We start from the raw sequence: 72,089 nt of genomic DNA, 5'->3' as shown, positions 1-72,089 counted from the left end.
TGCGGCTCGTTGGGCGATGGCCTGGCTTCGTGCTGGGCCTTCGTCTAGCGGGCCTCGCCCGATGCTAATTTGTACGATACGCTTCCGATTAAATTCCCGATTCCGGAATTCATTTCCGATACGAACAACATTTAATATTTCCGATTCCGGAATTAATTTCCGTTTCGAACAAATATTTAATATTTCCGTTTCCGGAATTATTTTCCGATTCCGATAATATTTCCGATTCTGACAATATTTCCGTTTCCGGCAATATTTCCGATTCCGGCAATATTTCCATTTCCGATAATATTTTCCGATACGTACCATGTTTCCGTTTCCGGCAACATCTACGACTTGGATAATATTTATATTTCCGATACGATCCATATTTCCGTTTCTGGCAATATCATCGTTTCCGGAGTATTCATTTCTTGCCTGTGACGATCTCAGCTCCCACTGAAACCAAGATCCGTCGATTCCGAATATCCATAGATGGAGTATTTAATGCCATTAAATACTTGATCCGTTTACGTACTATTTTTGTGACCCTACGGGTTCAGTCAAGAGTAAGTTGTGGATTAATATCATTAATTCCACTTGAACTGAAGCGGCCTCTAGCTAGGTATTCAGCTTACTTGATCTCACTGAATTATTAACTTGTTAATTAATACTGAACCGCATTTATCAGACTTAACATAGAATGCATACTTGGACCAAGGGCATTATTTCCCTCAGTCTCCCACTTGTCCTTAGGGACAAGTGTGCATTTCCTAATTCCTTTGTCGCTCGATGCTTGCTCTTGAACATAAGGTAAGAGTTGTCATCCTTATTATGTCCAGAGGTGTTTCTCGGTTTCAGAGTTCAACTGATCAAATAAACAGATAATCATAGCCTATGATTCATCCTAGCACGGCCATGCATTTCACAGTTTCTAGCTCTCCGAGTGGCCTTGTACAACTTTTAAGCATCTCATCCCGATTTATGGGAGGACAATCCCAATCTTGCGATCTTGAGATTAGACTTCGTTTGATAAGTGATTACCTGAGCGTTGCCTTTATAGCCTTCTTTTACGGTGCGACGGTTGGTCAACGTCAAAGCAACCAGTTCTCAAACAAGTAATCTCAAATCACTCAGGTACTGAGGATTTAGTGTCTAATAATTTTAATGAAATTTACTTATGACAGATTTTCATCTCTTACAGTAAAGTTTCATAGGTCTTGTCCGATACTAGTCTTCCCAAAGTAAGTATCTATGCAAATGATTATGACATTGCCATGTCCACATAGTTCAAGAAACAGAACTACTAGTCATCTTGCATTCTAATCGTCTAACGTTTTCTATGCGTCCAATTTTATAGAAAACTCCGACTAGGGACCATTTTCAACCTTTGACATTCAAGTTCACTTGATAGACATTTCTTAGTCACATGACTGGTCCTGACAGTCTATCTTGAATATATCGTCAAATTGAAGGGACTCATCATTTAATACTAAACCAAGATTAAATGGAATATGAAAATACATTTCATATATGATAAATGTTCAACCCCAATGTTTTACAACCATGGGCCTCAAACCCATCTTTAAAACAGTTCATGGAATTCAAAGCTATGCTTGATTTCCAGTGCTACAACGTGAGTGCTGCTTCTCACTTGTTGCATAGGTTTAGTTATCACGCTTTGCCAATCTTAACATCCTTTTCATCGAATGTTCTTCGAGATATGATGATAAGAACTTTTGAGTATGTTTATTTTGTGATCTAGTCTTTCTTGCTACATTAGTGGTTCTACGCATTTTGCAATGAAGAACCATTAAGTCAACAGACATGTGATCTTCCCAAGTTCAATGAAGAACTCATATAAACAACTCTATTTTATTGCTTCTTAGGCAATAATTACTTTTACTTCAACTGTATAGGTTGCTAGTGATGCTTTGTTTGGATCTACTTATCCAAGCAGTTCACAGATATGTGGAAGACTCTCCAACTATATCTTAGAACATAGAAATTATTATTTTAATTTCCCACGCAACAACTCATGGTCTTCAATCCATGTTGCCATTTCAAAACACGATGCTCTTTAGCTCGTCCTTGTCAATGTTTAACTCCAAAGGGTCTTGCTTGATCCTTTGCCAGTGTTTATGCGTGTAGCATCAATATTTAGCATATCTTTATTTCCTTGAATCAAGAACTAGTACCTTTTCAAGTACCATAAGTGTTCTTGATCTCAATCTAATTGATCTTCACTTAGATCAATAGAGATTGGTATATGTTCGTCATGCCTAAAGTCATACGATACGTTTTTTTTGGCGATCCTCATATTATATTATACATGATAAATTCTTTTGCAGAATAATTCCCAATTGAATTCTATTCATGTAACTTTAGCTCATTCAATTTCAGTAGATACTGAATCCAGCTAAATTCTTTGACATATAATATAGGTTAAGAATCTCACTTAGATCCTTTGATGTTTAACTTAGTAAATGCTTATACATAGTTCAAACATTCTTTACTTAGATTTATTCATATGGGTCGAATATCTCCAATGGAGCCTTTCGTGTTTGATTTAGTAAATGCCATTACTTAATCCAAAACAATATTATAAGATCTTTGTAAATAGATCTTAAAACCCAATATGTACTAAGTTTCGCCATGGTCCATCATTGATGAATAATTTCAAATCTAAGTCATTAGCATTTGAATGTTATTTCACAATAGAGAGATATGTGTGTGATACACATAGGACCAAATAAGTTTTTATGTACTCCCACTAAACTTCTTATACATCTATAAGAATCATGTATATTTTATGAAACTAAAATGCTTATTAGCTTCACTTAAAATACAGTTCCAATTCCCAATTGCTTGCTTAAATCTGTACTTAGATTTTATAAGCTAGCTTTCTCTTTCAAGCATTTATTTGGATCCACAAATCCTATGACATTCCATGTACATAGTTTATTCCAACATTTGATTGAGGAATACGTTTTGTCATCCAATTGCTATATGTACCAATATGCAATCATTGCTTGAATTATAGACTTGAGCATTACGATTATGCATGAGGTTTCAACATAATTCACACCATGAATTTGCTTGTAACCTTCAGCAACTAATCTCGCTTTGTGTGTGAACACAACTTCATGTTTGATGGTTTTTATCCTTAAAACAAACTTGCAACCAATAGGTGTGAACCTATTCTTGCAAATCAACAAAATTTCAATTTTGTCATCAAAACATTGAGTATGTTTTATGGCCTCTAACCATTTAAAACATTTGAGTCTATATATGGCCTCTAACCATTTTAGGGAATCTAGGTTTCGTCATAGCTTTCTTACAAGTCACAAACTCATTAATCTACATGATAATAGTTTGACTGCAAGTTGTAGGTTTCTTCACTATCTAATAGAAGAATCTCATAGTTTCATTGACCAGAACTCTATGTTTCTTTACTATCTAATAGAAGAATCTCATAGTTCCAGTGACTTGAACTCTATGCCTACTTGGGTATAGAACATCAAACAATAGAATATAAATAGGCACTTGAGAGTCCTTTGAATATTCTATTCTCTTTGAAGCACTTGTAAAGTCTTCTAAGAGATGGCTATTCTTTAAAGCCACTTCTAAAGTCCTTAAAGAAAAAGTTCGGTTTTTCTGAAGCACTTCGAAAAAGCCTCCGGAATGTCCGTTTATGTTTGTTGTTCGCCTCGAAGACTTTCGAGGTCTATTTTCTCCCACTTGTCATTTTGGAAACGAATCTCCAAAAGGACATTATTTCGAGCAAACAAACATTATGTTCTCAAAAATTCGTGGTAGAAACAATACCCTTGTGTCTCATTTGAATAAATCACAATGAAACATATATCTATACTTGGGCCTTAGTTTGTCAAATGACAAACACTAAGCTCCCACTGAGTTTTGCAACTCTCTAGATATATTTTATGAAAAGTTATTCTGAAATTACTTTTCAATAGCTTTGACGAATTTGGTTTAGTTTGGTGGTAGTTGAGCATTTTGTTTTAGAAATTATAGGAAAAGTCTTTATGATTCATCATTAATCGAATCAAGTACTAATTGACTTCGATTATTCCAACTAAGATATGCCATATCTTATGGACCTAGATTGTGAAATTACAACACACAATCATTGATGATCATATTTGGTCTCAAGCAATCATGAACATGATCTAACCTAGATCTTTATGATTTCTTGCCAAGTGGATTTTATACTTTTGAATCTTTGAACTAGCCAAACAGATTCAACTTATATCACATTTGAGTAAATAAACCTATATTCACTCAAATGCATGTGAAATAATAAAGTCATAAAATCTTCTTTAGCTTTGAACTCTATTGTCTAGGCGTTCTAACAATAGTTCATATCTTTTGTTACTTTCAACAAGTAAGACTAGTTGTCTTAAAATGATCTAGAAATCAATCAACTTTCAAAAGTCCATCAAAATAGAGCTTTTGAATGTTAACTTGTTGATATGGTCTAAGCAACAATGCCAAAGTTTAGTGGAACTCAAATCAAGGGGTTGATTTGAACCTAGTAAAGTTCTTTAAAGAGTTGTTTGTTTTAATCAAGCATATTGACTCATCCCGTAAATGACCATTTCATTCAAATAAACAAACAATCATTGTTTTTTTTGTTTTTCTTGAATGTGAGTCTTTCTGTGTTTGAAAACAGAAATTTAGGTATGTTGATTATGGAACAAAATAGCCATTAAGTTCCAGCCTTTGAAAGGACTTAAAACAAACTAGATGACCCTACAACTAATGTAGCATTGCCATGCTTCATTTCTCACTTGTAGGCCATTAGTGTAGCCTAGCTTCCATTATTTGAGTTATTACCGAAGTAAGAACCTCAAGCGGTATATGATACCAAGGAAGTTTGATTGCTAGGTCACTTCTCTTTACACATAAACTTGTAGGTAGAAACGGAATCGTAAATTCCTTTCATTTGTTCCTTGTTTTCCTATTTCTTGTACCCTTTCTTATAGTCTTAAGAATTGAATTCTATAGTGTTGACTTTTATACTTTGTTAGACATGTCCGATGTCATTCCAACAGAGTTCTTTCCATTTTATTTATGTTGAATATTCTGTTTCAACTAGATGATCTTACCAGAAGCTTCTAAAGTTCTCTAAGTATCGATCTATTCGAATGTCTAGGGACTAGACTCATTCGAGAATTAAATGGACAAAGATATTAGGTTGTTAACCATTGGTAAAGCTGAGCGTTTTAAGCTCAATGCTTTATGATCTCAAAACTACAGTGTATTTTGAATTCACAAGCACCAATTGGTTTGCCATTCGATTTTGATATTCGAAAACAACCATAAAAGTCGCTAAAAGAAACGTACATTTTAAATTGCTCATTTTCTCTCATTTCCGTGAATCGTTCTTGGATTCACTACCAATCGAAGAAATTTACTGTTACCTTTCTAAAAGGATTTACCGCAGTGCAAGATATTTAATTATAAACAATAATTAAAACATACATTGAAGCATGCTACGTCTAAACATTTATCATGAATAATAACTTGAAAATGAAAGCAATCATGCAATTTAAACAAGTCATTAGCATTTTATTCGAATTATGTGTTCCGGCAGGTGTGAATAAAATGATTCCAAGATCCTAAAATCATTGAAGAACTAAGCACAGTTTGTCGACTTAATCCTAAAACATCTTAGGTAAGCAAAAGCCTTTTGCTAATAGTCTAGAAACTATTCTTGGTTGATAGGTACGTCTAAGAACTTATTAGGTAAACCTATCGATTTTGCCACGACATAAAAGGACTCCTTACTTATATCGTTGAGTTTCACCAAAACTAACATGTACTCACAATTATTTGTGTACCTTGCCTCTTTAGGACCAATAATATTAATTTCATAATTTTAGGGCGAAAAATCGAAAATTTATTATTCAATTGATTTCCGATTAACATGGATTCAAGTCTAGGTCATAAAAAATTTAAAATTTAACATAAATTTACAATTTTTATGGTGGTTTTTAATCATAGGTATCTAATTAAATTATAACTAATTATGAAAATCAAATTAATTCTAAATTATTCCAATTTTCAACAAATTAATCATAATTACAAATTAGATTGCATAATTAACAAGGTTAGGCATTCAAACTTGTTAAACATATACAGTAGGTCAATCAAAAATTCAAGATTTATCAACAAGAATCGCAAATATTTAATTTAACATCTTAAATTTACGAAATTTTGCATTCGAAAAACTAAAACCTCCGAAAAGTCATAGTTAGGCTTCGAATTTGAGAATTCTGGGTTCGGCCGAAAATTATTATTTTTGTCAAAATTTTAGAATGCCTTTTACATGCGGAATTGACACAAAAATCACTCGATTTGGATGAGTAACGAAGAAACTGCCGAAAAACTGCGTACGTATAATTAAATAAACGCAATTTGCAATTAATTAACAATTACGAAAATTAATCACCCCTTTTAATTCTTGCAAATTTGTAATATTTAACCATGTTCATGCAATTTAGATTATGAAAATAATAAGATGCTCGTGATACCACTGTTAGGTTATGATACATATGACAATTCATAAATCATGCGGAAAAAACCATAAAGCCAGGAAAGCATATTATTTACACATAATCATTTAGCATAGAATGGATGCATACATGTTGTAGCGTGCCTTCCCTAGCTGCGCCCGAACCGAACAAGAACAAGTCTTTAGGACTCCAAGTGTCGTCCCTCCGTAGATAGTCCACAGCACGTCCGGATCTGCCTTAAGATTGACCAACTAGAATCGCCCTTAAGGTACTACTTATTTTCGGCTAAATGGGCAAGAGTTATGGCTGATTTTTCTGCTTAAAAATCCTAGCTTTGAATACTTGAAAACTTGTATATAAATAATGACCCTAGGCCCTTATTTATAGAGGTATGGAAAAGGAATTGTAATCCTACTAGGATGTGGATTTGTTAATTAGAACTTTATTAGGACTCTAAATAACAAAGCAAATCTAATAAGATTAGGATTTTAATCTTCGCACGAATCCTAATAGAATTAGGATTTCCCGCACACGCATCGTACAAGCCGTGCACCTGCGCAGGCCTTACGGCCCACGACAAGCGCACAGCCCATGTGCGGTGCTGCGTGCGCGCGCGCCTTTGGCTGGGCCTGGCCTTGCGCTGGGCCTGGTCGAGGCGTGCGTTGCTGCGTGCGGCTCGTTGGGCGATGGCCTGGCTTCGTGCTGGGCCTTCGTCTAGCGGGCCTCGTCCGATGCTAATTCGTACGATACGCTTCCGATTAAATTCCCGATTCCGGAATTCATTTCCGATACGAACAACATTTAATATTTCCGATTCCGGAATTAATTTCCGTTTCGAACAAATATTTAATATTTCCGTTTCCGGAATTATTTTCCGATTCCGATAATATTTCCGATTCTGACAATATTTCCGTTTCCGGCAATATTTCCGATTCCGGTAATATTTCCATTTCCGATAATATTTTCCGATACGTACCATGTTTCCGTTTCCGGCAACATCTACGACTTGGATAATATTTATATTTCCGATACGATCCATATTTCCGTTTCTGGCAATATCATCGTTTCCGGAGTATTCATTTCTTGCCTGTGACGATCTCAGCTCCCACTGAAACCAAGATCCGTCGATTCCGAATATCCATAGATGGAGTATTTAATGCCATTAAATACTTGATCCGTTTACGTACTATTTCTGTGACCCTACGGGTTCAGTCAAGAGTAAGCTGTGGATTAATATCATTAATTCCACTTGAACTGAAGCGGCCTCTAGCTAGGCATTCAGCTCACTTGATCTCACTGAATTATTAACTTGTTAATTAATACTGAACCGCATTTATTAGACTTAACATAGAATGCATACTTGGACCAAGGGCATTATTTCCTTCACTGCGCTGCCCCAATATCAATCTCCATAAGAACCGGCTCCTGGACACTAACTTCCAAAGATGCCAAGGCTTCAGAAACATTCTCAGTTATAGCCCGCTCAGCCTCAAGGGCACAGACAATGGTGGGAGAAGGATTATTATCATCAACTAGACTAGCCACTGTTTCTACAGGCGGCTGAGCCTTCCTAACCCATACATTGTTCCGACGACGATCTCCGCGAGAGCTTGCATTTCTTTTAACAACAGCAGGCCCCTTCATGTTAGGCATCTTTTTAGGCCTGAAACTGGAACGGGGAGGAACTTCCTTTCGCTTTCGATCAGGACGAGCTTTCACAGTCTTAATACCATAGGTACGAGGTTTGGCAGAATCAGGACCCTCATACTTAACACGAATACGAGGTATCAAAAGCTCAGCCGGCTCCCCATTTCGAGCCTCGGTCCACACAGCTTTATCATCGGAGCTCATCCACAACTTGTAGTTTTCAGAAAGACCCACAAAGCCATTTGTAGCTACGGCCCAACGCGGGAGACCATCATAATACTTAGCCCACCCTAGAACCCGTGCTTGTGAAAAGGCCGCTACCTTAGGTGGTACCGTATCAGAAAAGGGGATAGTCTGCCTTAAACCGTATTGACGCATTACTCGGTAAGGGAAAATATAAACGGGTCGAGATAGCCCCAACAAGGAAACATAAACCGATACATCAGACCCCCCCGTCATAGTAGTCAAACCCCACCATGGTACCACCCACTTAATAGAACAAATGCCATAAGTAAAAAAGGAGGCCCATTCGGCCTCGTCCTGGCCTTGGCGTAAGTATTTTCGGTTACCCAAGGCTATAGGGCGATAATGTTTAGGATCGGCAGGAGCTTCCAAGAGCCTAAGCCGTTCCACGAGCCAAATCTGCAAAAAACGGGTACGATCAAAAAAATAATAATAAAAGAAAACGGTTCCTGGGGCGCAGTTTCAACGCCCAGGACCAGGCGCCGAAAATTCCAGCGCCCAGCCCTGGGCGCTGAAACTCAGCCCCAAGGCAGAGCGAATAAAAAATATGCAAAAAAACGTATACGTGCGTAAAGAAAAAATCGATTACCTGCAGCAATAGGGGGCTTCCCTTAAAATATTCAGATTTGGCATCCTTCTTCAGCTCATCCGCACTCAGCAAAGTCTCAGCAACAACCAATGGCATAATAGAATAGCAACTTTCCATCTGGCTAATCAAGGGGATCAACCTTATGTCACCGAACTCACCATTGTTATTCGACAGCAAATAATGATTCAACAAGCAAAACACAAGGGCTCGAATATTCAATTTTTGTTCGGTCATATTCTTACTAGGCCTAAAGTGGTGTTTTACAAGTTTTTCCAAATTAACCTCATCACCTACAACAACTTCAGCAAGCATGTTAGCATCTAGTCCTAGGAAATCCCCTATGGATGTTTTACTCTCTTCGATAGTGCCAGGAGTGGCAGGGGTAGCATTAGTAGGATAACCAAGGATCGCAGCAAATTCATCTGGCAAAGGACATATTTCGTTGCCCCGAAAGACAAAAACATGATAATCGGAATCCCAAAAGCTTAGGGCTGCGTGCAGAAAATTATAGTCAATGTTAATTTGTTGTAAGCCTAAAAGTGCCTCTAAGTGGTATTCTTTCAATAAAGCCTTTTCTGTAGGATTAAGGGCACGTAGCCAACGCCTAACAACCCGTTGGAGTGAGAAAGTGGGAATTGACATGACAAAAGCAGGGAGTAATTAAAACACAGCAAAGAGAGAAGGAAATTGAGAGTGATGGAAAATAAGGGACGTATCTAGCCCCTATATGTAGCTGAACGCATCAAGTGACATCCTGATCCCATTCGGAAACGCGTTAAGAAATCCGAAAGTCAAAATTCGCCAGGAAAAGACTTTCAGCGCCCGAAACTGGGCGCCGAAATATTTAGCGCCCAGCCTTGGGCGCCGAAAATGCATCCCAAGGCCCAGATTTCACAAAACGCGGAGCAGGAAAAGACTTAAAACCATGTTGCTAGACACGAGGCCCTGTGAACAATTAAGATCAAGCCCAAAAGCACCTTTAAGCTCCCAAATAGCAAAAATGAATGGTAAAACTTGGTCGAAACTTAGACTTGTCTCAAGAAACATATATGTACACTTTTCAAAATAAAAAAATATCAAGGTCATTCTTCGAAACACCAAAAAATGTTGTTAAGTCGTTGGTTTCTCAAAAAAAAATGTTTGTCTGTCAAAGGATTAAATTGGGCCAAGCTAAACCGAATAATATTAAACTTTGTCGCCCGAAGACTGAAGTTGCACCCCATGGCTTCGCCAAAGTAGCACACCACTATGAAAGGTCGCTCGCACATACGAGCTCGACCCCAAACATGATTAAAAGACGTTATGAAGTATGCGAAAAATGACCACCAAAGCCCGAGTGCTTGGGGGGCTCGCGAAAAATATACTCCAACAGAGAGCGCGCGATCAAAATCACATTCCCGGGCTGCGCTATACACAAGTCCCGTGTTTGGATAATCTCAAACAAGGGGAAAAAACGGTATTTTAAAAATATCGTTAACAGAAATATACTCAGTGTGGGCCCACATATAGGACACACCTAATCAGGAAATATTGCGACCCACCAACAGGTCGTAATCACAAAAGCCCTTCTACATAGGCAAAATGGAAAGAAAGTAAGAAATTCAAAATGGGCTCGCCCACCTTCAACGGGCGGGGTCTGCGTCACTAGCCGCGCAGGTCTTCAGTTTTCGAAAAATAAAGTCTTCAAATTCAAAGTAGGCGCGCCATCTTTAGCCGGCGGGGTCTACGTCACAAACCGCGTAGGTCCTTATCTTCAAATTTCAAAAACAGATTCGTCCACTTCTATCGGACGGGGTGTCCACCCTTAGCGGACAGGCTCGCCATCTTTAGCCGGCGGGGTCTGCGTCACTAACCGCGCAGGTCCTTAGTCGCTGCAGCGATAACCTTTATCGGTTTTCCCTTTTTCCAAAAATTAAAGGATCGGTTTTCCCTTTTTCCAAAAATTAAAGGATCGGTTTTCCCTTTTTCCAAAAATTAAAGGATCGGTTTTCCTTTTTTCCAAAAATTAAAGGATCGGTTTTCCCTTTTTCCAAAAATTAAAGGATTGGTTTTCCGTTTTTCCAAAAAAGAACGATGTGATTGGTTTTCCGTTTTTCCAAAAAAGAACGATGAAATTGGTTTTCCCTTTTTCCCAAAAATTAAAGGATTTGTTTTCCGTTTTTCCAAAAAAGAACGATGTGCTGGATTTTCCTTCGTTTTACGTCCCATAAAAACAAGGGGGTTTTCTCGTTTAACTAGCCTTGAAAATGAGAATCTTTAAAAACAATTTTACCTCGTGGTTGGGCTTGGCCAGGCCCAATTACACTTTATAGCTTTGATTTTGAAAACATCTGTAGCTATTCCCAATGACAAAGTGAGGGAGTTTCTACACTTCTTTAGATCCTTCCAATGACAAAGTGAGGAAGTTTCTATACTATCCGTTGACAAATCCCAATGACACGTGAGGGATATGTCGACACTTCAAGTGATGACCCTTAAGTCAAATGTTATCACTCGGGGGCTCGTGAGACCCTCGCAAAAACAGGTCACCATGGCTTGTATGGCGCACTCCGTCTAGTACTTTGACCATCGTCTTATTCCAAGACTCAGTCAAAGTGGGGGCTAACTGTAGACACCTACTTTTGTCCCCATTCCCGAAAGGGAAGGTTCAATGATGAAAACGTAAATCTCCACTTGACAACGCATCTCCTACAAAATAACGAATCTCAATTCCCCTTTTCATTTCACCTGAAACCTGCTATTTATGGAAACCTGCTAAAAATAGTAATTGCCGTAATAGGTAGTTGTTAAAAGTGGCAAGTCATAAAAGATAGAAACCTGTCAGAATTAGGTGTTGCACTCCAACATAAATCCTAAATGAGATAGAAATTGCGAAAGAATCCTATTCCTAATATGATTCGAAAGTAAGAGTCACGTATTAATTAAAATCCTAACGAGCCTAGAGTTCGTAACGGGCCCAGACGCATGTAAGGTTATGATACATATGACATTTACATAGATCATGCGGAAACAACCATTAACCCAGGAAACATATTATTTACACATAATCATATAGCATAATTAGATGCATACTCTTTGTTGCGTGCCCTCCCTAGCTGCGCCCGAACCGAACAAGAACAAGTCTTTTAGGACTCCAAGTGTCGTCCCTCCGTAGATAGTCCACAGCACGTCCGGATCCGCCTTAAGATTGACCAACTAGAATCGCCCTTAAGGTACTAGAAAATTCGGCACTTTTATGAGCAAGATGTGTTTTAATTTTCTCTCAAAAAACTCACTTTTGAATACTTTGAAACTTGTGTATAAATTATGACCCCTAGGCCTTTATTTATAGAGTTATGGAAAAGGAATCGTAATCCTAGTAGGATGCGAATTAATTGGAATTAGAATTCTACATGAATTCTACTTAATCAATTTATCCAATAGGAATAGACATTTAATCATACACTGACTCTTGCAGATTCAGGAATCTCGCATGAGCTCAAACTCACACACACACGGCAGCCACAAGGGCTGCCCGCGCATGCGAGCAGCAGCCCACGCAGCGCGGCCCACGCATGCGTGGCCTAGTGCGCGCTGGGCTGTGGCGTGCGTGCTTGCTGGGCGATGGCCTGGCTTCGTGCTGGGCCTTCGTCCGGCAGGCCTCGTCCGATGCTAATTCGTACGATACGCTTCCGATTAAAATTCCATTTCCGGAATCTATTTCCGATACGAACAACATTCAATATTTCCGATTCCGGAATTAATTTCCGTTTCGAACAAATATTTAATATTTCCGTTTCCGGAATTATTTTCCGATTCCGGTAATATTTCCGATTCTGACAATATTTCCGTTTCCGGCAATATTTCCGATTCTGGTAATATTTCCATTTCCAACAATATTTTCCGATACGTACCATGTTTCCATTTCCGGCAACATCTACGACTTGGATAATATTCATATTTCCGATACGATCCATATTTCCGTTTCCGGCAATATCATCGTTTCCGGAGTATTCATTTCTTGCCTGTGACGATCTTAGCTCCCACTGAAACCAAGATCCGTCGGTTCCGAATATTCATAGATGGAGTATTTAATGCCATTAAATACTTGATCCGTTTACGTACTATTTGTGTGACCCTACGGGTTCAGTCAAGAGTAAGCTGTGGATTAATATCATTAATTCCACTTGAACTGAAGCGGCCTCTAGCTAGGCATTCAGCTCACTTGATCTCACTGAATTATTAACTTGTTAATTAATACTGAACCGCATTTATTAGACTTAACATAGAATGCATACTTGGACCAAGGGCATTATTTCCTTCAGTCTCCCACTTGTCCTTAGGGACAAGTGTGCATTTCCTAATTCCTTTGTCGCTCGATGCTTGCTCTTGAACATAAGGTAAGAGTTGTCATCCTTATTATGTCCAGAGGTGTTCCTCGGTTTCAGAGTTCAACTGATCAAATAAACAGATAATCATAGCCTATGATTCATCCGAGCACGGCCATGCATTTCACAGTTTCTAGCTCTCCGAGTGGCCTTGTACAACTTTTAAGCATCTCATCCCGATTTATGGGAGGACAATCCCAATCTTGCGATCTTGAGATTAGACTTCGTTTGATAGGTGATTACCTGAGCGTTGCCTTTATAGCCTCCTTTTACGGTGCGACGGTTGGTCAACGTCAAAGCAACCAGTTCTCAAACAAGTAATCTCAAATCACTCAGGTATTGAGGATTTAGTGTCTAATAATTTAATGAAATTTACTTATGACAGATTTTCATCTCTTACAGTAAAGTTTCATAGGTCTTGTCCGATACTAGTCTTCCCAAAGTAAGTATCTATGCAAATGATTATGACATTGCCATGTCCACATAGTTCAAGAAACAGAACTACTAGTCATCTTGCATTCTAATCGTCTAACGTTTTCTATGCGTCCAATTTTATAGAAAACTCCGATTAGGGACCATTTTCAACCTTTGACATTCAAGTTCACTTGATAGACATTTCTTAGTCACAGGACTGGTCCTGACAGTCTATCTTGAATATATCGTCAAGTTGAAGGGACTCATCATTTAATAAACCACAAATTAAATGGAAAAATGAATTCCTTTCATTTATTGTGAATGATTAACCAATAATGTTTTACAAAGATTTAAACTCTAAAACTTTAAAACATTAAACAGAGACATCAAAGCCATTCTCCAATATGCTTGATTCCCATAGCTGCAGTGTGCGAGTTGTGCTTCGCTTGCGGCAGAGGTTTAGTTAATGGATCTGATATGTTGTCATCAGTTCCAATTTTGCTTATCTCGACTTCTTTTCTTTCAACGAACTCTCGTAGAAGGTGAAATCTACGAAGTACATGCTTGACTCTCTGGTGGTGTCTAGGCTCTTTTGCCTGTGCAATAGCTCCGTTATTATCACAATACAGGGCTATTGGTCCTTTAATGGAGGGGACTACACCAAGTTCTCCTATGAACTTCCTTAGCCATATAGCTTCCTTTGCTGCTTCATGTGCAGCAATGTACTCCGCTTCAGTTGTAGAATCCGCAATGGTGCTTTGCTTAGCACTTTTCCAGCTTACTGCTCCTCCGTTGAGGCAGAAGACAAACCCAGACTGTGATCTGAAATCATCTTTGTCGGTTTGGAAACTTGCGTCCGTATAGCCTTTAACAATTAATTCATCATCTCCACCATAGACCAGGAAGTCATCTTTGTGCCTTTTCAGGTACTTCAGAATATTCTTGGCAGCAGTCCAATGCGCCTCTCCTGGGTCTGACTGGTATCTGCTCGTAGCACTGAGTGCGTACGCAACATCCGGGCGTGTACATATCATAGCATACATTATTGAACCAATCAATGATGCATATGGAATCCCATTCATTCGTCTACGCTCATCAAGTGTTTTTGGGCACTGAGTCTTGCTTAGAGTCATTCCATGAGACATGGGTAGGTAGCCTCGCTTGGAGTCCGCCATCTTGAACCTATCAAGCACCTTATTGATATAAGTGCTTTGACTAAGTCCAATCATCTTTTTAGATCTATCTCTGTAAATCTTGATGCCCAATATGTACTGTGCTTCTCCTAGATCCTTCATCGAAAAACATTTCCCAAGCCAAATCTTGACAGAGTTCAACATAGGAATGTCATTTCCGATAAGCAATATGTCGTCGACATATAATACTAGGAAAGCAATTTTGCTCCCACTGACCTTCTTGTATACACAAGATTCGTCCGCGTTCTTGATGAAACCAAAGTCACTGACTGCTTCATCAAAACGTATATTCCAGCTCCTGGATGCCTGCTTCAATCCGTAGATTGACTTCTTTAGCTTGCATACCTTTTTAGCATTCTTTGGATCCTCAAAACCTTCAGGCTGTGTCATAAACACAGTTTCTGTTAAAACGCCGTTTAAGAAGGCAGTTTTGACATCCATCTGCCATATTTCGTAATCGTAATATGCAGCGATTGCTAACATTATTCGAATAGACTTTAGCATTGCAACTGGTGAAAAGGTTTCATCGTAATCCACACCGTGGACTTGCCTGTAACCTTTTGCAACCAATCTAGCTTTGAAAACTTCAAGTTTCCCATCCTTGTCCTTTTTCAGTTTGAAAACCCATTTGCTTCCAATGGCTTGGTAGCCATCTGGCAAATCGACCAAATCCCATACTTGGTTTTCAGACATGGAGTCTAATTCAGATTGCATGGCTTCTTGCCATTGCTTGGAGCTAGGGCTCGTCATAGCTTGCTTGTAGGTCGCAGGTTCATCACTTTCAAGTAATAGAACGTCATAGCTCTCGTTCGTCAAAATACCTAAGTACCTTTCCGGTTGAGATCTATATCTTTGCGATCTACGCGGGGTAACATTTCTAGATTGACCATGATTCTCACCAGATTCTTCTAAAGGTCTCTGAGTTTCATCCTGAATGTCATCTTGAGCATTCTCTAGAGTTTGTTGTTCGACTCGAATTTCTTCGAGGTCTACTTTTCTCCCACTTGTCATTTTGGAAATGTGATCCTTCTCCAAAAAGACACCATCTCGAGCAACAAACACTTTGTTCTCAGATGTATTGTAGAAGTAATACCCCTTTGTTTCCTTTGGATAGCCCACAAGGATACATTTGTCAGATTTTGGATGAAGTTTGTCTGAAATTAATCGTTTGACGTATACTTCACATCCCCAAATCTTAAGAAAAGACACATTTGGAGGCTTTCCAAACCATAATTCGTATGGGGTCTTTTCGACAGCTTTAGACGGAGCTCTATTTATAGTGAGTGCAGCTGTATTTAGTGCATGTCCCCAAAATTCTAATGGAAGTTCGGCCTGACCCATCATTGACCTGACCATGTCTAGCAAGGTTCTGTTCCTCCGTTCTGACACACCGTTCCATTGTGGTGTTCCAGGAGGAGTCAATTCTGATAGAATTCCACATTCTTTCAGATGGTCATCAAATTCATAGCTCAGATATTCACCGCCTCTATCAGACCGCAGTGCCTTGATCTTCTTGCCTAATTGATTCTCTACTTCACTCTGAAATTCCTTGAATTTGTCAAAGGATTCAGACTTATGCTTCATTAGGTAGACATAACCATACCTACTGAAGTCATCAGTGAAAGTGATAAAGTAGCTGAAACCACCTCTAGCATTTGTACTCATTGGTCCACATACATCTGTATGGATTAAACCCAATAGTTCATTTGCTCTTTCTCCAACTTTAGAGAAAGGTTGCTCTGTCATTTTGCCAAGTAAACATGATTCGCATTTACCATAATCCTCTAAGTCAAATGGTTCTAGAATTCCTTCCCTTTGAAGTCTTTCTAAGCGTTTCAAGTTTATATGGCCTAATCGACAATGCCACAGATAGGTGAGATCTGAATCATCCTTTTTGGCCTTTTTGGTATTTATGTTATATACTTGTTTGTCGTGATCTAATAAATAAAGTCCATTGACTAATCTAGCAGATCCATAAAACATCTCTTTAAAATAAAACGAACAACTATTGTCTTTTATTATAAAGGAAAATCCCTTAGCATCTAAGCAAGAAACTGAAATGATGTTTTTAGTAAGACTTGGAACATGGAAACATTCTTCCAGTTCCAAAACTAGCCCGGAGGGCAACGACAAATAGTATGTTCCTACAGCTAATGCAGCAATCCGTGCTCCATTTCCCACTCGTAGGTCGACTTCACCCTTGCTTAACTTTCTACTTCTTCTTAGTCCCTGTGGATTGGAACATAAGTGTGAGCCACAACCTGTATCTAATACCCAAGAAGTTGAATTAGCAAGTATACAGTCTATAACGAAAATACCTGAAGATGGAACGACTGTTCCGTTCTTCTGATCTTCCTTTAGCTTCAAGCAATCTCTCTTCCAATGCCCCTTCTTCTTGCAGTAGAAGCATTCGGATTCAGAAGTGGGTTGACTGACCTTCCTCTTTGCAGATTTGGCGCCAGTTTGCTTAGTTGGGCTGGCCTTGTTGCCACCTTTCTTAGCATTCCTCTTCTTTCCAGATTTCTTGAACTTGCCCCCACGCACCATAAGCACATCCTGCTTATCACTTTTGAGCGTCTTTTCAGCGGTCTTCAGCATACCGTGAAGCTCAGTGAGCGTTTTGTCCAGACTATTCATACTGTAGTTCAGTTTGAACTGATCATACCCGCTATGAAGAGAATGGAGGATGGTGTCTATAGCCATTTCCTGAGAAAATTGCTGATCCAGCCGACTCATATTCTCAATGAGTCCAATCATTTTGAGAACATGTGGACTTACGGGCTCGCCTTTCTTAAGCTTGGTCTCAAGAATTTGCCTATGAGTCTCGAATCTTTCGACTCGAGCCAGATCTTGGAACATGTTCTTCAACTCACTGATGATTGTGAAAGCATCTGAGTTGATGAACGTTTTCTGCAGATCCGCACTCATGGTGGCGAGCATTAGACATTTCACATCCTTGTTGGCATCAATCCAACGATTGAGGGCTGCCTGAGTGATCCCGTCGCCTGGAGCTTCGGGCATCGCCTCATCTAGGACATACTCCTTTTCTTCCTGCATAAGAACTATTTGCAAGTTCCTTTGCCAGTCAAGGAAGTTTTTCCCGTTCAACTTCTCCTTTTCGAGAATTGATCGAATGTTGAATGAATTGTTGTTTGCCATATTAAAAACTACAATTGAAAAGAATAAACAAATAAATAACCATTCACAGTTTCTCTTAATAAACTTAAATTCTAGCATACATGCATAATTCAATGTTTATTAAGCATTTTATTCAAGTTATGTGTTCCGGCAGGTGTGAATAAAATGATTCCAAGATCCTAAAATCATTGAAGAACTAAGCACAGTTTGTCGACTTAATCCTAGAACATCTTAGGTAAGCAAAAGCCTTTTGCTAATAGTCTAGAAACTATTCTTGGTTGATAGGTACGTCTAAGAACTTATTAGGTAAACCTATCGAATTTGCCACGACATAAAAGGACTCCTTACTTATATCGTTGAGTTTCACCAAAACTAACATGTACTCACAATTATTTGTGTACCTTGCCCCTTTAGGACCAATAAGTAACACCTCGCTGAGCGAAAACTATTACTAGATTGATGTAAAGGATATCCAAGCAAGTGTATATTTTGGCATGGCACCTTTTAACTCAATTTTTAAGTTTGGAACTTAAGGCTCTTACTATGTTGGTTAGATTTTAAGTGAACTAAAATCCTTAATCATGCAACATAATCAAGCTTTTGATCTCATGCATTTTAAGACATATTTAAAGCAATAAATAACTTAAAACATGCATAAGATATTTGTGATCTAGTATGGCCCGACTTCATCTTGAAGCTTTGACTTCAAAGTCCGTCTTGAAAATCTCCGTGGGAGGCACCATTTTCTTCAAATAGGACAAGCTATAACTAATTACAACTATTTGAATTGAAAAATAACTTTGGTACTTTAGACCAATTACATTCAAATTAATGGTACGCAGACCATATTTTCTATCCTATTTGGGCCATACTAGTCACTTCATAACCTGCAAAACAGTACATATACAATATATACCATTCACCATTCATTATCATGAATGGCCCACATAGCTGGTTAGTAAAACACATTATGCATCACGTAAACATTTGCAGCAATTAATCAAGGTCACCAATAATCTACCAATTATTCAGTCCTTATTAATTCTAATCGAGTTGTTTTAACCTTAAGGATTTGTAGACCTAATCAAGAGTTTATGACTAAAAGCACTCCCACTCAAACCAATAAATTCATATGCTTTACTAATTTTAAACATAAAATTGTATTTCTAGTCTAACCGGAAACATACAAATTTAATTAAAATTTAAAGCTCATATAAATTTATAATTGAATCCAAAAATTTAATTTTAATTTCAGTCACATTTAAATTAATTTATGATTTTAATTTTAGTAAAATAATTAGAATAAATGCCATTTATTATAATTATAATATTCAAAATTAAAATCCAAGAAATTAATTCAAATTATTAATTTTAAAATCAATTAAAAATTACGTGAACTGAAATTTTCAAATTAAACATTCAAAACGATCTAATCGTAACGCAAACACCCTACGCGTTGCACGCCCATGGGCTGTACGCACACAGCCATTGCTGGCCATGTGCGCGCAGCCCATGCGCTCGTTGCATAGCTGCTGCTGTCCCATACGCAAGCCTCCGCACAGCGCCCACCGCACGCGAGCTATCGCTTGCAGCGCGCGCGCGTTACCGCGCTCGCTGGTGCGCGAGATCGCTCGCTGGTGCGCGCGAGCCATCGCTCGCTGGGGCGCTGCATCGCTCGCTGGCGCGCGAGATCGCGCGCTGGCGCGCGAGATCGCTCGCTGGTGCGCGCGAGTGATGCTGGGCGCAGCGCTCGTGGCACGCGAGCTTGCGCTCGCTGCGCACGAGGCTGCGCGCTGTTGTGCGAGGCAGCGCGCGCTGTGGCGCAGCTCGCTTGCTGCCCACACGCGACTGCCTTGGCTCGCCCCTCGCCCATGCCCATACGTTCATTGCTCGTGGCACACGACACAAGGCAGGGCTGCTGCCTTGCGCTCGTGCACTACGCCCTTGCTCATTGCATTCGTGCCGCACGGGCGACGAGCTCCCTTGCTCGTCGTCGCATGCCCGCATTATACAACACCCCTTAAGGGTAACACGAAGCGTCCATTGCTTCGTGCGTGCAAGTTATTTGAACGAATCGCATAAAAATTTAAAATTTATATTTAAAATTAATGACAAATTAATAAATATTATTAATTTCATAATTTTAGGGCGAAAAAATCGAAAATTTATTATCCAATTGATTTCCGATTGATATGGATTCAAGGCTAGGTCATAAAAATTTAAAATTTATCGTAAATTTACAATTTTTATGGTGGTTTTTAATCATAGGTTTCTAATTAAATTACAATTAATTATGAAAATCAAATTAATTCTAAATTATTCTAATTTTCAACAAATTAATCATAATTACAAATTAGATTGCATAATTAACAAGACTAGGCATTCAAACTTGTTAAACATATGCAATAGGTCAATCAAAAATTCAAGATTTATCAACAAGAATCGCAAATATTTAATTTAACATCTTAAATTTACGAAATTTTGCATTCGAAAAACTAAAACCTTCGAAAAGTCATAGTTAGGCTTCGAATTTGAGAATTCTGGGTTCGGCAGAAAAATACTATTTTTGTCAAAATTTTAGAATGCCTTTTACATGCGGAATTGACACAAAAATCACTCAATTCGGATGAGTAATGAAGAAACTGCCGAAAAACTGCGTACATATAATTAAATAAACGCAATTTGCAATTAATTAACAATTACGAAAATTAATCACCCCTTTTAATTCTTGCAAATTTGTAATATTTAACCATGTTCATGCAATTTAGATTATGAAAATAATAAGGGGCTCGTGATACCACTGTAAGGTTATGATACATATGACATTTACATAGATCATGCGGAAACAACCATTAACCCAGGAAACATATTATTTACACATAATCATATAGCATAATTAGATGCATACTCTTTGTTGCGTGCCCTCCCTAGCTGCGCCCGAACCGAACAAGAACAAGTCTTTTAGGACTCCAAGTGTCGTCCCTCCGTAGATAGTCCACAGCACGTCCGGATCCGCCTTAAGATTGACCAACTAGAATCGCCCTTAAGGTACTAGAAAATTCGGCACTTTTATGAGCAAGATGTGTTTTAATTTTCTCTCAAAAAACTCACTTTTGAATACTTTGAAACTTGTGTATAAATTATGACCCCTAGGCCTTTATTTATAGAGTTATGGAAAAGGAATCGTAATCCTAGTAGGATGCGAATTAATTGGAATTAGAATTCTACATGAATTCTACTTAATCAATTTATCCAATAGGAATAGACATTTAATCATACACTGACTCTTGCAGATTCAGGAATCTCGCATGAGCTCAAACTCACACACACACGGCAGCCACAAGGGCTGCCCGCGCATGCGAGCAGCAGCCCACGCAGCGCGGCCCACGCATGCGTGGCCTTGTGCGCGTTGGGCTGTGGCGTGCGTGCTTGCTGGGCGATGGCCTGGCTTCGTGCTGGGCCTTCGTCCGGCAGGCCTCGTCCGATGCTAATTCGTACGATACGCTTCCGATTAAAATTCCATTTCCGGAATCTATTTCCGATACGAACAACATTCAATATTTCCGATTCCGGAATTAATTTCCGTTTCGAACAAATATTTAATATTTCCGTTTCCGGAATTATTTTCCGATTCCGGTAATATTTCCGATTCTGACAATATTTCCGTTTCCGGCAATATTTCCGATTCTGGTAATATTTCCATTTCCAACAATATTTTCCGATACGTACCATGTTTCCATTTCCGGCAACATCTACGACTTGGATAATATTCATATTTCCGATACGATCCATATTTCCGTTTCCGGCAATATCATCGTTTCCGGAGTATTCATTTCTTGCCTGTGACGATCTTAGCTCCCACTGAAACCAAGATCCGTCGGTTCCGAATATTCATAGATGGAGTATTTAATGCCATTAAATACTTGATCCGTTTACGTACTATTTGTGTGACCCTACGGGTTCAGTCAAGAGTAAGCTGTGGATTAATATCATTAATTCCACTTGAACTGAAGCGGCCTCTAGCTAGGCATTCAGCTCACTTGATCTCACTGAATTATTAACTTGTTAATTAATACTGAACCGCATTTATTAGACTTAACATAGAATGCATACTTGGACCAAGGGCATTATTTCCTTCAACGCATCCCGTCACAAGGTTAATACGCACTAAAGGACTCAATTAAATCTCAAATACTCCGGATTCTAGGAATCCGAATCTGACTAAGAAAAACAGCCCAGACCCTATTTTCAACGCCTGGCTCTGGGCGCCGAAATCTTCGGCGCCCAGGCCTGGGCGCTGAAAATACCTGGTATGTGTTTTTCCCTAATTCCTCGTGGATTAAAGTTCTGCAATTCTATCTTTCCACGAACTCTTTCCTATAAATAGACCCTTAAGTTCGACGTGAAAGAGAGACACAACACACAATTATATTCTGAGTATTGACTCTAAACCCCTAAGCCTAAGCCTCACGCTGCAAAACTGATCACACGTTCTGTCGCAATCGATCCATAAATCGAACAGAACGTATCCTGTCCCATAATTTGAGATTCGTTAAATAAAAGGAGAAATAGCAAAGTCAAAGTGGTTAGTTTTCTGAGAACCGTGACGCACCTCTCAAGGGTGCGTCGTAAGGTGTCCCTTTTTCCATGGTTTAATTGCTTTCCTCGCCCTTTTATGAACTGTTAAACTAACTAAAATCTGATTGCTCGATCACGCTTAATAAATATGATATTTTTGGGAAATTGGATTATCATGCTAGGTCCCTTAAAACAATCTAAGTCAGATAATCGCGCTCGATCTAGTACTATATGTTGCATATTTTTAAAATCGACTCAGATTAGTTTAATAGTTAACGCATGTCCCTTCAATTATTTATGTTGAGCTAGTAAGGATATCCTGCCTCTGGAGTTATCGAAGAGCGAGTACTCCTCTCGGTAGTTACAGTCCCCCGAACCCTCAATCTCTACCCTGCGGGTGTACGTTGAGCGATCCCCACCACCAGGGATCACAAGGGAACCTACGGCCGTCGTGGTCAAACATAATTGCACTCCCTTTATGTCACGATAACCAGGTTTTGTCAGTTTTTCTCATTGTCGTTAAAAACTGAATGGAGACTCCTATATTACTAGTCAATTGGGTGTAAACTCACAGGAAATCCAATTACACTTGATTTGACAAAAAGAAGCGTCACACCCACGAGGGACGAGGTCACGCATTAGCCTCGTGCTTTTTCGACCCCCTCACAGTATCAGAGCCTTATGTATTCAAAGCATGAATTAGCATGATTATTATTGTTTTTGCGTTGTCGAAATTTATGGAATTTTTGTTGATTTTTCGGAATTTTTTCGAATTATGGGATTAATTGCGAAATTGGCAGTTCCGAAATAAAAAATATTCGCTTTTTCGGTTTTTAAAACCCTAATCTGATGGAAAACGATTTTCTAAGATCAACTCATGAGAATAGAATTGCGAAAACAGGCCTCGAAGCATCAGTTTTTGGGCGTTTTTGTTAATTTTTCATTAAAAATTAAATGTGCCGGACAGTAATTCAATTAAAAGGTCAACCTAAACTACTCGGAATTGCTTGAAATTTTGACAAAATGTTTCTGGGTACATGCTTGATCTAAGGTAAAATTTGCAGATTTTTCCGAGAAGTATAAACCCTAATTTTTCCTTTCCCCAATTCGTAAAATTTACAACCCTAATTGATTTTTAATTAATTATGGATTAATAATTCGGTTAATTGGGAAAAGGGGTATAATTTCATGGGTCAGTGGCTAATTTTAAAAATTATTGGATTAAAATTTTGAATGGTTTCGTTAATTTTAATCACACTTAAACCAATTTATTAATAATCTGAAATTTAATTGTTTATGAACGATGTAAAATTTCGGATTTTGTTAATTAAAGGTTCAAATTTTAAAGTTGATTCGATCGTTCTTAAAAGTTTGAATATAGTTAGCCCTTGATTTATTAATTTTACGAAATTGGATTGTCGTTAAAGTTTATTAAATCGTTAAAAATCGTTGTTTTTCGAAAAATTAAATCTTAACTTTTTGAAAAATAAAATTAATGCAAGTTCGTGAATTAAAATTTAATTTTAATTAACATGGGCATGATGGAAGTATGGCTCGTCGAGCCATACGAGGCCGTTATGCGAGCCGTGCCATGCGACACGGGCAGCAGCACGAACTGCGTGCCTCGTGCGCGCTAGGCAAGGCAGGGGCAGGCGATGCCTGCGGGGCTGCGACGAAGCGAAGCGCGATGCTTGCGACGTCGAGCACCCACGATGCACAACACACACGCAACGCAGGGCAGCTATGCTGCGGGTACACGATGCGCATTCGCAAGGCATGGCGCGCGACGCGTGTGGGCGAGGCATGGCGCGCGAGCGATGGCATGCTATGCGATGCGATGGGCTGGGCGCGCGGGCAATGCTCGTGTGCTCTTGGGCCTCTCGCACGACGGGCTGGGCGCAAGCCTAGGCCGTTTGATTGGACCTTTTTTTTTAAATCGTTTAATTAGTTGTGCTTCGTGTATTTGCATTAATTTGGGCTAACGGGATTTTTAATTTAATATTTTATTTACTTGGGTCGGGCCGCGAGTTTTAATTTAATATTTCATAATTAAATATCCGGAATAATTATTGGTTTGAGTGGGAGCCACTAAATGAAATTAAAATGAAATAATTATTTTAATTGTTTCGTAGGTCGCATTATTTTAATTAAATTCAATTTTAATTAGAATAAAGTCTAAGGATTAATAATTTGGAAATTGATTAATCTTTTAGGACGCGTTTATGTGAACGTGAATTTTAATTAATTCACGTAAATACTTGCATATTTACATGGGCCATTCGTTTTAGCATACGAATGGGTGAATGCGTAGAATATATATTTTATGCAATGCAGGTACTCCAAGTGACTAGTATGGCCAAATTTAGGATAGTTAAATACGGTCTGCGCACCGTTCTATCTTTGAATGTAAAGTTTTAAATATGGTGTGCGTACCATGGAAATTTTGATGTAATTTATTATTTTCAAGTATTTCTAAGTTTAGAACTTTAAGTTAGCATTTGAACGAAGATTCAAGACGATGCCAAGCTAACAAGGAGGTGATGAAGATTGGATGCTTCAAGACAAGAAGTTTTGGGCCATACTAGATCACCAATTATTTATGCAATTTAATATATATATTATGCGTGAATGTATGAATGTATGTATGCTTTGCATGAACAGGTTGTTTCCTATGAATCGATTAGTTTTAAGTTCACTAAATAATCGAACCAACATAGAAACAACTAGGTCCAAGTAATATTGAGTTTTAAAAATTGCCTTCCAAATCAACACTTACAAAAATCTAGGGATCTAAGATAGTAGGTTTACGCTAAAGCGAGGTGCTATTTTAGTTAACTTAGATGGTAAGGCGTCCTAAAGGAGCACGTTGATTGTGGTTATAACTCAAACAACAATGGCATTAAGTTGTGGCAATGGGATAAATTATGGCATTAATATATTAACCAAGAGTAATTTGGAGATTACTAGCAATAGGTTTTGCTTACCTAAAATCTTAAAATACTTAAGACATGCTAAAGCTGCTTAAGGATTTAGGACTTTTGTGGTCTTGGAATCGTTTCATTCATTTCGGACCATGTTTTTGCTTTTTTGCATGAATGAAATGTTTTAATAGCCTTAATGATTGCATGTTTTTGCTTTTATTTCAAAGTTATTGAATTGTATGAATGGTTATTTATTGCAAATTCTTTTCGATTGTAGTAATAAAAAATGGCCGCAAACAATAACACTTTCAACCTGCGTTCAATTCTCGACAAAGAGAAGTTGAATGGAAACAATTTCCTCGACTGGCAAAGGAATTTACAAATAGTTCTTATGCATGAGGAAAAAGAATATGTCCTTGAGGAAGAGTTACCGGAAGAGGCTGGGCCGGAGGTAACTTAAGCTACCCTTAATCGTTGGATTCAGGCCAACAGGGATGTCAAATGTGTGATGCTTGCATCCATGAGTCCTGAACTTCAGAAAACGTTCATTAACTCGGATGCTTACCAAATCATCTCGGAGTTGAAGAACATGTTTCAGGACCAAGCCAGAATCGAAAGATTCGAGACTCAGAGGTTGATCCTTGAGACTAAGCTCAAGAAAGAAGAACCAGTGAGCTCACATGTTCTTAAAATGATTGGACTCTTTGAGAACATGAGAGCTCTAGATTCTGACGTCTCAAATGAAATGGCTATTGACATCATTCTCCATTCGCTTCATAATGGCTATGATCAGTTCAAGTTGAATTACAACATGAACAGCATGGAGAAATCTCTTACTGAGCTTCACGGTATGCTGAAAACCGCTGAAAAGACGCTCAAGCAAGAGAATAAGCATGATATGCTTATGGTGCGTAAGGGCAAGAACTTCAAGAAATCAGGCAAGAACAAGGGAAAGAAGGGCAAGGGCAAAGCTTCTCCCTCATCCAAGTCCAATGGCGCCGGTTCTGGTAAACAAAAAAGGGCGACTCGTTCTCCTGCCGACTCCGAATGCTTCTACTGCAAGAAGAAGGGGCATTGGAAGAGGGATTGCTTGAAGAAGAAGGAAGATGAGAAGAACGGAAACGTTGCTTCTACTTCAGGTATGTATGTTATACATTGTAATCTAGTTAATTCTACTTCTTGGGTATTAGATACTGGTTGTGGCTCACACTTATGTTCCAATCCACAGGGACTAAGGAGAAGTAGAAAGCTTGATAAAGGCGAGATGGATCTACGCGTGGGAAATGGAGCACGGATTGCTGCATTAGCCGTAGGATCTTATTTTATTTCTTTGCCTAGTGGGTTTGTTTTGGAACTAGAAAACTGTTACTATGTTCCTAGTATCACCAGAAACATCATTTCCGTTTCAAGTTTGGATTCTAAAGGTTTTAGTTTTCAATTTAAAGACAATAGTTGTTCTTTTGCTTTGAATGGAATGTTTTATGGTTCAGCACAACAAGAAAACGGTCTTTACGTGCTAGATACGAGCAAACACATTTATAACATAAATACCAAAAAGGTTAAAACTGGTGATTCGGATCTCACATTTATGTGGCATTGTCGATTAGGCCATATAAACATAAAGCGCATGGAATTACTTCAACGGAAAGGAATTCTAGAATCATTCGACTTAGAGAAGATTGATCAATGCGAATCTTGTTTACTTGGCAAAATGACAAAGCAACCTTTCTCAAAGGTGGGAGAAAGAGCAAGCGAACTACTAGGGCTAATACATACGGACGTATGTGGGCCTATGAGTACGAAAGCTAGAGGTGAGTTCAGCTATTTCATAACGTTTACGGACGACTTCAGTAGATATGGCTATATTTACTTAATGAAACACAAGTCTGAATCGTTTGAGAAATTCAGAGAATTTCAAAATGAAGTAGAGAATCAACATGGCAAGAAAATCAAAGCTCTAAGATCAGATCGAGGAGGTGAATATCTTAGCCACGAGTTTGATGACCATCTAATAGAATGCGGTATTCTTTCTGAATTGACTGCTCCGGGGACACCTATATGGAATGGAGTTTCGGAACGGAGAAACAGGACCTTACTCGATATGGTCAGGTCAATGATGGGTCAGGCCGAACTTCCTTTACAGTTCTGGGGACATGTGTTGCAAACTGCAGCACTCACACTGAATCGTGCTCCGTCAAAAGCTGTTGAAAAGACTCCATACGAATTATGGACTGGGAAACTTCCAAAGTTGTATTTTCTGAAGATTTGGGGTTGCGAAGCATATGTCAAGCGATTAATTTCGGACAAGCTACAACCTAAATCTGACAAATGTTTCTTCATTGGGTATCCAAAAGAAACTATGGGGTATTACTTCTACAACAAGTCAGACAACAAGGTATTCGTTGCTCGTGACGGTGTCTTTTTGGAAAGAAATCATATTTCCAAATTGACAAGTGGGAGAATAATAGACCTCGAAGAGATTCGAGACGAACAACGAACTCAGAACTCTTTAGAAGCAGTTCAAGTTGATGAACCTCCAAGGTCTTTAGAAGAGCCAGTGGGAGTAGTTCCTCAAAACGTTGTTGCCCCTCGTAGGTCAAATAGAACTATTTTTTAGCCGGACAGATGGACAGGCGTTCTCTTGAATGAAAACTTAGACGTTCTCATATTGGATAGTGATGAACCTTTGACTTACAAGCAAGCTATGACGAGCCCAAGCTCCATTAAATGGTTAGAGGCCATGCAATCTGAAATAGACTCCATGTCTGAAAATCAAGTCTGGGATTTGGTTGATTTGCCGGATGGGTTCACACCTATCGGATGCAAATGGGTCTTCAAATTGAAGAAAGACAAAGATGGAATTGTATACATATACAAGGCTAGATTGGTAGCAAAAGGTTACAGGCAAGTTCACGGCGTTGACTACGATGAAACCTTTTCTCCAGTCGCGATGCTTAAGTCTATTCGGATAATCCTTGCGATTGCCGCTTTTCATGACTATGAAATATAGCAAATGGATGTCAAAACTGCCTTCTTGAACGGTGTTCTTGAAAAGACTGTGTTCATGACACAGCCGGAGGGTTTTGTCGATCAAAAGAACCAAGGAAAGGTATGCAAGCTTAAGAAGTCCATCTACGGACTAAAGCACGCATCAAGGAGTTGGAATAAACGATTTGATGAAGCAGTCAATAAGTTTGGCTTCATCAAGAATCAGGACGAATCTTGTGTATACAAGAAGGTCAGTGGGAGTAAAATTGCATTCCTAGTCTTGTATGTTGACGACATACTGCTTATTGGAAACGACATTCCTATGTTGGAGTCTGTAAAGACTTGGCTCGGGAAGTGTTTCTCAATGAAGGACTTAGGAGAGGCACAGTACATATTGGGCATCAAAATCTATAGGGATAGATCTAAGAGGATGATTGGACTAAGCCAAAGCACATACATTGACAAAGTGCTAGCTAGGTTCAATATGATGGAAGCCAAGAGAGGCCATCTACACATGTCACATGGCGTATATCTAAGCAAGAATCAGTGTCCCAAAACATCTGATGAGCGTATAAAGATGAGTGGAATTCCATACGCTTCGGCTATTGGATCAATCATGTATGCTATGATTTGTACAAGGCCGGATGTTTCGTTCGCACTCAGTGCAACGAGCAGGTACCAGTCAGAACCAGGTGAGGCGCATTGGACTGTTGCCAAGAACATCCTAAAGTACCTGAAAAGGACTAAGGATCAGTTTCTGGTTTATGGTGGTACAGATGAGTTGATTGTTAAGGGCTATACGGACGCAAGCTTTCAAACCGACAGAGATGATTTCAGATCACAGTCTGGGTTTGTGTTCTGCCTCAACGTCGGAGCAGTAAGCTGGAAAAGTGCTAAGCAAAGCACTATTGCGGATTCTACAACTGAAGCCGAGTACATTGCTGCCTCAGAAGCAGCAAAGGAAGCTGTTTGGATTCGGAAGTTCATCGAAGAACTTGGTGTTGTCCCCTCCATTAAAGGACCAGTGGCTTTGTATTGTGACAATAGCGGAGCCATTGCCCAGGCAAAGGAGCCTAGGAGCCACCAGAAGTCCAAGCACGTACTGCGGCGATTTCATATACTTCGAGAGATCGTTGAAAGAAAGGAAATCGAGATTTGCAAGGTTGGAACTGACGACAACGTCGCGGATCCATTGACTAAACCGTTGCCACAAGTGAAACACAACGCACATGTAGCAACCATGGGAATCAAGCATGTTGGAGAATGGCTTTGATTTTCTAAGTATTGTTTTAGAACATCTGTTAGATCTATGTTTAAAACAATTGGTTTAACCATTTCATATTTATGAAATTTATTATTTCATATTCATTTAATTGTGGTTTAGAATTAAATGATAAGTCCATGTGATTCAAATCATTCAAATGGGATGTCAAGATGGATTCTTTGGCAAAGAAACACCCATAAGTGAACTTGAATATTGAAGTCACAAAGGATCCCTAATCCAGGTCATTGAAAGGTGGACGACCAATGACTAATGAAGATTATATTGCAAGTAGATTACTTAGTTCTGTTTCTTGAACTAGAGTGACTGGATGTCAGAATCTTTTGCATAGATACTTATTGGATCTTGTATCGGATTGACCATGAGAACGCTTTAAGAGATTAAAGTCATGTCATAGGTAGTTCTCATTAATGGTGATTAGAAACCGTTCCTCAGAACATGAGCGATTATGTCTGCTCGTTTGAGAATTAGTTCGCTTTGATACTAGCTAAACGTCGCACCGTAAAAGGAGGCTATAAAAGCAGTTATTGGGCGTACTATGAATAAAAGTGAGTGTTCATAGATTGCAAGAATGGATTTTCCTCCTATCTTTGATAGGATATGGTGTTGTTGTGTAACAAGGCCTCTCGGAGAGTTAGATACTGTAAAATGCATGGTCGTGCTCAAAATGGTTAGGCTTAACCTTCTGCAAAAGTTTGACAGTTGAACTCTGTAATCCGAGAAACACTTCTGGACCTAATAAGGATGGCTTGGATCTTACCTTATGTTCAGTAAGCAACACTAAGCGAAAAAGGAATGTGGATGCACACTTGTCTGAATGACAAGTGGGAGATTGAAGGAAATATGTCCTTCACCCAAGGTGCATTAAGTCTAATACCAAGGTTCAGATTAATTGCGAACAATTAATTCAGTGAGATCAAGTGATCGGAACAGCTAGCTGGAGCAATGCTTCCGATCAGTGAGTTCTAATGGATATTGAACTCACAACTTACTCTTGACTGAACCTACAAGGTCACACCAATGACACGTAACAGATCACCGGATTAAATGAATCGGAAATTCATTTAATAGCTTTTCGGGATTTAAGTTGGAAACGTATTATACGATACGACCTTGCATCGGAATCGTATATCGTATCGCGAATATTCGTAAGCTAGGCAAAACGAATAAATCGTATCGTACGACGGTGATTCGTCGTATACGAAACGATAAATAATATATCGGAAATATATTAAACGCGGATACGAGGAGCGGCCCACGAGCCGGGTGCATGAAGAACTCAAGGCCCATGGGCGCGCGCGCTAGGCAAGCAAGCAAGGCAACACAACAACGCTGGCCCATGGCCGAGCAGCTGTGTGCGCGCGCGGGCCAAGACCACGACACAGCAGCAGCAGCGCGGCCCACGGCCCAGCTCGTTGTGCGTGTCCGTGTGATGCTGCGCGGGCTTGCTAGCCGGCCTTGCCTAATGGCTTGGTCGGTTAGTAAGGTTATGAAAATAACCTTATGACCTAATTTCCAACTTACTGCAATCACAATTCAGATTACACACAACCCTAGGAGAAAACAGAGAACCCTAATTCTCTCTGTACCTCCATAGTGTGTTCATCCCAAAAAGCAAATCTCTTGATCAATTGTCTAAGCTACGATAACCAAGACGGATCTGATCGTGTCGGTGAACCAAGTAGAGGAACGACAAGTGGAGTTCTTTGTTCGTGTTCGTTGACGGATTATTGTGGAAAACACGCTTCGAATGTAAGTTTGCTTAATCTGTGCTGTATACATGTTTCCTGGCTTTGGGGATTGTTCTGCACATGTTATTATGTTTAACTGTATTCCCCTACAAAGCAAAGTATGAATGATGCGTTGGTTAGAAATAGACCCCCAAATGACTCCCGCCTTGGATAAATTCTTAGAATAGTCAAATGCGAACTCCCGTCCTACACACAACTACCCTTAGGTCACGGTTAAGCACAAACCAAACAATAGTCAACTTAGGTCACAATCCCTCGATTTTTCTAAAGTCAACTACCCCAAAATCTAAGCCATACACAAGTAGCTAATTTGCATACAACAAAGTTTGAGTATGCTCAAACAAATAATAGTTTAATCATGCAACATCACCAAATTCAAACTCATTTACCCAAATCAATCATTGATAGGTTTTCACCCAAACCCTAACCAACAAAACTATTCAATCAACATAAAAATAATAAATTTAAAGACTTTAATAACTAATAACATGATACTAAGCAAAAACAAAAACTAATTTAAAGATTAAATTATAAAACTAAACATGAAACTAATCTTATCAAAGAAATAATAAAACAATAAATAGGACAATAAATGACGAGAGAAAAGTAAGAAATTCTCATTATATTGATTATTGATGGAGATCTCCAAATCATTAACTCCCATCTTTGAATCATCAAAATCCATCTTCAACCCATTGTTTCTCTCACTTTCTCTCTCCAAAAACTAACTTAAACCCTAAACCCTAAGAAAAAGACTAATTATTTACATCCTAATAAAATGAGTTCCCAAAAATAAAAAGCTTAAGCCTATTTAAACTAAAGGCTAATAAAGTGATTAAAAATAGAAAAGAAAAAGAAAGTAAAATAAGACAAAAGAAATTAAAAAGGAACAAAAGAAAAAAAGGAGATAAGAAAATGAGAGAATAAAAAAAAAAAAAAAAAAAAAAAGAGACCAAAACACCCAGCCCACTTCAATTTTTTCGGACCTTTAACACCCAAAAATGAATCAGAGTATCAAACCCCTTCATTCCTCTTCGTAACTCCTTCGCTGCGCTGTTCACCAGCCACCATCATCAACACTGTCAATCAACAGTCATCAATCATCACATTATCATCATCAAACACCGACCATCATCCACGTATCACCATCTTCATCCATCGCTCATCATCGACGGTCATCAATGTTCGTCCTCGATCAATCATCACCGTCCATAATTAGATCAAATTGCAGCCGCTCGATTTCATTAATTTCGTACAAAACTTGAGCGCTCAAACGTTCGGCCGAACTCAAACAAGGTTCGGACGAACTTAGTGTTTGTTTGGGCGAACTCCATTGAAGTTCGGTCGGACCTAAACACAATCAAGAACTCTAAATTTTCGGTTCGGTCGAACTCCGTTACGGGTTCGGTCGAACAAATACTATGTTTTTCTCTGTTTTCTGGGTTCGATTTTGATTGTGTTTTTGCTGTTGTGATGGTGTTGGTTGGAGTGGCTGTGAGGTTGTTGTGAATGTTAATCGATGGGTGGCGATTGGTGTTGGTGGTTGTGCGTGGAGGAGCAATGAGGAAGTTGTAAGGGAGACGATGGCAGGTACTTGTTGCGTGTTGGTGGTAGAAATGAAAGCAACAGGGATTAAAGGGAGGCAGAGGTTGTTGCATTGGCAGAGAGAGCTGCGGTGTGTGAGTGTTTGGTGTAGTGTAGGATAAGGTGATATGTGGTGTAGGATAGGAGTGTAAGGGTTGTTGACTTGTTGTAGCTTATTGTTCTTTAAACCAGGGTTGACTTTTCTTGACCATGTGATATGCAATTGATTTCGGCCCTTGAAACGTCTATTCCGATACTCCATACACATGCAACCTACAAAATTAAAATAAAAAACGAGGGGAGAAACGAATAAAAGTAAAATGAAGACAAATAATGAAATCTAATAATAACAATAATAAAATAGTAATAAAAATAAAAATAATAACAACTAAACAAAATTTAATAGAAATAATATAGAAAAATAATAACGGAAACTAACATAATTGAACTATAAAATTATAAAATAAATAAATTACGAAATTAAGATCTAAGAACTAACAAAAATAGCTAAAAACGCTAAACTAAGCTATAATTAATTAAAATAAGAAATTAAGGGAATTAAAGATTAAAAATAGGATAAAACGACTCAAATAATTGCCTAATCACTACCCTATGAGCGACATAAATGTCACTCATCAGTTCTGCATCAAGAAATAGAACATTTGAAGAGTTTCGAGGCTAAGCAGATTCCTAGAACAGAGAACAATCAGGCCGACGCCCTGTCTAAGCTAGCTAGCTCAGCTTCCTGTGATACTCCGCGTCATGTGTTTTGGGAAGTGAAAGAAAAACGAAGCATTGAACAAGAGTTATGTGCTCCTATGGTAGTTATCCTTGACCGCTCGTCAACTTGGATGGACCCTATCATTGCGTATAAAGTAGACGGCTCGCTTCCAGACGACTCAAGTCTAGCCGCTAAAATTCAGAAGAAAAGTTATTGGTTTGAATGGTGGAATGGAGTTTTGTATAAGAAGTCATTTTCCAGACTCCTCCTGCGGCGCGTCACTCCTGAGAAGGGAAGGAATTTCTGGACGACCTGCATCAGAGATTATGTAGCTCCCATATCGGAGGACGAGCTTTAGCTAAAAAAGCCCTACGAACTGGTTATTACTGGCCCACTCTGAGAGAAGACGCCTTGGCCATGGTGCAGAAGTGTGACAAGTGCCAACGATTCGCTCATCTCATTCACAGGCCGGCTCACCCTCTCACCCCTATTCTGAGCCACATTCCGTTTGCCAAGTGGGGGATGGACTTGTTATTAGGTTATGATACATTCCGTTTGCCAAGTGGGGGATGGACTTGTTATTAGATTATGATACATATGAAAAACATAAATCATGCGGAAAAACCTTAATGCCAGGATACATATTAATTGCACATAATCAGTTAGCATAATTTAGATGTATACACTTTGTAGCGTGCCCTCCCTAGCTGCGCCCGAACCGAACAAGAACAAGTCTTTAGGACTCCAAGTGTCGTCCCTCCATAGATAGTCCACAGCACGTCCGGATCCGCCTTAAGATTGACCAACTAGAATTGCCCTTAAGGTACTATTATTTTCGGCTAAATGGGCAAGTAATATGGCTGATTTTTCTTCTTAAAAATCACAGCTTTTATTGTTTGAATACTTATTAAACTCGTTAATAAATTTGTGACCCTAGGCACATATTTATAGAATCATGGAAAAGGATTTAGAATCCTATTAGAATACTAAATTAATTAATTAGAATCCCTTTAGAACTCTATTCAATTAATTTCTATCTTCTAGGATTAGGATTTAATCATAGCACGAATTCCGATAGCTTTAGGATTCGTATAGCACGCAGACGAGCACGAGCACGAGCACCGCACAGCCCGCGCGCACGCCTCGCGCCCCACGCCTTGTTGGGCCTGGCCTTGCGCTGGGCCTGGCGAAGCTTCGACGTGTGTGTTGATGCGTATAGCTTGCGGGGAGAGGGGCTGGCTTCGTGCTGGGCCTTCGTCTAGCAAGTCTCTTCCGATGCTAATTCGTACGATACGCTTCCGATTAAATTCCCGATTCCGGAATTCATTTCCGATACGAACAATATTTAACATTTCCGATTCCGGAATTAATTTCCGTTTCGAACAAATATTTAATATTTCCGATTCCGGAATTATTTTCCGATTCCGATAATATTTCCGATTCTGACAATATTTCCGTTTCCGGCAATATTTCCGATTCCGGCAATATTTCCATTTCCGATAATATTTTCCCATACGTACCATGTTTCCGTTTCCGGCAACATCTACGTCTTGGGTAATATTTATATTTCCGATACGATCCATATTTCCGTTTCTGGCAATATCATCGTTTCCGGAGTATTCATTTACTTTCCTTTGACGATCTTAGCTCCCACTGAAACCAAGATCCGTCGATTCCGAATATCCATAGATGGAGTATTTAATGCCATTAAATACTAGATCCGTTTACGTACTATTTGTGTGACCCTACGGGTTCAGTCAAGAGTAAGCTGTGGATTAATATCATTAATTCCACTTGAACTGAAGCGGCCTCTAGCTAGGCATTCAGCTTACTTGATCTCACAGAATTATTAACTTGTTAATTAATACTGAACCGCATTTATTAGACTTAACATTGAATGCATACTTGGACCAAGGGCATTATTTCCTTCAGTCTCCCACTTGTCCTTAGGGACAAGTGTGCATTTCCTAATTCCTTTGTCGCTCGATGCTTGCTCTTGAACATAAGGTAAGAGTTGTCATCCTTATTATGTCCAGAGCTGTTTCTCGGTTTCAGAGTTCAACTGATCAAATAAACAGATAATCATAGCCTATGATTCATCTAAGCACGGCCATACATTTTACAGTTTCTAGCTCTCCGAGTGGCCTTGTACAACTTTCAGCATCTCATCCCGATTTATGGGAGGACAATCCCAATCTTGCGATCTTGAGATTAGACTTCGTTTGATAGGTGATTACATGAGCGTTGCCTTTATAGCCTCCTTTTACGGTGTGACGGTTGACAACGTCAAAGTAAGCAGTTTTCAAACAAGTAATCTCAAATCACTCAGGTACTGAGGATTAGTGTCTAATAATTTTAATGAAATTTACTTATGACAGATTTTCATCTCTTACAGTAAAGTTTCATAGGTCTGTCCGATACTAGTCTTCCCAAAGAAAGTATCTATGCAAATGATTACGACATTGCCATGTCCACACAGTTCAAGAAAAAGAACTACTAGTCATCTTGCATTCTAGTCGTCTAACGTTTTCTATGTGTCCATCTTTATAGAAAACTCCGACCAGGGACCATTTTCAACTTTTGACATTCAAGTTCACTTGATAGACATTTCTTAGTCACAGGACTGGTCCTAACAGTCTATCTTGAATATATCGTCAAATTAAAGGGACTCATCATTTAATACTAAACCAAGATTAAATGGAATATGAAAATACATTTCATATATGATAAATGTTCAACCCTAATGTTTTACAACCATGGGCCTCAAACCCATCTTTAAAACAGTTCATGGAATTCAAAGCTATGCTTGATTTCCAGTGCTACAACGTGAGTGTTGCTTCTCACTTGTTGCATAGGTTTAGTTATCATGCTTTGCCAATCTTAATATCCTTTTAATCGAATGTTCTTCGAGATATGATGATAAGATCTTTTGTGTATGTTTATTTTGTGATCTAGTCTTTCTTGCTACATTAGTGGTTCTACGTATTTTGCAATGAAGAACCATTAAGTCAACAGACATGTGATCTACCCAAGTTCAATGAAGAACTCTTTAACATAAACAACCCTGTTTAATTGCTTCTTAGGCAATAAGTACTTTTACTTCAACTGTTTAGGTTGCTAGTGATGTTTTGTTTGGATTTACTTATCCAAGAAGTTCACAGATATGTGGAAGACTTTCCAACTCTATCTTAGAACATAGAAATTAATATTTAATTTCCCACGCAACAACTCATGGTCTCCAATCCATGTTGCCATTTCAAAACACGATGCTCTATAGCTCGTCCTTTCCAATGGTTAACTCCAAAGGGTCTTGCTTGATCCTTTGCCAGTGTTTATGCGTGTAGCATCAACTATTTAGCATATCTTTATTTCCTTGAATCAAGAACTATTCCTATGTACCTTTTCAAGTACCATAAGCTTTTCTTGATCTCAATCTAGTTGATCTTCACTTAGATCAATAGAGATTGGTATATGTTCGTCATGCCTAAAGCCATACGATACATTTTTGGCGATCCTCATATTATATCATACATGATAAATTCTTTTGCAGAATTATTCTCAATTGAATTCTATTCATGTAACTTTAGCTCATTCAATTTCAGCAGATACTGAATCCAGCTAAATTCTTTGACATATAATATAGGTTTATGAATCTCACTTGGATCCTTTGATGTTTAACTTAGTAAATTCTTATACATAGTTCAAACATTCTTTACTTAGATTTATTCATTTTGGGTCGAATATCTCCAATGGAGTCTTTCGTGTTTGATTTAGTAAATTCCATTACTTAATCCAAAACAATATCATAAGATCTTTGTAAATAGATCTTTAATACCCAGTATGTAGTAAATTTCGCCATGGTCCATCATTGATGAATAATTTCAAATCTAAGTCATTAGCATTTGAATGTTATTTCACAATAGAGATATATGTGTGTGATACACATAGGACCAATTAAGTTTTATGTACTCCCACTAAACTTCTTATATATCTATAAGAAACATGTATATTTTATGAAACTAAAATACTTATTAGCTTCACTAAAATACAATTCCAATTCCCAATTGCTTGCTTAAATCTGTACTTAGATTTTATAAGCTAGCTTCATTTTTTAGCATTATTTGGATCCACAAATTCCATGACATGCCATGTACATAGTTTCTTCCAAAATTTGATTGAGAAATACGTTTTGTCATCCAATTGCCATATGTACCAATATGCAATCATTGCTTGATTTATACACTTGAGCATTACGATTTTGCATGAGGTTTCAACACAATCCACACCGTGAATTTTCTTGTAACCTTTAGCAACTAATCTAGCTTTGTGTGTGAACACAATTCCATGTTTGATGGTTTTTATCCTTAAAACCAACTTGCAACCAATAGGTGTGAAACTATTCTTGCAAATCAACAAAATGTCAATTTTGTCATAAAAACATTGAGTATGTTTTATGGCCTTTAACCGTCTAAAACATTGAGTCTATATATGGCCTCTGACCATTTTTGGGAATATAGGTTTCGTCATAGCTTTCTTACCAGTTCACAAACTCATTAATCTACATGATAATAGTTTGACTATAAGTTCTAGGTTTCTTTACTATCTAATAGAAGAATCTCATAGCTTTCGTGACCTGAACTCCATGTTTCTTCACTATCTAATAGAAGAATCTCATAGTTTCAGTGCCTTACTTGGGTATAGAACATCAAACAATAGAATATCACTAGCCACTTGAAAGTCCTTTAAATATTCTGTTCTCCTTGAAGCACTTGTAAAGTCTTCTAAGAGATGTCTATTCTTTAAATCCACTTCTAAAGTCCTTAAAGGATACGTGTTCGGATTTTCTAAAGAACTTCGAAAAGCCTTCGGAACGTCCGTTTATGTTTGTTGTTCGCCTCGAAGACTTTCGAGGTCTATTTTCTCCCACTTGTCATTTTGGAAACGAATCTCCAAAAGGACTTCATTTTGAGAAAACAAACATTATGTTCTCAAAAATTCGTGGTAGAAATAATACCCTTCTGTCTCATTTGAATAAATCACAATAAAACATATATCTATACTTGGGCCTTAGTTTGTTGGATAACAAACACTAAGCTCCCACTGAGTTTAGGAACTCTTTAGATATATATTTATGAAAAGATATTCTGAAATTACTTTTCAATAGCTTTGATAAATTTGGTTTAGTTTGGTGGTAGTTGAGCATTTTGTTTTAGAAATTATAGGAAAAGTCTTTATGATTCATCATTGATCGAATCAAGTACTAATTGACTTCGATCATTCCAACTTAGATATGCCATATCTTATAAAGCTAGATCGTGAAATTACAACACACAATCATTGATGATCATTACAAGTAATCATCAACATGATCTAACCTAGATATTTATGATTTCTTGCCAAGTGGATTTTATACTTCTGAATCTTTGAACTAGTCAAACAGATTCAAACTTATATCACATTGAGTAAATAAACCAATATTGACTCAAATCTAGGTGAAATAATAAAGTCATAAAATCTTTCTTCAGCTTTGAACTCTATTGTGTAGGCGTTCTAACAATAGTTTATATCTTTTGTTACTTTCAACAAGTAAGACTAGCTTGTCTTGAAAGATCTAGAAATCAATCAACTTTCAAAAGTCCATCAAAATAGAGCTTTTGAATGTTAACTTGTTGACATGGTCTAAGTAACAATGCCAAATATTAGTGGAACTCAAATCAAGATATTGATTTGAACCTAGTAAAGTTCTTATTGTTAAAGAGTTGTTTGTTTTAATCAAGCATATTGACTCAACCCGTAAATGACCATTTCATTCAAACAAAAAAACATTGTTTTTGTTTTTGTTGAATGTGAGTCTTTCTGTGTTTGAAGCAGAAATTTAGGTATGCTGATTTTGGAACAAAATAGCCATTAAGTTCCAGCCTTGAAAGGACTTAAAACAAACTAGATGACCCTACGACTAATGTAGCATTGCCATGCTTCATTTTCCACTTGTAGGCCATTAGTGTAGCCTACCTTCCATTATTTGAGTTATTACCGAAGTAAGAACCTCAAGCGGTATATGATACCAAGGAAGTTTTATTGCTAGGTCACTTCTCTTTAAACATAAACTTATAGGTAGAAACGGAATTGTAAATTCCTTTCATTTGTTCCTTGTTTCCTATTTCTTGTACCCTTTCTAAAAGCCTTAAGAATTGACTTATCTAGTGTTGACTTTTATACTTTGTTTAGACATGTCCAATGTCACTTCAACAAAGTTCTTACCATTTATTTTGAATATTATGTTTCAACTAGATGATCTTACCATAAGCTTCTAAAGTTCTCTAAGCATCGATCTATATGAATGTCTAGGGACTAGACTCATTCGAGAATTAAATGGAAAAAGATATTAGGTTGTTAACCATTGTTAAAGCTGAGCGTTTAAACTCAATGCTTTATGATCTCAAACCTACATTGTATTTTGAATTCACAAGCACCAATCGGTTTGCCATTCGACTTTGATACTCGAAAACAACCATAAAAGTCGCTATAAGAAACGTACATTTAAATTGCTCATTTTCTCTCATTACCGTGAATCGTTCTTGGATTCACTACCAATCGAGGAAAGTTACTGTTACCTTCTAAAGGATTTACTGCAGTGCAAGATATTTAATTATAAACAATAATTAAAACATACATTGAAGCATGCAAAGTCTAAACATTTATCATGAGTAATAACTTGAAAATTAAAGCAATCATGCAATTTAAACAAGTTATTGGCATTTTATTCGAATTTATTGTTCCGGAAGGTGTGAATAAAATGATTCCAAGACCCTTAAATCATTGAAGAATTAAGCACATTATGTATTTTGACTCAATTCTAAAATCTTTTAGGTAAGCAAAAGCCTTTTGCTAATATTCTAGAAACTACTCTTGGTTGATAGGTACGTCTAAGAACTTATTAGGTAAACCTATCGATTTTGCCACGACATAAAAGGACTCCTTACTTATATCGTTGAGTTTCACCAAAACTAACATGTACTCACAATTGTTTGTGTACCTTACCCCTTTAGAATCAATAAGTAACACCTCGCTATGGCGGAAAACTATTACTAAGATTGATGTAAAGGTTATCCAAGTAAGTGTTATTTTGGCATGGCACCTTTTAACTCAATTTTTAAGTTTGGAACTTAAGGCTCTTACTATATTGGTTAGATTTTAAGTGAACTAAAATCCTTAATCATGCAACATAATCAAGCCACAATCTCATGCATATTTAAGACATATTTAAAAGCAATAAATAACTTAAAGCATGCATAAGATAAATGTGATCTAGTATGGCCCGACTTCATCTTGAAGCTTCAACTTCAAAGTCCGTCTTGAAAATGGATTGGAAACTCCGTCTTGAATTTCACCGTGGGAGGCGCCATTTTCTTCAAATAGGATCAGCTATACACTACTACAAAAACCTTGGTTTCTAGACGCTAGGACCTCGACACTAGCCTATGAGCGTTGGGGGGAAAATTATTTTCCGCTATATGACGACGCTTTCTGAAGGAAATAATGCCCTTGGTCCAAGTATGCATTCTATGTTAAGTCTAATAAATGCGGTTCAGTATTAATTAACAAGTTAATAATTCAGTGAGATCAAGTGAGCTGAATGCCTAGCTAGAGGCCGCTTCAGTTCAAGTGGAATTAATGATATTAATCCACAGCTTACTCTTGACTGAACCCGTAGGGTCACACAAATAGTACGTAAACGGATCAAGTATTTGATGGCATTAAATACTCCATCTATGGATATTCGGAATCGACGGATCTTGGTTTCAGTGGGAGCTGAGATCGTCACAGGCAAGAAATGAATACTCCGGAAACGATGATATTGCCGGAAACGGAAATATGGATCGTATCGGAAATATAAATATTATCCAAGTCGTAGATGTTGCCGGAAACAGAAACATGGTACGTATCGGAAAATATTATCGGAAATGGAAATATTGCCGGAATCGGAAATATTGCCGGAAACGGAAATATTGTCAGAATCGGAAATATTATCGGAATCGGAAAATAATTCCGGAAACGGAAATATTAAATATTTGTTCGAAACGGAAATTAATTCCGGAATCGGAAATATTAAATGTTGTTCGTATCGGAAATGAATTCCGGAATCGGGAATTTAATCGGAAGCGTATCGTACGAATTAGCATCGGACGAGGCCCGCTAGACGAAGGCCCAGCACGAAGCCAGGCCATCGCCCAGCGAGCCGCACGCAACGCACGCCTCGACCAGGCCCAGCGCAAGGCCAGGCCCAGCCAAGGGCGCGCGCGCGCACGCAGCACCGCACATGGGCTGTGCGCTTGTCGTGGGCCGCAAGGCCTGCGCGGGTGCACGGCTTGTGCGATGCGTATGCCGGAAATCCTAATTCTATTGGGATTCGTGCGAAGATTAAAATCCTAATCTTATTAGAATTGCTTTGTTATTTAGAGTCCTAATAAAGTTCTAATTAACAAATCCACATCCTAGTAGGATTACAATTCCTTTTCCATACCTCTATAAATAAGGGCCTAGGGGTCATTATTTATATATAAGTTTTCAAGTATTCAAAACTAGGATTTTTAAGCAGAAAAATCAGCCATAACTCTTGCCCATTTTAGCCGAAAATAATAGTACCTTAAGGGCGATTCTAGTTGGTCAATCTTAAGGCGGATCCGGACGTGCTGTGGACTATCTACGGAGGGACGACACTTGGAGTCCTAAAGACTTGTTCTTGTTCGGTTCGGGCGCAGCTAGGGAAGGCACGCAACAAAGAGTATGCATCTAAATTATGCTATATGATTATGTGTAAATAATATGTATTCCTGGCTTAATGGTTTTTTCCGCATGATTTATGAATTGTCATATGTATCATAACCTAACAGTGGTATCACGAGCCTCTTATTATTTTCATAATCTAAATTGCATGAACATGGTTAAATATTACAAATTTGCAAGAATTAAAAGGGGTGATTAATTTTCGTAATTGTTAATTAATTGCAAATTGCGTTTATTTAATTATACGTACGCAGTTTTTCGGCAGTTTCTTCGTTACTCATCTAAATCGAGTGATTTTTGTGTCAATTCCGCATGTAAAAGGAATTCTAAAATTTTGACAAAAACAGTATTTTTCTGCCGAACCCAGAATTCTCAAATTCGAAGCCTAACTATGACTTTTCGAAGGTTTTAGTTTTTCGAATGCAAAATTTCGTAAATTTAAGATATTAAATTAAATATTTGCGATTCTTGTTGATAAATCTTGAATTTTTGATTGACCTACTGTATATGTTTAACAAGTTTGAATGCCTAGCCTTGTTAATTATGCAATCTAATTTGTAATTATGATTAATTTGTTGAAAATTAGAATAATTTATAATTAATTTGATTTTCATAATTAATTATAATTTAATTAGAAACCTATGATTAAAAACCACCGTAAAAATTGTAAATTTATGATAAATTTTAAATTTTATGACCTAGGCTTGAATCCATAATAATCGGAAATCAATTGAATAATAAATTTTCGATTTTTCGCCCTAAAATTATGAAATTAATATTATTTATTAATTTTTCATTAATTTTAAATAAAAATTTTAAATTTTTATGCGATTCGTTCATATAACTTGCACGCACAAAGCAATGGACGCTTCGTGTTACCCTTAAGGGGTGTTGTATAGTGCGGGCATGCGACGACGAGCAAGGGAGCTCGTCGCCGGTGCGGCACGAATGCAATGAGCAAGGGCATGGTGCACGAGCACAAGGCAACAGCCCTGCCTTGTGTCGTGTGCCACGAGCTATGGATGAATGAGCATGGGCGAAGGCAAGGCATGGCAGTCGCGTATGGGCAGCAAGCGAGCTGCGCCACAACGCGCACTGCCTCGCGCAAGCGAGCGCAGCCTCGCGCGCAGCGAGCGCAAGCTCGCGTGCCACGAGCGCTGCGCCCAACGCTGATCGCGCGCAGCGCGCAATTGCTCGCGCACAGCGAGCGATGGCTCGCGTGCATCAAGCGCTGGAGCGCGCGCAGCAAGCGCTGGTGAGCGCGCACATCGAGCGATGGCTCGCGTGCGTCGAGCGCTGGCGCGCGCGCAGCGAGCACCACTTGTGCGATGGCTTGCGATGGGAGATGCAGCAGCTATGCGACGAGCGCATGGGCTGCGCGCACATGGCCAGCGATGGCTGTGTGCGTGTGGCCCATGGGCGTGCGATGCGTAGGATGTTTGCGTTGCGATTAGATCGTTTTGAATGTTTAATTTGAAATTTTCAATTTACGTAATTTTAATTAATTTTAAAATTAATAATTTAAATTATTTTCTTGGATTTTAATTTTGAATATTGTAATTATAATAAATTTTATTTATTCTAATTATTTTACTAAAATTAAAATCATGAATTAATTTAAATACGACTGAAATTAAATTAAACTTTTTGGATTCAATTATAAATCTATATGAGCTTTAAATTTTAATTAAATTTGTATGTTTCCGGTTAGACTAGAAATACATTTTTATGTTTAAAATTAGTAAAGCATATGAATTTATTGGTTTAAGTGGGAGCCCTTTTAGTCATAAACTCTTGATTAGGTCTACAAATCCTTAAGGTTAAAACAACTTGATTAGAATTAATAAGGACTGAATAATTGGTAGATTATTGGTGCCCTTGATTAATTGCTGCAAATGTTTACGTGATGCATAATGTGTTTTAACTAACCAGCTATGTGGGCCATTCATGATAATGAATGGGTGAATGGTATATATTGTATATGTACTGTTTTGCAGGTTATGAAGTGACTAGTATGGCCCAAATAGGATAGAAAATATGGTCTGCGTACCATTAATTTGAATGTAATTGGTCTAAAGTACCAAAGTTGTTTTTCAAATTCAAATATGGTCTGCGTACCATCAATCTAGTAATAGTTTTCGCTCAGCGAGGTGTTACTTATTGGTCCTAAAGGGGCAAGGTACACAAATAATTGTGAGTACATGTTAGTTTTGGTGAAACTCAACGATATAAGTAAGGAGTCCTTTTATGTCGTGGCAAAATCGATAGGTTTACCTAATAAGTTCTTAGACGTACCTATCAACCAAGAATAGTTTCTAGACTATTAGCAAAAGGCTTTTGCTTACCTAAGATGTTTTAGGATTAAGTCGACAAACTGTGCTTAGTTCTTCAATGATTTTAGGATCTTGGAATCATTTTATTCACACCTGCCGGAACACATAACTTGAATAAAATGCTTAATAAACATTGAATTATGCATGTATGCTAGAATTTAAGTTTATTAAGAGAAACTGTGAATGGTTTTTTATTTGTTTATTCTTTTCAATTGTAGTTTTAATATGGCAAACAACAATTCATTCAACATTCGATCAATTCTCGAAAAGGAGAAGTTGAACGGGAAAAACTTCCTTGACTGGCAAAGGAACTTGCAAATAGTTCTTATCCAGGAAGAAAAGGACTATGTCCTAGATGAGGCGATGCCCGAAGCCGCAGGCGACGGGGTCACTCAGGCAGCCCTCAATCGTTGGATTGATGCCAACAAGGATGTGAAATGTCTAATGCTCGCCACCATGAGTGCGGATCTGCAGAAAACGTTCATCAACTCAGATGCTTTCACAATCATCAGTGAGTTGAAGAACATGTTCCAAGATCTGGCTCGAGTCGAAAGATTCGAGACTCATAGGCAAATTCTTGAGACCAAGCTTAAGAAAGGCGAGCCCGTAAGTCCACATGTTCTCAAAATGATTGGACTCATTGAGAATATGAGTCGGCTGGATCAGCAATTTTCTCAGGAAATGGCTATAGACACCATCCTCCATTCTCTTCATAGCGGGTATGATCAGTTCAAACTGAACTACAGTATGAATAGTCTGGGCAAAACGCTCACTGAGCTTCACGGTATGCTGAAGACCGCTGAAAAGACGCTCAAAAGTGATAAGCAGGATGTGCTTATGGTGCGTGGGGGCAAGTTCAAGAAATCTGGAAAGAAGAGGAATGCTAAGAAAGGTGGCGACAAGGCCAGCCCAACTAAGCAAACTGGCGCCAAATCTGTAAAGAGGAAGGTCAGTCAACCCACTTCTGAATCCGAATGCTTCTACTGCAAGAAGAAGGGGCATTGTAAGAGAGATTGCTTGAAGTTAAGGAAGATCAGAAGAACGGAACAGTCGTTCCATCTTCAGGTATTTTCGTTATAGACTGTATACTTGCTAATTCAACTTTTTGGGTATTAGATACAGGTTGTGGCTCACACTTATGTTCCAATCCACAGGGACTAAGAAGAAGTAGAAAGTTAAGCAAAGGTGAAGTCGACCTACGAGTGGGAAATGGAGCACGGATTGCTGCATTAGCTGTAGGAACTTACTTTTTGTCGTTGCCCTCCGGGCTAGTTTTGGAACTGGAAGAATGTTTCCATGTTCCAAGTCTTACTAAAAACATCATTTCAGTTTCTTGCTTAGATGCTAAGGGATTTTCCTTTTTAATAAAAGACAATAGTTGTTCGTTTTATTTTAAAGAGATGTTTTATGGATCTGCTAGATTAGTCAATGGACTTTATTTATTAGATCACGACAAACAAGTATATAACATAAATACCAAAGGCCAAAAAGAATGATTCAGATCTCACCTATCTGTGGCATTGTCGATTAGGCCATATAAACTTGAAACGCTTAGAAAGACTTCAAAATGAAGGAATTCTAGAACCATTTGACTTAGAGGATTATGGTAAATGCGAATCATGTTTACTTGGCAAAATGACAAAGCAACCTTTCTCTAAAGTTGGAGAAAGAGCAAATGAACTATTGGGTTTAATCCATACAGATGTATGTGGACCAATGAGTACAAATGCTAGAGGTGGTTTCAGCTACTTTATCATTTTCACTGATGACTTCAGTAGATATGGTTATGTCTACCTAATGAAGCATAAGTCTGAATCCTTTGACAAATTCAAGGAATTTCAGAGTGAAGTAGAGAATCAATTAGGCAAGAAGATAAAGGCACTGCGGTCTGATAGAGGCGGTGAATATCTGAGCTATGAATTTGATGACCATCTGAAAGAATGTGGAAATCTATCAGAATTGACTCCTCCTGGAACACCACAATGGAACGGTGTGTCGGAACGGAGGAACAGAACCTTGCTAGACATGGTCAGGTCAATGATGGGTCAGGCCGAACTTCCATTAGAATTTTGGGGACATGCACTAAATACAGCTGCACTCACTATAAATAGAGCTCCGTCTAAAGCTGTCGAATAGACTCCATACGAATTATGGTTTGGAAAGCCTCCAAATATTTGGGGATGTGAAGTATACGTCAAACGATTAATTTCAGACAAACTTCATCCAAAATCTGACAAATGTATCCTTGTGGGCTATCCAAAGGAAACAAAGGGGTATTACTTCTACAATACATCTGAGAACAAGGTGTTTGTTGCTCGAGATGGTGTCTTTTTGGAGAAAGATCACATTTCCAAAATGACAAGTGGGAGAAAAGTAGACCTCGAAGAAATTCGAGTCGAACAACAAACTCTAGAGAATGCTCAAGATGACATTCAAGATGAAACTCAGAGATCTTTAGAAGAATCTGGTGAGAATCATGGTCAATCTAGAAATGTTACCCCGCGTAGATCGCAAAGATATAGATCTCAACCGGAAAGGTACTTAGGTATTTTGACGAACGAGAGCTATGACGTTCTATTACTTGAAAGTGATGAACCTGCGACTTACAAACAAGCTATGACGAGCCCTAGCTCCAAGCAATGGCAAGAAGCCATGCAATCTGAATTAGACTCCATGTCTGAAAACCAAGTATGGGATTTGGTCGATTTACCAGATGGCTACCAAGCCATTGGAAGCAAATGGGTTTTCAAACTGAAAAAGGACAAGGATGGGAAACTTGAAGTTTTCAAAGCTAGATTGGTTGCAAAAGGTTACAGGCAAGTCCACGGTGTGGATTACGATGAAACCTTTTCACCAGTTGCAATGCTAAAGTCTATTCGGATAATGTTAGCAATCGCTGCATATTACGATTACGAAATATGGCAGATGGATTTCAAAACTGCTTTCTTAAACGGTGTTTTAACAGAAACTGTGTTTATGACACAGCCTGAAGGTTTTGAGGATCCAAAGAATTCTAAAAAGGTATGCAAGCTAAAGAAGTCAATCTACGGATTGAAGCAGGCATCCAGGAGCTGGAATATACGTTTTGATGAAGCAGTCAGTGACTTTGGTTTCATCAAGAACGCAGACGAATCTTGTGTATACAAGAAGGTCAGTGGGAGCAAAATTGCTTTCCTAGTATTAAATGTCGACGACATATTACTTATCGGAAATGACATTCCTATGTTGAACTCTGTCAAGATTTGGCTTGGGAAATGTTTTTCGATGAAGGATTTAGGAGAAGCACAATACATATTGGGCATCAAGATTTACAGAGATAGATCTAAAAGGATGATTGGACTTAGTCAAAGCACTTATATCAATAAGGTGCTTGATAGGTTCAAGATGGCGGACTCCAAGCGAGGATACCTACCCATGTCTCATGGAATGACTCTAAGCAAGACTCAGTGCCCAAAAACACTTGATGAGCGTAGACGAATGAATGGGATTCCATATGCATCATTTATTGGTTCAATAATGTATGCTATGATATGTACACGCCCGGATGTTGCGTACGCACTCAGTGCTACAAGCAGATACCAGTCAGACCCAGGAGAGGCGCATTGGACTGCTGCCAAGAACATTCTGAAGTACCTGAAAAGGCACAAAGATGACTTCCTTGTCTATGGTGGAGATGATGAATTAATTGTTAAAGGCTATACGGACGCAAGTTTCCAAACCGACAAAGATGATTTCAGATCACAGTCTGGGTTTGTCTTCTGCCTCAACGGAGGAGCAGTAAGCTGGAAAAGTGCTAAGCAAAGCACCATTGCGGATTCTACAACTGAAGCAGAGTACATTGCTGCACATGAAGCAGCAAACGAAGCTATATGGCTAAGGAAGTTCATAGGTGAACTTGGTGTAGTCCCCTCCATTAAAGGACCAATAGCCCTGTATTGTGACAATAACGGAGCTATTGCACAGGCAAAGGAGCCTAGACACCACCAGAGAGTCAAGCATGTACTTCGTAGATTTCACCTTCTACGAGAGTTCGTTGAAAGAAAAGAAGTCGAGATAAGCAAAATTGGTACTGATGACAACATATCAGATCCATTAACTAAACCTCTGCCGCAGGCGAAGCACAACTCGCACACTGCAGCTATGGGAATCAAGCATATTGGAGAATGGCTTTGATGTCTCTGTTTAATGTTTTAAAGTTTTAGAGTTTAAATCTTTGTAAAACATTATTGGTTAATCATTCACAATAAATGAAAAGAATTCATTTTTCCATTTAATTTGTGGTTTATTAAATGATGAGTCCCTTCAATTTGACAATATATTCAAGATAGACTGTCAGGACCAGTCCCGTGACTAAGAAATGTCTATCAAGTGAACTTGAATGTCAAAGGTTGAAAATGGTCCCTAGTCGGAGTTTTCTATAAAATTGGACGCATAGAAAACGTTAGACGATTAGAATGCAAGATGACTAGTAGTTCTGTTTCTTGAACTATGTGGACATGGCAATGTCATAATCATTTGCATAGATACTTACTTTGGGAAGACTAGTATCGGACAAGACCTATGAAACTTTACTGTAAGAGATGAGAATTTGTCATAAGTAAATTTCATTAAAATTATTAGACACTAAATCCTCAATACCTGAGTGATTTGAGATTACTTGTTTGAGAACTGGTTGCTTTGACGTTGACCAACCGTCGCACCGTAAAAGGAGGCTATAAAGGCAACGCTCAGGTAATCACCTATCAAACGAAGTCTAATCTCAAGATCGCAAGATTGGGATTGTCCTCCCATAAATCGGGATAAGATGCTTAAAAGTTGTACAAGGCCACTCGGAGAGCTAGAAACTGTGAAATGCATGGCCGTGCTCGGATGAATCATAGGCTATGATTATCTGTTTATTTGATCAGTTGAACTCTGAAACCGAGAAACACCTCTGGATGTAATAAGGATGACAACTCTTACCTTATGTTCAAGAGCAAGCATCGAGCGACAAAAGAATTAGGAAATGTACACTTGTCCCTAAGGACAAGTGGGAGACTGAAGGAAATAATGCCCTTGGTCCAAGTATGCATTCTATGTTAAGTCTAATAAATGCGGTTCAGTATTAATTAACAAGTTAATAATTCAGTGAGATCAAGTGAGCTGAATGCCTAGCTAGAGGCCGCTTCAGTTCAAGTGCAATTAATGATATTAATCCACAGCTTACTCTTGACTGAACCCGTAGGGTCACACAAATAGTACGTAAACGGATCAAGTATTTGATGGCATTAAATACTCCATCTATGGATATTCGGAATCGACGGATCTTGGTTTCAGTGGGAGCTGAGATCGTCACAGGCAAGAAATGAATACTCCGGAAACGATGATATTGCCGGAAACGGAAATATGGATCGTATCGGAAATATAAATATTATCCAAGTCGTAGATGTTGCCGGAAACAGAAACATGGTACGTATCGGAAAATATTATCGGAAATGGAAATATTGCCGGAATCGGAAATATTGCCGGAAACGGAAATATTGTCAGAATCGGAAATATTATCGAAATCGGAAAATAATTCCGGAAACGGAAATATTAAATATTTGTTCGAAACGGAAATTAATTCCGGAATCGGAAATATTAAATGTTGTTCGTATCGGAAATGAATTCCGGAATCGGGAATTTAATCGGAAGCGTATCGTACGAATTAGCATCGGACGAGGCCCGCTAGACGAAGGCCCAACACGAAGCCAGGCCATCGCCCAGCGAGCCGCACGCAACACACGCCTCGACCAGGCCCAGCGCAAGGCCAGGCCCAGCCAAGGGCGCTCGCGCGCACGCAGCACCGCACATGGGCTGTGCGCTTGTCGTGGGCCGCAAGGCCTGCGCGGGTACACGGCTTGTGCGATGCGTATGCCGGAAATCCTAATTCTATTGGGATTCGTGCGATGATTAAAATCCTAATCTTATTAGAATTGCTTTGTTATTTAGAGTCCTAATAAAGTTCTAATTAACAAATCCACATCCTAGTAGGATTACAATTCCTTTTCCATACCTCTATAAATAAGGGCCTAGGGGTCATTATTTATATATAAGTTTTCAAGTATTCAAAACTAGGATTTTTAAGCAGAAAAATCAGCCATAACTCTTGCCCATTTTAGCCGAAAATAATAGTACCTTAAGGGCGATTCTAGTTGGTCAATCTTAAGGCGGATCCGGACGTGCTGTGGACTATCTACGGAGGGACGACACTTGGAGTCCTAAAGACTTGTTCTTGTTCGGTTCGGGCGCAGCTAGGGAAGGCACGCAACAAAGAGTATGCATCTAAATTATGCTATATGATTATGTGTAAATAATATGTATTCCTGGCTTAATGGTTTTTTCCGCATGATTTATGAATTGTCATATGTATCATAACCTAACACTTTCTATCGTCCAGGATTATCTCGACATATTTTGGCGTCGTGTGTACACGTGCAATCCATGTGATGTTGGCTAATTAGCTACAAGTTGCCCCAGCTTCACTTTGTTTGGAAAAGAAAAACCTCCCCGTTGAATATCACTCACCGCCTCTCTATCTCCTGCTCAAATATCTCAGATCTACTCTCTTCTCATCGGAATTGTAAGCTCTTTCACGTATTTTCCGCATCTGTTTCTCTTGGTGTTGTAATTCGTTGTCTCACCTTTCCATTTTTTTTAAAAAAAATTTCATTCTCTAAATTTGTAGATCTTGTTCGTCATATCAATGGGTTTCACATCTTATACCTTATAGGTCTCGTGAAAGGTAACATATTATGTTTGTTTAAGATTTCGTTTATTGTTTATTGTTTAATTTTTCAATTTTCATTCTATTTTTACGATATCTGAATTTATAGGGTTTAGGTATTTCTTTGTAGTTGAATTATATTGTTTGATTTTCTTTCATTTCATATAATTGGTTTAGATTTGAGTAATTCTGAGTTAACTTTAAATTGGGTTTAGATTTGTCTACGTTGAGTAGAAATGTGTGATTATATCCCTAATTTGTGTTACTTTTTTCATTTTTGAGGGCTATTGAGATATTTGTTCTTTTCAACTTGATATTCTGTCCTGACTGAATAGCTAAAGTGTTTTAGATTTAAGGGACCTAATAAGCTGAAGACGTTGACAGAGTAGTATGCACTACATATGCTTAGTGTTAGCTACAATTGAGTTGATTGCCTCTTGATCCTTTGTATCTAATGCCTTTTGTTTACTATAAAGACCCTTATATAGTCGTTCCATTGTATGTGACTGGTGTATGTTGGACTTTGGTCTATGATACTATTTATGCACACCAGGTACTATCTTCTTCTCATAAATTTATAAACATCTATCTTCTATAATCAATGGCCGATATAATAGGATATCCCCCTACCTAAAAAAACAGAAAAGCATATATATGTGACTTGTTCCCTGTCAACTGTCAAGGTGTAGGTTGTTGATCTGTGTCAAAATCATGGTTGTTTATTTGTGTTGCCTCGTGGAATGTAAATTATAAGAACTTCCCTTTATTTCTTATGAACCAACCCCTTTTATCTTAATCCATCATTAGTTTCCAATATTATATATGATCAAGATATGATCAGTGAAACTGTAATTCGCTGAAAGAAGATGATCTGAAAGTTGGTGTGAAATCTACAGCCTTGAGGTTTGGGGACTTAACGAAGGAATGGCTTACTGGGTTTGGATTTGTAAGCATCAGTGGTCTCGCTCTCAGCGGATACAACGCACATTTGGGTATGCACGTCATACTTTGCTGATTATATTTTCTTGTCACTTTTTCCTGGAGTTCTAGTTTAATTGGATTTGATGATTTTAACCCACCTGCTTTTATTCTTTTCTGTTCGAACAGGATGGCCATATTATGCATGCTTGACTGCTGCATCTGGGCAGATGGCATGGCAGATTTATGGAGCTGACTTGTCAAATCGTGCTGATTGCAATAGAAAGTGTGTTCTTCTCCCATAGATATAATTGCTATTTTTACTATTTAATGCTCGATTTCTTGTAGGTGAATCAGTTTTGATGTCCTCGTGTAGAGTTTCAAACAGCAAAATTCTAAATGTTGTCATAACTTGCAAAGAATTATGGGTCTTGTCTCAGTTCTGTTGTGATCTCAGCAATATACGCAATGGCTCTTCCTTTGTTTTTTTTTGGGGGGGGGGGGGGGATGTGTGTGTGGTGGTGGTTGAGGGTGTAACTGTGTTCTTTCATGTCCCCTATCAAATTTTATGCTTATTATACCCGACCTCTGAGTTTGTAGGTTAATGCACAATGGAGGGGCAAATTATTGAATTTGTTATCCTTAGCTTTGTATGTGTATGTCATGTTACTGACTTGTCTGGTAAGCTAGTTGTCACTATTTTGAATCACAATTTATTGCATGATGGATATATCGTGTAAGAGGGACTAAATGCCAATCTATTGTTGAGTAAAAGTTACTACATTGACCAAATATCACTTTATATATACTACTACAAAAAGCATACTTTGTGGATGCAAAGACCTCGACGCCGGGGTAGAGGCGTTAGCATGAGCTATGTATCCACGAGTTTTATGGACGCCTTTGCGAGTCGAACCAGTTCTCGACTTATGAAAGCGTCGAGATATTAGTCATTCCCCATTACAGTCACGTGATATGAATTGGAAGCCCACGTCATTTTCAATTGTTAAAATGCAGTTAAGTGCATATGGAAGACTAATTTATTGAAATAGGTTAGCTGTTAGAATCTGAATTAAGGCACCATGTCTGTTTATATTTTGTTTTGCTTTGCACTATATTTAGGTTGAAATCAAATGACCAATCTTGTTCTAATATTGGTACCATTGTTCTAATAGACTGTTGTAGAGAATGCGGAATATTGATTACTTCACACGCGTTAGTTAAAAGATCTGTTTTTTTCCTGATTTATGGTCGATTGATGATATATCCATGATAGTAGGCTTGAAATATTATTTATCTGGTTTTGTTGTTTCTTAGAAGTTCAAATATAATCTCATAGCTGTATTTCGGTATCAATATTTTTCTGATTTATTTTTGTTGTGTTGAAGTTTGTTATTGTGAAGTTTGTTATTTTGTTATTGTACGGCGTGTTGGGGCTGTTGTTGGTTTCAGTCGGTGTTGGGGCTGTTGTTGGTTTCAGTCGGTGTTGGGGTTCTTGGCAGGTGCTTGAGAGTGTTTGTACTAGGGTGTTACAAGGCTGTGCAGTGGTTTGTAGGGGCATGCCGTTTATTTGATCAAGGGTTGTAACAGGGTGCATATCTTGGCACTAGGTTGTTTTATTTTACGCGTGTTGTTGTGCTTGTGTGTGTGTCTAGGCTCAATTACATGGGTTTCTTATATGTCTAGGTTCTAGCTATTTTGTCTTACGTTTCTACTGTTACTTTGCAGCTATAGCTAAAATTAAATCAGACTAGACCGGGGAGCTTATCTCATTTTTATTGTTTATTATTCTGCAGCTTTAGAAAAAAAGCTTTACTTTCCACTCCCTGAACTTGTAAGGTCAGAAAATAGGCTTTTATAGTTCTGTGAGCTCTTAGTTTTTTATATGCCCGCTACATTCTTATGTTTTCCGTCAGTTTCCATTATTTATCACTTGGTAAACCTTTTTGGAATACCTATCTGCTATATTATTTACAAAGGCAATATAATTAAGCTTTAACAGAATGCTTTCTTATTATTTTTTATCTGATATAAGATAAGAGCTCAATTGTTACCCTGTAATTCTTTATCCTATATGAATAGAAAGTAGAAGATGTAGAATGCTCAAATGAACTGAAAAATAGCATTTTTTGTTGATCATGAGGAATCCCCCTGATTTTAGCATCCTTTCTGTGACATTGGTTACGCTATTGCTGCTTTCCTTGAAACTTCTGGGGAATCTTTGAAAGAATTAAGTCTTAATAACATCTCCAAGGTATCAATCTAACTTCTTTCTAATGCATGCTGTCTGTCTTTCTCCTGTTGTTCCTGGGAAGTCTGAACGGCGGAGCCATATATAGTTGGATTCTCAGAGTATGCTATTTTGTGTAGGTTGGCCAGAATACCACCATTTCTCTTGGTAGGCGTTGCAAAAATCTCGAGTTCTTAGATCTTTCATGGTGTCGCCTCCTTACAGACGAGGTACTAGGATTAATTGCTGACAGCTGCTGGTCTCTCAGGTTGCTCAAATTTTTTGGTTGCACACAGGTAAATAAGTTTTTGTTCATGACTTGTAATGATAAGCAGTTGGCACTATTCGTTATGTTTTCCTATTGCCATTGGGTTAGAAATGATTTTCCATGCCAGATCTTTGTTTATACTAATTTGTATTTATACTAACAAGTAAGTAACGTGCATGAAGTTCATTACCAACTCTCCCTAGTTATTCTAGTGCAATCAAGTAATGTGCATTCTAACAATTAGATCATTGACTAAGTTACTGATCTTATCTGTTCTAAATAACAATGACTGCTCTTGTGTCAGTCAGTCTCTGATTTGTTAGGAAGATAGGTGATGTATGGAGTGGAAAGGGGTTGTTGATAATGAGAGATGTTAATAACCATTAATGAGTGATGACATTGAATTCCTAGTAATTAGTGATGACATTCAACTCCACAGTAATGAATGATGACATTTAATTTCCTTCGTGGTTTTGGTTTTCGACTTATTATGTACTTATTACATATTAATTGTATTTTTCTTTGAAGGTCGTCCAACGTGATAAGGTGCAAAAGCCGCATGAAGGCCAAGACAGTTGAGCTTCACATCGATCATCTATATTTAGTATATATAGTACATCCTAGCTAGTTAGTTTTTCTAGGTTTTAGTTTTAATTTCTTGGGTTTGATTTATGATGTTGTTTTGGACTGTTTGGTTATGATTTTGGTTAGTGACATAGATGCGTGTATGTTTGATTCTGGTTGGTAACATATGTGTACGTACTATGAATTTTAACTACTTAAGTTTTTGTAAGTTAATTTTATTGTTAATTGAAGACCAATTATTCACAATTCAGGTTTAATTGATCTTGTGTTACACTTTATTTTTAAATTTATAATTCCGATGAATAAAGTTTTATTATGTACATATATGCGATACAGGAGTAGGTATGAGGAATAAAAAGAGCTTATATGCAGTACACGAATATGTGAAAAAAAAAGCTTATACAAATAAATGTCGACGCTTTATGGAGTCGTGTTATCATAATCATTTAGATTAAAAATTTATGCCAACAGAAATTTTGGACGCTTTTAGTCGTAGACAATCCAAATTTCTGGACGCTTTTCCGCGTCGAGAAAATTAAATAGCTAAAAAGGTGGGTGTAGCGGGAAAATGTCGTTGTCGACACCAATATCAAATGTCTGGACGCTTAAAAGCGTCGAAGTTCTCGACGCTAAACCAAAAAGGGGGACTGCAAAAGGCGTCTTCAATCTCGTCGCTTTAAGGCGTCGAGAAAATTCTCGACTCTCATTTTCTCGACGCCTAAAGAAAGCGTCGAGAGCCAAATTCCCGACGCTTTTAGGCGCCGTAAAATGGTCAAAAAAGCATCTTTAACAGGCGGGATTTGTAGACTATTTGATGGTACGCAGACCACATTTGAATTAAAAAACAAACTTTGGTACATTAGACCAATTACATTCAAATTAATGGTATGCACACCATATTTTCTATCCTATTTGGGCCATACTAGTCACTTCATAACCTGCAAAACAGTACATATACAATATATACCATTCACCCATTCATTATCATGAATGGCCCACGTAGCTGGTTAGTAAAACACATTGTTATGCATCACATAAATATTTGCAGCAATTAATCAAAGGCACCAATAATCTACCAATTATTCAGTCCTTATTAATTCTAATCAAGTTGTTTAACCTTAAAGGATTTGTAGACCTAATCAAGAGTTTATGACTAAAGGCTCCCACTTAAACCAATAACTTTATATGCTTTACTAATTTTAAACATAAAAATGTATTTCTAGTCTAACCGGAAACATACAAGTTTAATTAAAATTTAAAGCTCATATAAAATTATAATCGATCCATTTAATTTATTTTCAGTTGAATTAAAAGAATTTAAATTAATTCAAGGTTTAATTTTAGTAAAATAATTAGTATAAGTTAAAATTTATAATAATTATAATAATCAAAATTAAATTCCGAGAAAACAATTTAAATTATTAATTTTAAAGTTAATTAAAATTATTTCCGAACTGAAAATTCAAATTAAAACCAAAACGTGTCAATCGTCGCAAGACGAGGCACTTGGGCTTGCGCCCAAGCCCCATCGAGCCTCGAGGCCTCATCGCCCCTCGACTGACCGTTGCACAAGGCACGAGTGGCAGCAGCCACGCGCAAACGCAGCAAGCCAAGCCACGCTTGCGCGCAGCCTGCTCACCTGCATCGCATCGCAGCAGCTCTCCCTCGCGAGGCATTGCACGCTGCACGCGAGCCATCGCTCGCTGGCGCGAGGCAGTGCGCGCTTTGGCGCAGCTCGCTTGCTGCCCACACGCGACTGCTCGCAGTGCCTTGTTCCTCGCCCATCGCTCATCGCATAGCACACACGACCAACACCTTTGCCTCGCGCGCGCGCCATGCTATGTTGCTCGCTGCATTCGTACCGCACGGGCGACGAGCTCCCTTGCTCGTCGTCGCGTGCCCGCACTATACAACACCCCTTAAGGGTAACACGTAGCGTCCTTTGCTTTGTGCGTGCAACATTCATGAGCGTTTTTCATAAAAATTTAAAATTTTTAATTTAAAATTAATGACAAATTAATAAATCATATTAAATTTATAATTTTAGGGCGAAAAATCGAAAATTATTAATCAATTAATTTCCGATTAACATGGATTCAAATCTAGGTCATAAAAATTTCAAATTTATCACAAATTAACAATTTTTATGGTGGTTTTTAATCATGGATACCTAATTAAATTGTCAATTAATTATGAAAATCAAATCAAATTCTAAATTATTCGAATTTCAACAAATTAATTACAATTACGAATTAGGTTGTATAATTAACAAGTTAGGCATTCAAAATTGTTAAACATATACAGTAGGTCAATAAAAAATTCAAGATTTATCAACAAGAATCGCAAATATTCAATTTAACATCTTAAATTTACAAACTTTTGCGTTCGAAAAACTAAAACCTCCGAAAAGTCATAGTTAGGCTTCGAATTTAGGAATTCTGGGTTCGGCCGAAAAATAGAATTTTGTCAAAATTTTAGAATGCCTTTTACATGCGGAATTGACACAAAAATCACTCGATTTGGTTGAGTAACGAATAAACTGCCGAAAAACTGCGTACATATAATTAAATAAACGCAATTTGCAATTAATTAACAATTACGAAAATTAATCACCCCTTTTAATTCTTTGCAAATTTGTAAAATTTAACCATGTTAAGAAATTTAGATTATGCAAATAATAAGAGGCTCGTGATACCAGCGTTAGGTTATGATACATATGAACAACATAAATCATGCGGAAAAACCTTAATGCCAGGATACATATTAATTGCACATAATCAGTTAGCATAATTTAGATGCATACACTTTGTAGCGTGCCCTCCCTAGATGCGCCCGAACCGAACAAGAACAAGACTTTAGGACTCCAAGTGTCGTCCCTCCGTAGATAGTCCACAGCACGTCCGGATCCGCCTTAAGATTGACCAACTACAATCGCCCTTAAGGTACTATTATTTTCAGCTAAATGGGCAAGTATTATGGCTGATTTTTCTGCTTAAAAATCACAGCTTTTATTGTTTGAATACTTATTAAACTCGTTAATAACTTTGTGACCCTAGGCACATATTTATAGAATCATGGAAAAGGATTTAGAATCCTATTAGAATACTGAATTAATTAATTAGAATCCCTTTAGAACTCTATTTAATTAATTTCTATCTTCTAGGATTAGGATTTAATCATAGCACGAATTACGATAGATTTAGGATTCGTATAGCACGCAGACGAGCACGAGCACGAGCACCGCACAGCCCGCGCGCACGCCTCGCGGCCCACGCGAACTGCACGGCGCCTGGCCCATTGCTCGCAGCCCACTTGCTTCGCGCGCGCCCCAAGCCTTGCTGGGCCTGGCCTTGCTCTGGGCATGGCAAGGCTTCGGCGTGTGTGTTGATGCGTATAGCTTGCTGGCCGAGGGCCTGGCTCCGTGCTGGGCCTTCGTCTAGCAAGTCTCGTCCGATGCTAATTCGTACAATACGCTTCCGATTAAATTCCCGATTCCGGAATTCATTCCCGATACGAACAATATTTAACATTTCCGATTCCGGAATTAATTTCCGTTTCGAACAAATATTTAATATTTCTGCTTCCGGAATTATTTTCCGATTCCGATAATATTTCCGATTCTGACAATATTTCCGTTTTCGGCAATATTTCCGATTCCGGCAATATTTCCATTTCCGATAATATTTTCCGATACGTACCATGTTTCCGTTTCCGGCAACATCTACGTCTTGGGTAATATTTATATTTCCGATACGATCCATATTTTCGTTTCCGGCAATATCATCGTTTCCGGAGTATTCATTTACTTGCCTTTGACGATCTTAGCTCCCACTGAAACCAAGATCCGTCAATTCCGAATATCCATAGATGGAGTATTTAATGCCATTAAATACTTGATCCGTTTACGTACTATTTGTGTGACCCTACAGGTTCAGTCAAGAGTAAGTTGTGGATTAATATCATTAATTCCACTTGAACTGAAGCGGCCTCTAGCTAGGCATTCAGCTCACTTGATCTCACTGAATTATTAACTTGTTAATTAATACTGAACCGCATTTATTAGACTTAACATTAAATGCATACTTGGACCAAGGGAATTATTTCCTTCACTTGTTGGGACCCTATACAGCAGCCCCTGGAGGCCGGCGCTACGTAATTGTAGCCGTTGACTACTTCACCAAGTGGGTGGAAGCAGAAGCCCTTAAGAATATAAGGACTAGTGATGTAAGGGCGTTTATTTGGAAAAATATTATGACTCGCTTCGGAATACCACAAGCTATCGTCTTTGATAATGGGCCTCAGTTTGAGACGCCTAAGCTGAAGGAATGGTTAACAGATCACGGCATACACAGCTGCTTTGCCTCTGTAGGACGACCCCAAGCCAACGGCCAGGTCGAAGCGTTTAACAAGATAATCTCCTAGGGGATCAAAAAGAAACTGGACGAAGCTAAGGGTCTATGGGATGATGAGCACCACGGCTAAGAACTCCACCGGCAAAACCCCATTCTTGCCAGCCTATGGTGCCGAGGCCGTACTACCCATAGAGATGTGTGAACCTACGCTGAGGGTCATGCTATATGATGAGAATGCCAATTGAGAAATGATGAAGCTGGCTCTGGACTTTTTACCTGAAGTAAGAGGAAATGTGGCATTAAGGCAACAGTTGTACAAGATAAGGATGGCGAGGGAGTACAACAAGAAAGTCTCTAAAAGAGTGCTCAAGGTAGGGGACTTTGTTCTCCGAAAAATGGAATCTGTGGGACGAGCCAATGAACAGGGAAAGCTGACGCCCACTTGGGAAGGACCGTATGAGATCTATGATGAAGTTAGGGATAGAACCTATCGCATCCAAGACATGCAAGGCCGACCTATTCTGCGTACCTGGAATGCAGACAATCTCAAGAAATATTTTTTCTACGATGTATTCTGATTTCATCTTTTATGGAAGAATGTGTTGCCTAGAAAATGACCTCTAACGTAACGGTCCTGATAGGGTAGTAACTTCTCTTGTAACCGGCTAAATTTTCCTTACAAAGTATAAATAATACTACTCTACTTGTTTCGTACTATTTATTACTCGCACGTCAAATACTAATTTATCTAACATATGCATGCAAAAAGCCTAATCAAATAAGGGCCTAAGAAGTGGCCCCAGATTAGCAAAACATTTCCAAGCCTAATTGATTGAAGCCTAAGGAGTGGCCCAGATTAGCATAAATATAGGCTGGTAACCTATCAAAATTATGAAAACCGCTCTCTTAAAACGAACGTCTATTATCCAAAGGCAAATAGAATTACTCCTATATGCCGCGGCATAAAACATGCCGCTTCCATCTTAAGACGGGGGCAAACCCCCAAAACAATCATCGTTCTCCTAAAACGAGTTCATTCTTCCAAGGCAAATAGGATCACTCCTATATGCCGCGGCATAAAACATGACGCTTCAATTTTAAGACGGGGGCAAACCCCCAAAACAATCATCGTTTTCCTAAAGACGAATGTCTATTTTTCCAAAAGGCAAAATAGATTACTCCTATATGTCGCGGCATAAAACATGCCGCTTCCATCTTAAGACGGGGGCAAAACCCCCAAACAATCATCGTTTTCCTAAAATGAGTTCATTCTTCCAAGGCAAATAGGATCACTCCTATATGCCGCGGCATAAAACATGCCGCTTCCATTTTAAGACGGGGGAAAACCCCCAAAACAATCATCGTTTTCCTAAAACGAGTTCATTCTTCCAAGGAAAATAGGATCACTCCTATATGCGCGGCATAAAACATGCCGCTTCCATTTTAAGACGGGGGCAAACCCCCAAAACAATCATCGTTTTCCTAAAACGCATGTCTATTTTTCCAAAGGCAAAATAGGATTACTCTTATATGTCGCGGCATAAAACATGCCGCTTCCATTTTAAGACGAGGGCAAACCCCCAAAACAATCATCGTTTTCCTAAAAACGAATGTCTATTTTTCTAAAGGCAAAATAGGATTACTCCTATATGCCGCGGCATGAAACACGCCGCTTCCATCTTAAGACGGGGGCAAACCCCCAAAACAATCATTGTTTTCTTAAAACGAGTTTATTTCTCTAAGACACACAGGAATGTTCCTATTTGCCATAGCATAACACAAGCCGTGACACTAAAAGCCTCTCAAACAATCCCCATCCCTAAGTTCAGCGGCAATCATACTGATTGATTGACTTGCGTCAATTAATCAACTAAAATAAACTTGGGTATGGGAGTCCTGTCCAGAGACTGACAAACACCTGCTCTGGGGCACAAAGATAGACATCCAATAATATACAAAACATACAACAGAGAAGGCGTTCAAAAGTCTCAAAGTGAAAACGATAAACATAAAAAGTTGACGAATCACCACTTGTCTGCGCTCAGAACGGCGCCAAATCCAACAAAAAATAAAAAATTATCCAAACAAACGCCCTAGGCGTGAAACAGAAATAAAAATTATTCATTACAGACGCCCGCGTGTAGGGGAATATAGTTAAACATAATAACATGTGCGGAAACAATCCCCAAAGCCAGGAAGCATGTATAAAGCACAGATTAAGCATACTTACGTTTGAAGCGTGTTTTCCACAAATTGTCAACGAACACGAACTTAGAACTCCACTTGTCGTTCCTCTACTTGGTTCACCGACACGACCAGATCCGTCTTGATTATCGTAGCGTAGACAATCGATCAAGATACTTTGCTTTTGCGAAGAACTCACTTTGGAGGCACAGAGAGAATTAAGGTTCTCTGTGACTCTAGGGTTTGAGTATGTTGAATTGTGTGTTGGAAAATAAAATTAACATAATGTATTAAGTGATGTAACCGGCCAAGACTTAACAAGCCTTGACCGGCCACACACGAGCACACGGACCACACAGCCCGCCGCCCAGCAACACACACTGCAGACCGAAGACCACAGCGCGCGCGCCGAGCAACTGGGCCATGGGCCTGCTCGCTCGTCGCTGCGTGTTGCTGCTGTTGCGTTCTGTTGCGTGCTCGCGCCCAGTTGGCTGGCTTCTCGCCTTTGCTCGCGAGCTTGCTGGCTCGTTGGGCCTTGCACGCTTGCGTGCTTGGCTCGACGGGCCGGCAACTCCGATGCCCTTCGTATTCGCGATTAATATATTTCCAATATTTTTTATCGTTTCGTATAGGACGAATCAACGTCGTACGATACGATTTATTCGTGTCGCCCAGCTTACGAATATTCGCGATACGATATATGATTCCGATGCAAGATCTTATCGTATAATACGTTTTTCCAACTAATTCCCGAAAAGCTATTAAATGAATTTCCGATTCATTTAATCCGGTGATCTGTTACGTGTCATTCGTGTGACCGTGTAGGTTCAGTCAAGAGTAAGATGTGAGTTTAATATTCATTAGAACTCACTGATCGGAAGCATTGCTCCAGCTAGCTGTTCCGATCACTTGATCTCACTGAATTAATTATTCGCAATTAATCTAAACCTTGGTAATAGACTTAATTCACCTTGGGTGAAGACATATTCACCCTAAAGTTTATTAAATCGTTAAAAATCGTTGTTTTTCAAAAATTAAATCGTAACCTTTTGAAAAATAAAATTAATGCAAGTTCGTGAATTAAATTTAATTTTAATTAAGTTGGTCCGTTTTACGAACCAAGAACACGAACATGGGCATGATGGAAGTATGGCTCGTCGAGCCATACGAGGCCATTGTGCTCGCCGCGCCATGCGACACGGGCAGCAGCACAAGGCTGCGTGCCTCGTGCACGCTAGGCAAGGAAGGGGCAGGCATGTTGCTTGAGGGGCTGCGACGAAGCAAGCACAAGGCTTGCGACGTCCAACACACTCGACGAACAACACACACGCAGCGCAGGGGCAGCTAGGCTGCGGGTACGCGATGCGTGCGCGCGAGCGATGGCGCGCGAGCGATGGGGCGCGAGCGATGGGGCGGGGCGCGCGGGCAGTGCTCGTGTGCTCTTGGGCCTCTCGCACGACGGGCTGGGCGCAAGCCTAGGCCGTTTAATTGAACTTTTTTTTATGAATCGTTTAATTAGTTGGGCTTCGTATATTTGTATTAATTTGGGCTAACAGGATAATTAATTTAATATTTTATTTGCTTGGGCCGGGCCGCGAGTTTTAATTTAATATTTCATAATTAATTATCCGGAATAATGTTGGTTTGAGTGGGAGCCACTAAATGAAATTAAAATGAAATAATTATTTTAATTGTTTCGTAGGTCGCATTATTTTAATTAAATTCAATTTTAATTAGAATAAAGTCTAAGGATTAATAATTTTAAAATTGATTAATCTTTTAGGACGCGTTTATGTGAACGTGAATTTTAATTAATTCACGTAAATACTTGCATATCTACATGGGCCATTCGTTTTAGCATACGAATGGGTGAATGCGTAGAATATATATTTTATGCAATGCAGGTACTCCAAGTGACTAGTATGGCCAAATTTAGGATAGTTAAATACGGTATGCGCACCGTTTTATCTTTGAATGTAAAGTTTTAAATATGGTCTGCGTACCATGGAAATTTTGATGTAATTTATTATTTTCAAGTATTTCTAGTTTAGAACTTTAAGTTAGCATTCGAACGAAGATTCAAGACGATGCCAAGCTAACAAGGAGGTGATGAAGATTGGATGCTTCAAGACAAGAAGTTTTGGGCCATACTAGATCACCAATTATTTATGCAATTTAATATATATATATATATATATATATATATATATATATATATATATATATATATATATATATATATATATATATATTTATATATATATTATGCGTGAATGTATGAATGTATGTATGCTTTGCATGAACAGGTTGTTTCCTATGAATCGATTAGTTTTAAGTTCACTAAATAATCGAACCAACATAGAAACAACTAGGTCCAAGTAATATTGAGTTTTTAAAAATTGCCTTCCAAATCAACACTTACAAAAATCTAGGGATCTAAGATAGTAGGTTTACGCTAAAGCGAGGTGTTATTTTTAGTTGACTTAGGTTGTAAGGCGTCCTAAAGGAGCACGTTGATTGTGGTTACAACTCAAACGACAATGGCATTAAGTTGTGGCAATGGGATAAATTATGGCATTAATTTATTAACCAAGAGTAATTTGGAGATTACTAGCAATAGGTTTTGCTTACCTAAAATCTTAAACTACTTAAGACATGCTAAAGCTACTTAAGGATTTAGGACTTTTGGGGTCTTGGAATCGTTTCATTCATTTTGGACCATGTTTTTACTTTTGCATGAATGAAATGTTTTAATAGCTTTAATGATTGCATGTTTTTGCTTTTATTTCAAAGTTATTGAATTGTATGAATGGTTATTTATTGCAATTTCTGTTCGATTGTAGTAATCAAAATGGTCGCAAACATAACAACAATCACATCAGCTGAAATGCTGGATGTCGAGTTAGACTTGACTAATTTTCTTGAATGGAAAGAGAAACTTGACGAAGTTTTGAAAGTTAATGGCATACACTATGTCATTGAACAACCTTTCCCTAGCTATGATGCGCGAGGCATGACTCCTGAAAGGTACAGAAGTTGGGCACTTCACAAGTACCTTGTCACGGAGTTCATCCTTAAGTCTATCCCTGAGAGTTGGAGAGGGAGGTTCATTACTTTTGAACCTCAAGCTCTCCTAAGTAGCCTCGAGGATAAGTGTGTGGGTTTTCGACCCTTGTGCCAAACTGGTGGCAATGGGGTTAACGAATTGGCTAATTCGATGAGCAATCTCAAGCTCGTAACCCCACGCAAGTCGTGCCTAGAAATCGAACTTCTGGAGGCACAAAGGCGCATCTACTCTGTCAAGATGGACAAAAACACACCAATTCGGTCTCATGTGGATATGATGTCTAGATTATTTTTCACAATTGAGAGACTTGGTGGTTCCATCAAAGAGTCGGTAGCTATTGCACTAGTGCTGAATTCTCTTCATAAGGATTATGAGGGCTTCAAGATGCACTATCTCTTTCATCAGAAAGAGAGCACATTCTGTGAACTTGTGGAATTACTCGCGAAATGCGAGAAAATTCTTAAGTTCAATCAAGACCCTTTGAATGTGAGGTGCACTAAATTCAAGAAAGTAGGCAAGGGGAAGAAAAGCAAGGCTACATCTTCATCCACTCCCGGAGGGCATCTGGCGCCTTCCAAGAGCAAGATGAAGAGGAATGCTTCTCCTTCTACATCGCAATGCTTCAATTGTAATGAAACTGGTCATTACAAGCGAGATTGCCCCAAACTAAAGGAAGAGAAGAAGGACGGAAACGTTGCTTCTCCTTCAGGTATGTATGTTATACATTATAATCTAGCTAATTCTACTTCTTGGGTATTAGATACTGGTTGTGGCTCACACTTATGTTCCAATCCACAGGGACTAAGGAGAAGTAGAAAGCTTGATAAAGGCGAGATGGATCTACGCGTGGGAAATGGAGCACGGATTGCTGCATTAGCCGTAGGATCTTATTTTATTTCTTTGCCTAGTGGGTTTGTTTTGGAACTAGAAAACTGTTACTATGTTCCTAGTATCACCAGAAACATAATTTCCGTTTCAAGTTTGGATTATAAAGGTTTTAGTTTTCAATTTAAAGACAATAGTTGTTCTTTTGCTTTGAATGGAATGTTTTATGGTTCAGCACAACAAGAAAACGGTCTTTACGTGCTAGATACGAGCAAACACATTTATAACATAAATACCAAAAGGGCTAAAACTGGTGATTCGAATCTCACATTTCTGTGGCATTGTCGATTAGGCCATATAAACATAAAGCGCATGGAATTACTTCAACGGAAAGGAATTCTAGAATAATTCGACTTAGAGAAGATTGATCAATGCGAATCTTGTTTACTTGGCAAAATGACAAAGCAACCTTTCTCAAAGGTGGGAGAAAGAGCAAGCGAACTACTAGGGCTAATACACACGGACGTATGTGGGCCTATGAGTACGAAAGCTGGAGGTGAGTTCAGCTATTTCATAACGTTTACGGACGACTTCAGTAGATATGGCTATATTTACTTAATGAAGCACAAGTCTGAATCGTTTGAGAAATTCCGAGAATTTCAAAATGAAGTAGAGAATCAACATGGCAAGAAAATCAAAGCTCTAAGATCGGATCGAGGAGGTGAATATCTTAGCCACGAGTTTGATGACCATCTAAAAGAATGCGGTATTCTTTCTGAATTGACTGCTCCGGGGACACCTCAATGGAATGGAGTGTCGGAACGGAGAAACAGGACCTTACTCGATATGGTCAGGTCAATGATGGGTCAGGCCGAACTTCCTTTACAGTTCTGGGGACATGCGTTGCAAACTGTGAAGGAAATAATTCCCTTGGTCTAAGTATGCATTCTATGTTAAGTCTAATAAATACGGTTCAGTATTAATTAACAAGTTAATAATTCAGTGAGATCAAGTGAGCTGAATGCCTAGCTAGAGGCCGCTTCAGTTCAAGTGGAATTAATGATATTAATCCACAGCTTACTCTTGACTGAACCCGTAGGGTCACACAAATAGTACCTAAACGGATCAAGTATTTAATGGCATTAAATACTCCATCTATGGATATTCGGAACCGACGGATCTTGGTTTCAGTGGGAGCTGAGATCGTCACAGGCAAGAAATGAATACTCCGGAAACGATGATATTGCCGGAAACGGAAATATGGATCGTATCGGAAATATAAATATTATCCAAGTCGTAGATGTTGCTGGAAACGGAAACATGGAACGTATCGGAAAATATTATCGGAAATGGAAATATTGCCGGAATCGGAAATATTGCCGGAAACGGAAATATTGTCAGAATCGGAAATATTATCGGAATCGGAAAATAATTCCGGAAACGGAAATATTAAATATTTGTTCGAAACGGAAATTGATTCCGGAATCGGAAATGTTGAATATTGTTCGTATCGGAAATGAATTCCGGAATCGGGAAATTAATCGGAAGCGTATCGTACGAATTAGCATCGGACGAGGCCTGCCAGACGAAGGCCCAGCACGAAACCGGGCCATCGCCCAGCAAGCCAGCGCGCCACAAACGCACCAGCCAAGGCTGCGCCAGACCCACCGCAAGGCAGGCCCAGCGCGCGCCAAGGCTACGGCAGCGTGTGGGCTTCTGGCAGTGGGCTGCGAGCTCATGGGCTGCGCGCGCGCGCATGGCGCCCCTCGTGGGCTGCTGTGCGTGCGTGTGTGTTTGTGTGCTACTCGAATCCTAAAGCTACCGGGATTTGTCATATGATTAAATCTAATCCTAAAAGATTTAGTTTATTTAATTAGAGTCCTAGTAGGATTATAATTAAATAAATTATTATCCTAATAGGATTCCAAATCCTTTTCCATAACTCTATAAATAGGTGCCTAGGGTCACATATTTACAGAGAGCATTCAAGTATTCAAAGTGAGTTTTTGAGAGCAAAATTCAATTACACAATTGCCTATAAAGTGCCGAAAATAATAGTACCTTAAGGGCGATTCTAGTTGGTCAATCTTAAGGCGGATCCGGACGTGCTGTGGACTATCTACGGAGGGACAACACTTGGAGTCCTAAAGACTTGTTCTTGTTCGGTTCGGGCGCAGCTAGGGAAGGCACGCAACAAAGAGTATGCATCTAAACTATGCTAAATGATTATGTGTAAATAATATGTTTTCCTGGCTTTATGGTTTTTCCGCATGATTTATGAATTGTCATATGTATCATAACCTAACAAACTGCAGCACTCACACTGAATCGTGCTCCGTCAAAAGCTATTGAAAAGACTCCATACGAATTATGGACTGGGAAACTTCCAAAGTTGTCTTTTCTGAAGATTTGGGGTTGCGAAGCATATGTCAAGCGATTAATTTCGGACAAGCTACAACCTAAATCTGACAAATATTTCTTCGTTGGGTATCCAAAAGAAACTATGGGGTATTACTTCTACAACAAGTCAGACAACAAGGTATTCGTTGCTCGTGACGGTGTCTTTTTGGAAAGAAATCATATTTCCAAATTGACAAGTGGGAGAATAATAGACCTCGAAGGGATTCAAGACGAACAACGAACTCAGAACTCTCTAGAAGCAGTTCAAGTTGATGAACCTCCAAGATCTTTAGAAGAGCCAGTGGGAGTAGTTCCTCAAAACGTTGTTGCCCCTCATAGGTCAAATAGAACTATTTTTCAGCCGGACAGATGGACAGGCGTCCTCTTGACTGAAAACTTAGACGTTCTCATATTGGATAATGATGAACCTTTGACTTACAAGCAAGCTATGACGAGCCCAAGCACCACAAAATGGTTAGAGGCCATTCAATCTGAAATAGACTCCATGTCTGAAAATCAAGTCTGGGATTTGGTTGATTTGCCGGATGGGCTCACACCTATCGGATGCAAATGGGTCTTCAAATTGAAGAAAGACAAAGATGGAATTGTATACATATACAAGGCTAGATTGGTAGCACAAGGTTACGGGCAAGTTCACGGCGTTGACTACGACGAAACCTTTTCTCCAGTCGCGATGCTTAAGTATATTCGGATAATCCTTGCGATTGCCGCTTTTCATGACTATGAAATATGGCAAATGGATGTCAAAACTTCCTTCTTGAACGGTGTTCTTGAAGAGACTGTGTCCATGACACAGCCGGAGGATGATTCAGATCTCACCTATCTGTGGCATTGTCGATTAGGCCATATAAACTTGAAACGCTTAGAAAGACTTCAAAAGGAAGGAATTCTAGAACCATTTGACTTAGAGGATTATGGTAAATGCGAATCATGTTTACTTGGCAAAATGACAAAGCAACCTTTCTCTAAAGTTGGAGAAAGAGCAAATGAACTATTGGGTTTAATCCATACAGATGTATGTGGACCAATGAGTACAAATGATAGAGGTGGTTTCAGCTACTTTATCACTTTCACTGATGACTTCAGTAGATATGGTTATGTCTACCTAATGAAGCATAAGTTTGAATCCTTTGACAAATTGAAGGAATTTCAGAGTGAAGTAGAGAATCAATTAGGCAAGAAGATTAAGGCACTGCGGTCTGACAGAGGCGGTGAATATCTGAGCTATGAATTTGATGACCATCTGAAAGAATGTGGAATTCTATCAGAATTGACTCCTCCTGGAACACCACAATGGAACGGTGTGTCGGAACGGAGGAACAGAACCTTGCTAGACATGGTCAGGTCAATGATGGGTCAGGCCAAACTTCCACTAGAATTTTGGGGACATGCACTAAATACAGCTGCACTCACTATAAATAGAGCTTCGTCTAAAGCTGTCGAAAAGACTCCATATGAGTCATGGTTTGGAAAGCCTCCAAATGTGTCTTTTCTTAAGATTTGGGGATGTGAAGTATACGTCAAACAATTAATTTCAGACAAACTTCATCCAAAATCTGACAAATGTATCCTTGTGGGCTATCCAAAGGAAAAAAAGGGGTATTACTTCTACAATACATCTGAGAACAAAGTGTTTGTTGCTGGAGATGGTGTCTTTTTGGAGAAAGATCACATTTCCAAAATGACAAGTGGGAGAAAAGTAGACCTCGAAGAAATTCGAGTCGAACAACAAACTCTAGAGAATGCTCAAGATGACATTTAGGATGAAACTCAGAGATCTTTAGAAGTATCTGGTGAGAATCATGGTCAATCTAGAAATGTTACCCCGCGTAGATCGCAAGATATAGATCTCAACCGGAAAGGTACTTAGGTATTTTGACGAACGAGAGCTATGATGTTCTATTACTTGAAAGTGATGAACCTGCGACTTACAAACAAGCTATGACGAGCCCTAGCTCCAAGCAATGGCAAGAAGCCATGCAATCTGAATTAGACTCCATGTCTGAAAACCAAGTATGGGATTTGGTCGATTTGCCAGATGGCTAACAAGCCATTGGAAGCAAATGGGTTTTCAAACTGAAAAAGGACAAGGATGGGAAACTTGAAGTTTTCAAAGCTAGATTGGTTACAAAAGGTTACAGGCAAGTCCATGGTGTGGATTACGATGAAACCTTTTCACCAGTTGCAATGCTAAAGTCTATTCGGATAATGTTAGCAATCGCTGCATATTACGATTACGAAATATGGCAGATGGATGTCAAAACTGCTTTCTTAAACGACGTTTTAACAGAAACTGTGTTTATGACACAGCCTGAAGGTTTTGAGGATCCAAAGAATGCTAAAAAGGTATGCAAGCTAAAGAAGTCAATCTACGGATTGAAGCAGGCATCCAGGAGCTGGAATATACGTTTTGATAAAGCAGTCATTGACTTTGGTTTCATCAAGAACGCAGACGAATCTTGTGTATACAAGAAGGTCAGTGGGAGAAAAATTGCTTTCCTAGTATTATATGTCGACGACATATTACTTATCGGAAATGACATTCCTATGTTGAACTCTGTCAAGATTTGGCTTGGGAAATGTTTTTCGATGAAAGATCTAGGAGAAGCACAGTACATATTGGGCATCAAGATTTACAGAGATAGATCTAAAAGGATGATTGGACTTAGTCAAAGCACTTATATCAATAAGGTGCTTGATAGGTTCAAGATGGCAGACTCCAAGCGAGGCTACCTACCCATGTCTCATGGAATAACTCTAAGGAAGACTCAGTGCCCAAAAACACTTGATGAGCGTAGACGAATGAATGGGATTCCATATGCATCATTGATTGGTTCAATAATGTATGTTATGATATGTACACGCCCGGATGTTGCGTACGCACTCAGTGCTACGAGCAGATACCAGTCAGACCCAGGAGAGGCGCATTGGACTGCTGCCAAGAATATTCTAAAGTACCTGAAAAGGCACAAAGATGACTTCCTGGTCTATGGTGGAGATGATGAATTAATTGTTAAAGGCTATACAGACGCAAGTTTCCAAACCGACAAAGATGATTTCAGATCACAGTCTGGGTTTGTCTTCTGCCTCAACGGAGGTGCAGTAAGCTGGAAAAGTGCTAAGCAAAGCACCATTGCGGATTCTACAACTGAAGCGGAGTACATTGCTGCACATGACGCAGCAAAGGAAGCTATATGGCTAAGGAAGTTCATAGGTGAACTTGGTGTAGTCCCCTCCATTAAAGGACCAATAGCCCTGTATTGTGATAATAACGGAGCTATTGCACAGGCAAAGGAGCCTAGACACCACCAGAGAGTCAAGAATGTACTTCGTATATTTCACCTTCTACGAGAGTTCGTTGAAAGAAAAGAAGTCAAGATAAACAAGATTGGAACTGATGACAACATATCAGATCCATTGACTAAACCTCTGCCGCAGGC

General features: G+C 38.7%; 1 protein-coding gene across 1 annotated transcript; it reads left to right on the top strand.

Moving 5' to 3' along the window:
* Positions 1-32,221: 32,221 nt before the first annotated feature.
* LOC130462582 (uncharacterized) lies at positions 32,222-56,025 on the top strand. The gene is made up of 8 exons (XM_056831146.1): positions 32,222-32,235; positions 33,119-33,304; positions 51,537-51,655; positions 51,761-51,817; positions 52,696-52,791; positions 52,907-53,003; positions 55,088-55,243; positions 55,744-56,025. Exons 1-7 carry the CDS (start codon positions 32,222-32,224, stop codon positions 55,143-55,145), a joined length of 627 nt encoding a protein of 208 aa, XP_056687124.1. The 3' UTR covers positions 55,146-55,243; positions 55,744-56,025.
* Positions 56,026-72,089: the final 16,064 nt, after the last annotated feature.

Source organism: Spinacia oleracea, chromosome 1 (genome assembly GCF_020520425.1).
Source record: "Spinacia oleracea cultivar Varoflay chromosome 1, BTI_SOV_V1, whole genome shotgun sequence".
In the NCBI taxonomy this organism is placed as follows: Eukaryota; Viridiplantae; Streptophyta; class Magnoliopsida; order Caryophyllales; family Amaranthaceae; genus Spinacia; species Spinacia oleracea.
Note: the sequence above shows the minus strand (reverse complement) of the source record. Positions and strands in the feature narration are given on the sequence as shown.

Excerpts from the sequence above, each read along its gene's own strand:
- LOC130462582 (XM_056831146.1), top strand. Across the intron at positions 52,792-52,906 it reads CGGATACAACGCACATTTGG|GATGGCCATATTATGCATGC; the intron begins GTATGCACGTCA and ends CTGTTCGAACAG. Across the intron at positions 53,004-55,087 it reads CGTGCTGATTGCAATAGAAA|GTTGGCCAGAATACCACCAT; the intron begins GTGTGTTCTTCT and ends TATTTTGTGTAG.